We start from the raw sequence: 72089 nt of genomic DNA on the forward strand, positions 1-72089 counted from the left end.
AAATTTATTGGAACATCTAAAATACATTACCCCACATGGAGCCTAACGTGTTTCGTGCTTGCCCAGCAGGCAGCTGGAATCGAAGTCAATAATCAGGCAGGAGTAAAAACAGGAATTCAAACACAGTATAAAGCTTAGGCAGGATCTGTAAATGGAAGCCAGCTTGGGCACTGTTACCAGGACGAGCAGGGCTTAAAAAGGAGATTTGGCACCAATTTGCGCTGCATGATGACATCACGATGCTCCTCGACAAAGCGCGAGTGTCATAATGTGCACAGACGTCAGACACCCGCAAAGAAATGGGACCACGCACCGGACGTACATGCGATGTGGAACCCGAAGATGGACGTGCTGGGAGGTAAGGGAAGGCACTGATCTTCCAGCGCTTCTCACACAAAAAAGAAGCTCCACCCCTAACCAGACACCATGTTACCGTGTGGCAGGAAGTAGGCCAATAACACAAATATGTAAATGAAGTAAATAAATACATGGGCATCTGCCCAACAAATAGGGAGATCAGGAAATGTAGGAATTTAAAGCTATAGGGACATATTAAGCTTATGGATGCCATGTTGCTAGTAACTACTATACTTTTAGATATAAAAGGGATTGGTGGGTGCATCGGTGTCATTCTTGAGAGTAAATATTCAGCAAGATGTCAGGACAGCGATTATCAGAAATAGTTTTTGAGTTTTACCTTTTGCTCAGGGTGCTCACTGACTATATTGATTTAGACAGAACGTCTCCACAACACAGGCTCCTCCTTCTTGTCGATTGAACACATTGGCGTATTGTTCTGTTCCACTGACGTAACTAGCGAGGACGCAGACCCTGCAGCTGCGGCGGGGGGGGGGCCCGGGGGAGAGGGGGCCCAGAACGGAGTTTACCAGTCTGTTATATTTTGCCACTAAACCACTATTACACTTGCGCTTCCTCACTCCTAATTGCAGATCCTTGTTTTTGCTGCTGTGCGTGGGGTAGGGGTGGGCCGCAGGCAGGACCCTTTTAAGGCCTTGGTGGTCCCTGGGTAAAGAGCTAAGTGGTGGGCCCCGCGACCCCTAGTGCGCATAGCAAGCCCAAAAAATTTGATAAGGCCACGCCTACTTTTTGGCCACACCTCCTAAATACCACAACATTTGCATAAAACATAACTCATTGATGCCAGTATTAAATGGATAATCAGTCCACTCCCATAGTAATGAAGTCTTTGCTGCTGTTCTAGAATGCAAAAATATGCAGAATAAAACTTTCCACAGAGATGACTTATTAATCAGTACAATTAAATGACTTATTAACGAGTTAAATCAGTACAATTATACACGGACGGTCAAAAAAGGAATGTTCTTCAAATGTATCCGCCTCCTCTTCTCTCCCACAAAATAAAGTGCACTCACCCTGCCCCAGTCACTAAAGTCCGATGAGCACAGACGTTTATCTCCATTGCACAAAACATCCCAACTCCATCATTAACTCCATCATTAACTCTCTCTGTAGCGGAGCTTCCTCTCTCTCTGCACCCGCACAGCCTCCAAATCGACACTTCCTGCACTGGACTATTCCACTACCCAGGGTGGTGCGAGCGGATCGGGGGAGGGAGCCCAGACACAGGTGCCTTCCTTTTCATCCTCTATTTTAAAAAAGATTGTTAAAAAAAAAAAAAACCTCGCAAGTCAGTGGGCCCCAAAATAAGTGGGCCCTGGGCAGATGCCCCTTCATTTGCATTATTAAAGTGGCCCTGGCTGCAGGGTGCAAGTAACTGACTTCCTTTTCCACTCCCTCCGTCTAAGCTGAGCAGTCCCCGCCTACATGTCTGCATCATCACCAGAAACGGAACTAGAGGGGGCGGGCCCTGGCGCAGGACGCACAGCCTGGCCCCCTGCCCCCCTCCGTAAACCCGGAACTGTCAGGGATATGCGCGACGCGCAGACTGCCAGGGGGCCCTGCGGGGGTGCGGGTCCTGGCCCGCTCGCACCCCCTGCTTCCCCGGTAGTTCCGCCCCTGATCATCACACAAATGTAGGGAGAGGCGGAGACTTAGAGCTGAACACATAGTAAGTGGCTGCAGAGGCCCTGGCTGGGCCCGCCTCTGTCTTCCTTCCCGTCACTGGGCCCGCCTGCCAGTCCCGCCTACAATCCCGCCCACATCATTGCAGAGTACACAGGACTGGAGAGAGGGCAGGACACTACATTACGTATTGGCCACACAGTCCCTGGATGGCTCCTGTCTGACTGATGCCGAGTGCCCTAACCTAGCGGTGGTGGAGGGGCTGGACAGGTAAGGCAACAGCATCAGGGAAGAACTGTTTTGCCTTGTTAAAGGAACAGTAACACCAAAAAATGTAAGTGTTTTAAAGTAATGAAAATATCATGTAGTGTTGCCCTGCACTGGTACAACTGGTCTGTTTGCTTCAGAAACACTACTATAGTTCATATAAACAAGCTGCTGTGGAGCAATGGCGGAAATTGAACAATGGCTATATGCTACAGGATAACTAATGGATAACAGATAACACCATTAGACAGACAGAGCTTATCTGCTATCTGCTGTGTAACCTGAGCCTTTTCTCCTTTGATTGGCTGCCCCCATTGCTACACAGCAGCTTGTTTATATAAACTATAGTAGTACTTATCTGTCATCTACTGTGTATCCTGTGCTTGAATGGCTGCCCCCATGGCTACACAGCAGCTTGTTTATATAAACTATAGTAGTACTTATCTGTTATCTACTGTGTATCCTGTGCTTGAATGGCTGCCCCCATGGCTACACAGCAGCTTGTTTATATAAACTATAGTAGTACTTATCTGTCATCTACTGTGTATCCTGTGCTTGAATGGCTGCCCCCATGGCTACACAGCAGCTTGTTTAGATTCGCTAGTGTTACTTCGTACCCTTACGCCTGGCGAATTTTCGTTACGGACGTAACTAGGCAAATTCACTAACTTGCGCAGTGTACTGAACGCTACCTTTTACGCTAGACTTCCTTCACCACCTCAGACCTGGTGAAGCGCAATAGAGTAGATAGGGCAAAAAAAGTTCAAATTTTTTCTAAGTCCCAAAAAACGCTGGCGTGTTTTCTATATTATGGGTGATAGGCTGAAAAAGATCGAAACAATTTTTGGGGCTTCCCTCCTCCCCCCTACATTTCCTGACTCATGGCAACTTACCTAGACAGTGGGCACATGTGTAGGGCAAAATAACATTTTATTTGATGATTTGAAGGTTTCCCAGGCATTTGTAGTGATTCTACGTATTCTTTCATTGAAATTTGAATTTGGCGCCGTATGCAAATTAACCATCGCTAGCGTAACTTCGCTTCACTTATCCTTACGCTACCCCTGTGCGCAACTTCGGATTTTAGTGAATTTGCGAAGCGCTGGCGAAACTACAGAACTTAGTGAATTTGCCCCTGAGACTTGAAGGCTGAGTAACGTGATTGGAGGGGTAGATCTAAGCAAGGTATGCCGGCAGGATAAAGGAGTGAATAGAGTCTTATCTAAATGGTAACAAACATACCAAGTGAAGCTGCATTTTTGTGAATGTTTTTGTTAAATGGGCGTGACTTATGGGGGAGTGGCCATAAAGTGGGTGTGGCCAGAAAATTCACTGCACTCCGCGCACCAGAGCCTTTTGTCCCTCTTTTTTGATGACAAATGTTGGGAGGTAAGTTATATGCTTGTGGTTAGAGCAAAGAAGGTACCATTAATTAGGGTGTGTGACTTCTAGTTACGCCACTGCTCTGTTCCTTGGCAAGAGTCAAAAAATGAAAAGTAAAAGATAAAAAAGAAAAAGAACAAAATAATAATAATATAACTAACAGAGTGGGTTATCAGACATTGCAATATGTAAGAAATGTGAATGTAGGAAGAGACCATCCACTAGTAAAGCAGTAGCCAAAAATATTTTGTAGGGAAGTGTTATTTGCCCTTTCCCTAACTGCATAACCCTGTGACTTTAAATCTGGAGCCACCAAAAACATGGCTGCTGCTTGCACTGCAGTGAGACAGTTTTCAGCCACAGCCTGGCCAATCAGCAAGAAGGATTTGCTTCTGACCTTGTGACCTCTCTGAAAGAAGTTTGGAGCCAAAATGAAAGTGAGGCTGAGGTTAAGCAGGAAGAAGAGAAGAAGAAAGCATGGTCTCTGCACAGCAGCCTGAGATTTCTTCTCTCTGCTGTAAGTGTTCCTGCTGATTTATCTGAGTAGGGAGCCAGGGATTTCACCTATAGAATATTTACCCATATAGGGAATCCCATAGTCAGAGCACAGGGAGTTAACCCTTTCCAGTCAGCCATCATAGTGAGTGGAACTAGTGCAGCTGAGCTATTGCTAGGGGAGTAATCCCTGTAGGATAGATAGGACTTCAGCCCTGTAGTGAGTTGCCAGCGTGTACACCCGATCTGGACTGTGGATTTCCCATGAGCCTCTGTGACACGTACAGTGGATCCTCAGGAATTCAGGAAGCCTTTCCCTACACCAGCATTCCAAGCTCAGTGTGGATTAAAGCTGCCAGACTGCTTCCCTGTATCTGCTCTGCCTCACAGGATCCTTCTTCTTTCACTATCACTGGGAGTTGGTGAGACCTTCACTTTACACATCCCGGGGGCATCAATCTGCTGTTGTTACACATACCTCTGATCTTACTACTTTGTTATATCTCCTCTGACCCCTAGTGTGTACTCACCACTCTTAAAGTGACAGTAGAATTTTCATACAGAGGTAAGGTTGCCACCTTTTTTAAAAAAAAAAAAAATACCGGCCAGTGGTCGGGCGGATAATAAAGGGGCGGACTGTGACGCAAAAGGGGGCGGAGCCGGTGGGCAGCAATGTAAAAAGGGGCCGAACCACAGGGTAGCGCCGCAAAAGGGCCGGGGCCCCATCGCAGAAGCCGAAGGAAATGTAAGTTTTAACTGGAGGGCAAGGGCTTTTGTAAAGGGTATTACAAATTACCGGCAGCTACATTGCCGGTAAATTTGTAATACCGGCCCCCGGCCCTGGCAGGTGTTTTACCGGCTAGGCCGGTAAAATACCGGCCGGGTGGCAACCCTATACAAAGGGTGATATTTGTTATATTGTCTAATATTCGTTGTATTATTGTTATTTCACTGTTCTTATTGCATTTCATATATTGCATTTCTAATATTACATATTACTGCAAATCTGCCTATTGTGTGGTTTATTGTCTGCTACAATTGGTACCAAAATCACTGCTATTGCCGTTCCCAGTGAGTTATATGCCACCAACATCTGGTTTTAGCCCTGGGTGGAGGCACTTAACTTATCCAAACCCCTAAATCTCCCACTTAGCGGAGGCTTGGGATCTATACTGTTAGCGCCACAGTGTGGCCCTGGATATTCCTGCCAAGAAAGGGTTACAATTTATTAAAATAAAAACACTTTATTAGGACATTTCTTAGCTCCTCCTTCATGTACCATCAATAGCTTTTTTTGCTCAGGATTGAACATAACAGAACACCAGGAAGTGGAACATGGAGAAGACATTATCACAATGAACATTTCTGCTCCATGTCCATGTATACTGGGTAGAAAGAGAACATCTCATAACTAAAGCATAACTTACCCCAAACTGTGTCCATATTAAAGGAATTGTTCAGTGTAAAAATAAAAATTGGGTAAATAGATAGTCTGTGCAAAATAAAAAATGTATCTAATATAGTTAGTTAGGCAAATATGTAATGTATAAAGGCTGGAGTGAGTGGATGTGTAACATAATAGCCAGAACACTACTTCCTGCTTTTCAGCTCTCTAACTCTGAGTTAGTCAGTGACTATAAGGGGGGCCACATGGGACATAACTGTTCAGTGAGTTTGTAATTGATCCTCAGCATTCAGCTCAGATTCAAAAGCAACAGTTATGACTCATGTGCTTCCTCCTCAAGTCACTGATTGATTACTGCCTGGTAACCAATCAGTGGAAAGCAAGAGAGCTGAAAAGCAAGAGGTAGTGTTCTGGCTATTATGTTACACATCCAGTCTTTATCAATTGAATTTTTGGCTATTTACCCAGTTTTTATTTTTATACTGAACAATTCCTTTAAAGGCCTGTGCCTTACAATGTAGCAGATGTTATCTAGTGTCTGCCTGCAATGATGCTGGAATTCTGGGGGAATTCTGTAGGGGCTGAACTACACCCAAAAAATGCACTTAGCCAGGAATCTCACACAGTCTTAGAACAAACACTGACACACCCTCTGGACTTGGTCTTAAAAAGTGATAAGACTTTTTTTTTAGTCTTGCCAAAAAATTTACGTTTAGGGTGTCTCTCCCCTAAAGCCTTTCTCCAGATCAACTACTTTTTTTTTTACCACAACCTGAAACATATTGGATAAAAAAGTTAATGACTTTGGCAGCTAATGGCTTAGCATTGTGCAACCCTATTCTGGTTTACAAAGGCAAATACCAACTAGTGAGTAGAGTATGGGCTACATTGCACCTTCTTTAGCAGGATGGACCTTGGCTATGTGGAAGGAGCATGTGAGAGTGTTGCCAAAATACACATATATACTGCCAAACATATAAAATTAAGGAAATGGAAATAGATGCCAGGGGTTCTTTTCAAATAATGACAAAAGTCCTTATTCAATATAAAGCACCACAGTGTTGCAATACTAACAGCACATGAAGTAGTCAGTATAATTCCAGGTACAATCAAAGATGTAGCAGAAACAGCCCAGGTGGTTCCACTGAAGGCATAGCAGGAGAGTTGAAAGTATACACCTGGTTGTCAGTACTCATGTGGTACACCTGTTTCTATTGTCAGCACTGTGGTGCTTTCACTACTGACAAGCAGAACCTGGTGGAGCTTAAAGCTGCTCTTACTAATTAAAATGTACTGACTCACTCACTCTAGAGGGTGCTATAACAGTTGCTATCCTGTGCTAGCTAACCTCGTTCAGGGGGTGCCTGTACTCTGACTTATCTAAAGGGGTTGTCCTTTAGGGACTAACACTTGTGGGGCCTTCTTAACTCCAGGCCCAATGAACATCCACTCAGATTAGGCCAAAGAGGAAGGACCTCCCCCTGCCAAGCACTATGTTATAGTGAGGCAGGAAATGGTCATCAACCTACGGACTAATGAACTGTGTATGCAAAATAAGTACAAATGGTTAAAGGGGCTTTAACACAGCAACAAGGAAATTAGGTAATGCTAGGGAATGAAGTTATAGGGGCCATTACATCTATAGGTCCCTATATTTGTTTCTTAATGGCCAGGTAGTTTGGCACTGTGGGCATCTATATGATATACGAAATTATCCATCTCTATATTGAAGTTGGGACATCATTGGCAACATTGAGTTAGTATTCTTTGCAGTAGTTTTCATGTTTATTTTGTATTCATTGGCTAAATTTATTTATGGTATAAACGTTATGCAATAAATATGGCCTATGATGTCATTGGAGGAGAGCAGTTTGTGATGTTGGGAGTACACAATGTATATTAGGTACATTTGTATTTTGAGTGTTGATTTTTTTTTTGGCATGGCACAATAAAAAATATTTAACTTTGTAAGTAGTGATGGGCAAATAAACTTGCAGTGAATTCCTGCGTTTGCCACTGGCGAATAAATCCGCAAAACTGCGGCAAAAATTCACCGGCTAAAAATCTGGTACATATAAAAATTGTTGCGGGCAGCAAAATTGAAGCGCGTCAAAATAATTTTGACGCCCATTGACTTCAATGCGTTTCGTGAATTTTTCACTGTTTCATGAATTTTGTGGTAAATTTGCAAAGTCCTAAAAAAAGTTCTAAAAACGAGAAAAAATCCTAGAAGTACAGTACTACTGTTTGCTATATATATATTATAAAGTGAAATAGATTGGTCCTACCTAGTGATGGGCGAATAAATTCGTCAGGCATGAATTTGCGGCGAATTACTGCGTTTCGCCACCAGCAACTAAACTCGCAAAACTGCAGCAAAAATTGTCACATCAGAATAGTCTCGTGCAAAAATATTGTCACAGTGAAAATGATTCGGACGCCCATTGACTTTAATGCATTTGGACAAAAAAGTTGATATAAAATTTGTCCTTAGCGTCAAAATTGACGTGCGTCAAAATAATTTTGATGCCCATTGACTTCAATGCGTTTTGCGATTCTTTTCACCACTTTGCGAATTTTTCTGTAAATTTGCAAATTTTTTAGCAAAGCAAAACAGCACACATTTTCCCATCACTAGTCCAACCTGATTATTGGTGTTTTTCTTACAGATTATATTTGGAATACCAATATTAAAGGGGACCTGTTACCCTAAGAAATAATTCCAAGTTATTTTCTATCATGTTAGTTGAGCAGAATATAATGTACTTATACTACATGTAACACTCACAGCGGGGAGCCCCTGTAACTTGTGTTAGCCACACACTGGAAAGTGGATATGGTGGAAGCCCAGGGGGATACCCATAAACAAATGGAGATGACAGTGATATTGCAGGTTTAATGGCAACAGAAGATAACAGGAACAGTCAAAAATCAAAAACAAGGTCAAGCCAAGGTTGTTATCAGGAAATCCAGGAGGGCAAGGAATGCTGGAACAAGAACACTGGAAGAAGGAATTCAGGAACAAGGAACACAGGTCATACAGGAACACACACAAGGCTCGGGACTGGGTTAATAAAGACCACACCCCTAGACCACCAGGGCAGGTAAGTTTTGTTACAATAGGAACCAGGACCAGCTCTAAAAGCCTCCAGTGGCTCATGGAGTAAGTGCAGCACACATAGAGTGCACCTCCTAGAGTTCAACTCCCGGGCTGGTCCTGATATTACCCCCGCACATTTAGGATCATCCCAAAGTCAAATGGCCCCACATCCTTTTTAGTCCAATAACTGGAATACTACTGGGAACTGGAATGGAGGCATCAACAGGAACAGAAACCACTTCGCCAGAGTCAAGAACCACCTCACCAGGGTCAGGGACCAGAGCAGAAAAATCACAGGCACCCATTACCAGGAGCACAGGAGGCACACATTACAGGTGGTGGACCAGGAGCACAGGAGGTACTCATCACATGTGGCTGACCAGGAGCACAGATACCCATTACAGGAGCAGATAGGTTCTCAGGCCCAGAGGCCAGGGCAAACATTGGCTGGAAATCCGGCACGGAAACAGACACTGGCTGGGAAGCTGGCACGGGAACAGACACTACTCATCACTGGGAAGATGTCGGCACCAGGGAGAAGCAATAGACAGGCTGCAGGACCAGCTCCAACAGATATGGAGTGTGTAATGAACTGGTTAAAGAGAGCACGGCCGGAAGAACTGAGCCGAATGATGCAGCAGGCAGGCATTGCGTCGCACACCAATGAGGACGTGGTGGAGGCAGCTTCTCCAGATTCAGAAGACACCCCCAGTGTGTTAGGCAGACCGGCTGTGAAGAGAAAGCTGACTTTGAAGCTCTCTCTTTACAGCAGGCACCGAGTGACACAGGCAGTATCAGCGGGGAACAGCCAGGAACCTCCTTTCTGCAAGCAGGTAATTATGCTACTGAACTGAATGCACTCAAACATGCTTTAACATCTTTATCAGAGCTATTTGGTAATATGCAGGAAAAAGTCAATAGGTAAGAAGGAGGGTTTCCCCCTGGAGTCTCAGAAACCAGTTTAAGGGATGTAGTGACATGTGAACCAACCCCATTAGCTTTGCATTTGTCCACCTCAGTGAAGGACAAGATAGTAAAGGGTTATTATATAGATATTCTCTCATTGTTACCAGCCTACAAGGAGTTCCTCAAATCTGATAAGAAAGGAGATAGCGAAGAAATCCGTAGACGCCCGGTACCAAGAACATTTACCAATTGGCTACAAGCGTATTTGCCAATGTTCTATGTTCTAGTAAACCTCAACTATCCCCTCAAATACCAGCATAACCCAACACATGCTGCGCATTCAATGTTTTTGACGCCGGCGCCCGTTTTATATGCAAATTTCAAAACTCATGTAAGTACAAACACGAGTGTTCTCACTGTGCAGGCAATTACCCAGCCTTTTGCTGCGTACGGAAATTCTCTGCCTACAGTAAATCCAATACAAAAGAGCAGATGGCCAAAGGCAACAACGCCGGTGAATTTAGCAAAAATGTTGCCTTGACTAAGCAGTTAACCAAACAAACTGAAAGCAGATCTAATTAAGTTCAGTAATTACAGATGCTGTATAATAAACTTTGACTGCGGCCTTTCTCCATAGAAAACAAGGTGTTTAAGTTTTATTTTGCTAAGAACGGATTCTTATGTTTAAGTGTTCATGCCTACTGATCTCATGCAGACTGAATGATCTAGTCTTGCTTCGGCCTCATCCTCCCCGTCCCAAGGGAGTTGCAGTTCAACAACGGAACCAAGGGCGGCAGGCACAGAGGGCTTTCCCTTAGGCTTTCTACAGTTTGGCTGAGTCATTCTGTAACGCTCACAGCGGGGAGCCGCTGTAACTGGAGTTAGCCACACACTGAAAAGTGGGTATGGCGGAAGCCCAGGGGGATGCCCATAAACAGTTGGAGATGATATAGTGATATTGCAGGTTTATTGGAAACAGAAGATAACAGGAACAGTCAAAAAAAAAAAAACCAGTTTAAGCCAAGGTCATTACCAGGAAAACCAGGAGGGCAAGGAATGCTGGAACAAGATCATTGGAAGAAGGAATTCAGGAACAAGGAATACAGGAACAAGGAATGCAGGTCATAAAGGAACACACACAATGACGGTTTATAAAGGGATGGTGATGAGGAATTGGAAACACATGAGGGAAACAAGGTGGGTGGAGAAAAGGGAGGAGAAAACTATAGACAGGGAGAACACCTGAACATATAGCATATGAACTAGGACCAGACCTAAGAGCTTTAACTGGTGCAAGTATCCACAGCGTCTTATAGAAGTAGTCAATCTTCAGGCCCAGCTCCAACACTCCAGAGTGTGAACACATCTTTCACGGGAATCCTTACCAGGAAGTTCCTTTACTCTCTCTGCTGCCTCCAAACTCCAAATGATCACCACCTATGTGGTTTCTCTCCATAGCCTGGGGTCTTCCATCCTGAAGTGAATAGAAAGTAAAACTGAACTTGAGCACATGGCAGCTCAGCTTTTTATACTTCTTGCACAGTGACACCTTCTGGCAAATCTGGAATCTGCCAGGGCTCACTGTACATGGGACAAAGGACTCACTGTCCCTCCCAGGTCCAATTTATATCCAACATTTAACTGGCCACAGTAGGGGATTTCCAACCATTTGGAGATTTTCAGACCATAGGGAAACATAACCATATGGGTCAAATCAATTCAGTAAGGTGCCACACTCACACAGGATCGCCTTTTGCAGCGTCGGGTGCACAGCTGTATTCCTCTCTGCCCGAGGAGAAATTCCAACGAAAGACAATAATTCTAGCAGCACTCCGATGTGTGAATCAAAGGTTATTTATTTATGCCATTAGCAGAGCGACGTTTCGGGCTGGAATAGCTTGATAAAGGGCTGGAATAGCCCGAAACGTCGCTCTGCTAATGGCATAAATAAATAACCTTTGATTCACACATCGGAGTGCTGCTAGAATTATTGTCTTTCATAACCATATGGGTCACTACATCAGTACAACAAATGAGTGTTGGAAGAGGTCCAGGTGCACCTCCCTGAACCTTCAGCTAAGGGAGTGGATCAAACTCATATTGTAGTAGAGCAGGTACTCAAAAATCAATCTTCCAAAGAGAGGTATAAAAAGATTGTAGTTTATTTAGTACACACGGACATAGCCTTACACAACACTAAACAACAGGCTGAACTTTTTGTTATGACAGCATATTTAACCCTTTAAGTGCCAGCAGAATTTCACATTTTGGTTACGCGAAATGCCAGCCGTTTTTGAAACATTTTGTGCTCTCTCACTTTAGGGGCATTTTCTGAGGGGAAACCTATAGTTTACCTAGGAAAACTATACATTTTTTTTTCGGTAGAAACTGAGCTTTCTAAATCTGCCTGAGTTTTCATGTATTTCCACCTGTGCAAAAAAATTTATAGTGCTAAATACCAAAAAAAAAAGAAAAATTACCATTTTTCATCGTATATCAATTTATACCAGAAAAATATTTCATTTTACGGATGAAAATCCAACTGATTTGGAAAGCCTTATGTCTCTCGAACGTGCCAATACCAGATATGTATAGTTTTAGGGAGATTTAGGACTTCTGTACCTCAAAAACTCCTGGCAGTATATTGCCGAATTTTGAAAGCACTAAGGCAGAAAACGGCATGCTTTAGATTCCAAGGCAAAAACTCCTGAAACCGTAGGTTTACCCCAGAAAACCATACATTTTTGAAAAGTACACATTCTGCCAATTACAAAATGGGTAACTATGTCTCTCTACTCCCAACAACCAAACAGAAAAGCTTGTCTGAACATAGCGGTTTTTCAAAAAAAAATTCAAAATTCTGAAAAATCATTTCAAAGGTTTATTTTGCTGCTCCGCATATCCCAAACTATATTAGGTACCAAGAAAAAGCACCTGAAATATGATTGCCAGGGGTCCACTGAACAGTTTGATACCCATTATGCATAGGTTTACCAAAGTATCTGGCATTTAGAGACACCAATATGAAGTTAGCACATCCAAATTGATCAGGACTTTACTTCAGCTACTGAGAAATCAACACATTGACTGCTTTTTTTTGGGGTAAAAACACAGAAATATATGTTTACCCCCCAAACCCATATATTTTTGGAAAGTACACATTCTACCGAATCTAAAATGGGTACCCATGCCTTTCTGCTCCAAACTACTGAGTCGCAAGGCTTTCCCAAAATTGTCGGTTTTGGTGAAATATGTGAAAATTGCCTCAAACCTTCAACTTCCCAGCACCATATCACCCATGTATCATTATGCACTAAGAAAAAGCACCCTAAATATGATTGCCATGGTTCCTCTGAACATTTTGGTGGCCATTGTTCATAGGTTTACCAAAGTATCTGGCATTTAGAGGCCTCAAAATGAAGTTAGCGCATACAAACAGTCCCGTGGGTAACTTCCGCTAATGAAAAATCAACACATTGACTGCATTTTTGTGGGGTAAAAACACAGAAATATATGTTTACCCCCAAAACCCATATATTTTTGGAAAGTACACATTCTACCGAATCTAAAATGGGTACCCATGCCTTTCTGCTCCAAACTACTGAGTCGCAAGGCTTTCCCACAATTGTCGGTTTTGGTGAAATATGTGAAAATTGCCTCAAACCTTCAACTTCTCAGCACCATATCACCCATGTATCGTTATGCACCAAGAAAAAGCACCCTAAATATGATTTCCAGGGTTCCTCCAAACAGTTTGGTGGCCATTGTTCATAGGTTTACCAAAGTATCTGGCATTTAGAGGCCCCAAAATGAAGTTAGCGCATACAAACAGTCCCGTGGGTAACTTCAGCTAATGAAAAATCAACACATTGACTGCATTTTTGTGGGGTAAAAACACAGAAATATATGTTTACCCCCAAAACCCATATATTTTTGGAAAGTACACATTCTACCGAATCTAAAATGGGTACCCATGCCTTTCTGCTCCAAACTACTGAGTCGCAAGGCTTTCCCAAAATTGTCGGTTTTGGTGAAATATGTGAAAATTGCCTCAAACCTTCAACTTCCCAGCACCATATCACCCATGTATCATTATGCACTAAGAAAAAGCACCCTAAATATGATTGCCATGGTTCCTCTGAACATTTTGGTGGCCATTGTTCATAGGTTTACCAAAGTATCTGGCATTTAGAGGCCCCAAAATGAAGTTAGCGCATACAAACAGTCCCGTGGGTAACTTCAGCTAATGAAAAATCAACACATTGACTGCATTTTTGTGGGGTAAAAACACAGAAATATATGTTTACCCCCAAAACCCATATATTTTTGGAAAGTACACATTCTACCGAATCTAAAATGGGTACCCATGCCTTTCTGCTCCAAACTACTGAGTCGCAAGGCTTTCCCAGAATTGTCGGTTTTGGTGAAATATGTGAAAATTGCCTCAAACCTTCAACTTCTCAGCACCATATCACCCATGTATCGTTATGCACCAAGAAAAAGCACCCTAAATATGATTGCCAGGGTTCCTCCAAACAGTTTGGTGGCCATTGTTCATAGGTTTACCAAAGTATCTGGCATTTAGAGGCCCCAAAATGAAGTTAGCGCATACAAACAGTCCCGTGGGTAACTTCAGCTAATGAAAAATCAACACATTGACTGCATTTTTGTGGGGTAAAAACACAGAAATATATGTTTACCCCCCAAACCCATATATTTTTGGAAAGTACACATTCTACCGAATCTAAAATGGGTACCCATGCCTTTCTGCTCCAAACTACTGAGTCGCAAGGCTTTCCCACAATTGTCGGTTTTGGTGAAATATCTGAAAATTGCCTCAAAGCTTCAACTTCTCAGCACCATATCACCCATGTATCGTTACGCACCAAGAAAAAGCACCCTAAATATGATTGCCAGGGTTCCTCCAAACAGTTTGGTGGCCATTGTTCATAGGTTTACCAAAGTATCTGGCATTTAGAGGCCTCAAAATGAAGTTAGCGCAGACAAATAGTCCTGTAGGTAACTTCATCTAATGAGAAATCAACACATTGACTGCATTTTTGTGGGGTAAAAACACAGAAATATATGTTTACCCCCCAAACCCATATATTTTTGGAAAGTACACATTCTACTGAATCTAAAATGGGTACCCATGCCTTTCTGCTCCAAACTACTGAGTCGCAAGGCTTTCCCAAAGTTGTCAGTTTTGGTGAAATATCTGAAAATTGCCTCAAAGCTTCAACTTCCCAGCACTATATCACCCATGTATCATTACGTACTAAGAAAAAGCACCCTAAATATGATTGCCAGGGTTCCTCTGAACATTTTGGTGGCCATTGTTCATAAGTTTACCAAAGTATCTGGCATTTAGAGGCCCCAAAATGAAGTTTGCGCATACAAACAGTTCCGTGGGTAACTTCAGCTAATGAAAAATCAACACATTGACTGAATTTTTGTGGGGTAAAAACACAGAAATATGTTTGCCCCCCAAAACCCATATAGTTTTGGAAAGTACACATTCTACCGAATCTAAAATGGGTACCCATGCCTTTCTGCTCCAAACTACTGAGTCGCAAGGCTTTGCCAAATTTGGCGGTTTTGGTGAAATATCTGGAAATTGCCTCAAAGCTTCAACTTTCCAGCATCGTATTGTCCATGTATCATTACCAGCATAAAGCATCCTAAATATAAACATAGGGGTCTACTAAACAGTTTGATGCCCAATATGCATAGATATACCAAACTTTGTGGCGCACAGAGACCCCCAAATGACAATATGTATAGACATTTTCACGGCTGACGCGCTGGCTGCTTCAATATAACCACCTGGTGTGCGTATTATGCGACATTAGACCCCCCTAACAGTACAGAGACCCCAGAAAACCATATATTTTCAGAAAGTACACATTCTGACGAATCCAATATGGGTAAATAAGTGTTTCTACTGCAAACTGCCAAACTGCAAAGCAATGCTGAAAATAACAGTTTTTATCAAATTTCAGAAAATCGTCACAAAGCTTGAATTCTACCCCATTATATGCCACACATTTCGTAATTTATCAGCATAAAACATCCTAAATATGAACGCCAGGGGTCTACTGAACACTTTGATGCCCAATATGCATAGATATACCAAACTATGTGGCGCACAGAGACCCCCAAATGACAATAGTGTATATACATTTTCACGGCTGACGCGCTGGCTGCTGCAATATAAGCACCTGGTGTGTGTATTATGCAACATTAGACCCCCCTAACAGTACAGAGACCCCAGAAAACCATATATTTTCAGAAAGTACACATTCTGACGAATCCAATATGGGTAAATAAGTGTTTCTACTGCAAACTGCCAAACTGCAAAGCAATGCTGAACATAACGGTTTTTATCAAATTTCTGAAAATCGTCACAAAGCTTGAATTTTACCCCATTATATGCCACACATTTCGTAACGTATCAGCATAAAACATCCTAAATATGAACGCCAGGGGTCTACTGAACACTTTGATGCCCAATATGCATAGATATACCAAACTATGTGGCGCACAGAGACCCCCAAATGACAATAGTGTATATACATTTTCACGGCTGACGCGCTGGCTGCTGCAATATGAGCACCTGGTGTGTGTATTATGCGACATTAGACCCCCTAACAGTACAGAGACCCCAGAAAACCATATATTTTCAGAAAGTACACATTCTGACGAATCCAATATGGGTAAATAAGTGTTTCTACTGCAAACTGCCAAACTGCAAAGCAATGCTGAACATAACGGTTTTTATCAAATTTCGGAAAATCGTCACAAAGCTTGAATTCTACCCCATTATATGCCACACATTTCGTAACTTATCAGCATAAAACATCCTAAATATGAACGCCAGGGGTCTACTGAACACTTTGATGCCCAGTATGCATAGATATACCAAACTATGTGGCGCACAGAGACCCCCAAATGACAATAGTGTATATACATTTTCACGGCTGATGCGCTGGCTGCTGCAATATAAGCACCTGGTGTGTGTATTATGCAACATTAGACCCCCCTAACAGCACAGAGACCCCAGAAAACCATATATTTTCAGAAAGTACACATTCTGACGAATCCAATATGGGTAAATAAGTGTTTCTACTGCAAACTGCCAAACTGCAAAGCAATGCTGAACATAACGGGTTTTATCAAATTTCTGAAAATCGTCACAAAGCTTGAATTTTACCCCATTATATGCCACACATTTCGTAACGTATCAGCATAAAACATCCTAAATATGAACGCCAGGGGTCTACTGAACACTTTGATGCCCAATATGCATAGATATACCAAACTATGTGGCGCACAGAGACCCCCAAATAACAATAGTGTATATACATTTTCACGGCTGACGCGCTGGCTGCTGCAATATGAGCACCTGGTGTGTGTATTATGCGACATTAGACCCCCCTAACAGTACACAGGCCCCAGAAAACCATATATTTTCAAAAAGTACACTTTCTGACGAATCCAATATGGGTAAATAAGTGTTTCTACTGCAAACTGCCAAACTGCAAAGCAATGCTGAACATAACGGTTTGTTATCAAATTTCGGAAAATCGTCACAAAGCTTGAATTCTACCCCATTATATGCCACACATTTCGTAACTTATCAGCATAAAACATCCTAAATATGAACGCCAGGGGTCTACTGAACACTTTGATGCCCAATATGCATAGATATACCAAACTATGTGGCGCACAGAGACCCCCAAATGACAATAGTGTATATACATTTTCACGGCTGGCGCGCTGGCTGCTGCAATATGAGCACCTGGTGTGTGTATTATGCGACATTAGACCCCCCTGACAGTACAGAGACCCCAGAAAACCATATATTTTCAGAAAGTACACATTCTGACGAATCCAATATGGGTAAATAAGTGTTTCTACTGCAAACTGCCAAACTGCAAAGCAATGCTGAACATAACGGTTTTTATCAAATTTCGGAAAATCGTCACAAAGCTTGAATTTTACCCCATTATATGCCACACATTTCGTAACGTATCAGCATAAAACATCCTAAATATGAACGCCAGGGGTCTACTGAACACTTTGATGCCCAATATGCATAGATATACCAAACTATGTGGCGCACAGAGACCCCCAAATGACAATAGTGTATATACATTTTCACGGCTGACGCGCTGGCTGCTGCAATATGAGCACCTGGTGTGTGTATTATGCGACATTGGACCCCCCTAACAGTACAGAGACCCCAGAAAACCATATATTTTCAGAAAGTACACATTCTGACGAATCCAATATGGGTAAATAAGTGTTTCTACTGCAAACTGCCAAACTGCAAAGCAATGCTGAACGTAACGGTTTTTATCAAATTTCTGAAAATCGTCACAAAGCTTGAATTCTACCCCATTATATGCCACACATTTCGTAACTTATCAGCATAAAACATCCTAAATATGAACGCCAGGGGTCTACTGAACACTTTGATGCCCAATATGCATAGATATACCAAACTATGTGGCGCACAGAGACCCCCAAATGGATATATAGTAGAAAAAATTTACAAGGCAAAACAAAATAAGGCAGTAAAGAGTGAAATGCAAAAAAAATCCAATAAAACCACAAAAATCAATGGTTTTTTTCCAGACTAGTGTTATCGGCCGTCAGAATCACAGTTTGAATATTTTAGCTGGGCCAAACAGGTTATACGGCTAGAAACAAGTGAACACAACATACGCAGAGCTGAAAATGCAATAAAATGGCTAAAAATTCAATAAAATGGCTAAAAATGCACCAAAATACCCAAAATTGCAATATAATCACCGAAATAACATACAAAAGGTATTGCACAGTACGGTTAGCGAATACGCTATTCGTAATGGCAATAAAACATTTTTTTCAGCCAAAAAAAGAAACGATGCGATAAGAAAAAAAAAAAAAGCCACAATGCCATGTATGTGCGTGTGCGTGTGTACAAATGGTAAATTACATGTTATGTGCGCGTGTGTGCGTGTGCACGTGTGTGTAAGTGCAGTGAGTGTAAGTGACCCCCCCAATCCCCAAAAATGTATGTGTAAGTGTGTGTAAGTGTGAATCTAAGTGTGTATTACTGTAATAAGTGTGTGTTGGTGTGTTTGTGTGTGTAATTGTTGCACTAACCTGAAAAAGTCGCTGGAGACTGTTGCACACGATCAGGAAGAGCCTCTGGAAGAGATCTGCGACGTCATCTGTGTCCCTGTGCTGTGGGGGCGGAGATCTACGGCGCGGTGTAGGCTGCAGCAGCAGGACACGTAAGTAACACGTGCCTGCTGCTGTTTTTGGGCCCCTGGGCGATCGCGCCCCAGGGGCCACTCGATCCCCTGCTCTGCTCGTTGCCTAGGGGCAGGGGATCGTGAAGGAGCGGAGCGAGCGGCTCTAACAGCCGCTCCTCCGCTCGCAAACCCGGAAGTGCTGCAGAACGTAGAATCTACGATCTGTGGCACTTTGGTCCTTTGATCCACAGAACGTAGATTCTACGTTCTGTGGCACTTAAAGGGTTAAAGGAAAAAACACCACGGAGCACTCGGATTACAAATACCAATCACAATAGGGACTCTAGTCTCCCAAGGGCAGTAGCCAAGGATATTACATCATAAATGTGAGCCTGCCTCCAACAAGAGGATTGGGCACCATCTTAGTGTTATGAAATGGTAAAGACAAATCAAAATAACCAAAACTTTATAACAAAAACAATAACACAAAAATTTTATAACTATACAAAAACATGAACAAAGGCACAAGAAAACAAGAGAAAAGAGAAATACAACTCATCATGACATGAAATTAAATAATATATCGGTAAAAAATCTGAAATAACATGTTACATAATATTCATTAATCATGCCTAGAGGAAATCTAGTTGCCAGGGTAAAATCCATTTAGTTTGTTATGGAGTGGTTCAAGTTCCTTTTTAACTTTATTGTAAACACATTTTTTTCTCAACTATAAGTTCCATTATTTTTAAGGAACAGCCAGTAAGGACTATGTTCCATTTGGACATAAATGTGTTATGTCGCAAATTTTTATTCTGAGACCACTCGGGATCATATTCAAAGACAAATATTTGTCAAATGTAGCTAGTTTTCATCATAGTTTGGTTTCTTTCTTTGAGAGGTCTTCATATCTGTTAAAAAGTTCTTTAAGTTTGTAATATTTCTCAGTTCTGCAACAGCTGAGTAGTGATGGGCGAATTTGCGGTGTTTCGATTCGTCTCGTTTTTGACGCTGGCGTCTTGTTTTTGACGCCGGCGCCCGTTTTTTTTTAATTTTCGCAGGAGTTTCGTGAATTTATTCGCTGGCGGCGAATTGCGCAAATTCGCTGCAAATTCGCGCCTGGCGAATAAATTCGCCCATCACTACAGCTGAGTCACTTTTGGTTGAGCAGTGCAGTGCAGCAGGGTTTAGTATACATTTAATCGTGGATAGGCAATGACTAATGAGAAGGCAGATATATATGGAACTTTGACTCACCATACCACAAGTCATATAGCACAAAACTAAAAAATTATGATACTGCCTTAAAAATGCTCTATTTTGCCTAAAATATCAAATAAGGTAAACAATAAATTTGCCTTGCCTGTCTTTTTAAAGTGATACTGAAACATATCTTTGGAACGGTGACAGTTTGCAAATTGATCGGAATTGTAGTTTGAGCAACAGCTACTGTAGCTGAGTGGGAAATTGGCATAATGTGTTGTGATCAAGTTATATAGGTACTTCAAGCATGCTTGCTAAATGTTCTTTGGTATAATGGAAAGAATAAGGTCTAGATCAGCTATAGTAGAGAGATTGATGCCTCATCTCAGCGATAGAAATGGAACATACCATAGTTCTGCACAGCTTTAGATAAAGACTTATGGGGCAACACTCTGGCCTCGCTCATCTCTTCTATTACTTCCACTGCAATTCCAATGATCTTTACTGTAAAGGTTAGCTGTCCCAGGTGAAGGTAAAAAGTAAATCAAAACCAAAAAATGGACCGCACTCATTCAGGAATTAGTGCAAATAAGTGATTTATTGAAAAAAACATTCAACATTTCCAGCAATGCTGTGCTCTTCCCCAACGACCAACCAAACGAGAAAAAAAAAAAAAAAAAGGAAGGAGGAGCACAGAAGTGCTGGAAAAGTTGAATGTTTTTCAATAAATCACATATATATATAGTAATATATATTTAAGTAATATATATTTGTAATTACAGAAAATGTGTTACTGAAGGACTTACTGACAGCATGTCTAACCCATGTAATTGCAAATATATATTACTTAAATTTTATCTTCTCAAAAATGAAAAATACTTCTCTGAAAATGAGACTGCCATTAAAAAGGGAAAAGGTGTACTTGAGAAGCCATTTTAGACACTTCCTTTTTAAACAATCCAATATCTATAAAATGTAAGTGGGTTCTGACACAAGGGGAAACTTTTGTACTAAATAAGTAGATATTTGCTACTCAAGAAATAAAAAAAACAAGAGATGTGTGTCTTCTTTCAGGTTTTTCTCATAAATGCTCAACAAACAAAATTCAATATTTTTGTGATGCAGGTGACTGAGACAGAAAATGTCAGGCAATGAAAGAGTGCCTTGAATTGGACTTTAAGACCTTCTTTAAAGCGAGCACACATCTTTGCATATTAGACATAAAAGCTTTATTGTTTAATAGAAAAGCAATGAAATATCAGTATTGGTTGAAATCATATATTTATAGTAAGAAATAATATATATTCCTACATATTATAAGAATGTAACATATATATATATATATATATATATATATATATATATATATATATATATATATATTACTGTATGTATGCAGTGTATTATAGTTGCTAAATATGTATGCAATATATCAAAGACTTTCTGTGATTTTCTGTGTATTCCTCAGTAAATATTGCTTTGTGTTTATTTCTGGTTTTAGTAAAATAATATAACATTTGGGTAGAAATATACAGAAGAGAAGGCCACAGTTTGAAGAGATTATGGCAAATATCTCCACTGCCACCATGTATTTGCCTTTGGTGCTCAGATAGGCCGGGATCATTGTGATCCAAACACTGCAGAAGAGCAACATGCTGAAAGTGATGTACTTGGCCTCATTAAAACTGTCCGGTAATGTCCGAGCCAAGAAAGCTACAATGAAACTCACAGATGCCAACAATCCCATGTAGGAGAGGACAATATAGAAAGCAATTACTGAGCCCTCATTGCACTGAATGATGATAATTCCAGGTTTAGAATGTATGTTTTGCTCTGTAAATGGGGGAGAAATGACCAACCAGATAACATTAATTACTATTTGGATGACTGAACAAACAAAAGCAATATAATTTGCCTCTTTGGGCCCCATCCATTTTCTCCAGGAGCTCCCTGGCTTGGAGGCTTTGAAAGCAATGCAAACCATTATAGTCTTGGCCAGGACACAAGAGACAGATGTGGAGAAGGTGATTGCAAAAGAGGTTTGCCGGAGCATGCAGGTTATATCTACAGGGTGACCGAGGAACAGAAATACAGAGAGAAAGCTCAGCTTGATGGAGACAAGGAGAATAAAGCTCAGATTACGATTATTGGCTTTCACTACTGGAGTGTCTCGAAATGAAATGAAGATTCCCAACATACTCAGTGATATTAAAAAAAGAACCAAAGTGATGACATTAAAGATTAGAGTTAGAGGGTCTTTGTCATATGAGAGAAACTCAAGTGGTTTCTCAAGACACAATGTCTTCGCATGATTCGGCCATTTATAGTCCGGACATCTTACACAGTTCTCCATATCTGGTAAAAAGACAATATTTAACAGGAATGGAAAAACAAAAATGGAAATGGAAAACATAAAAATAATGACACCACCCAATTCTACTGTAATTATTTCACAGTACAACATCATCTACATCAAAGCCGAATTATCATATTGGCACCTCTAATTTTTGATATTAAATCAGTTTAATGTATCGTTAGAGAAAGGACTTGGGGCAGATTTATGTGAGATTAAATTGGGAGATTAGAGTTTGTCAGAAATTTATTAGGGATCTTTAGAAGTGTGTTTATTAATGCATAAGCAAAAAGGGTACATGTGGGGGTGGAGGGGGTTGTGGCTCATGCAGGGGGGCAAGAGGAAGCTTGTGGCAGGTGGGCCAGTGAGGTTTGGGGGCCCTGGGGGGGTGCAGTAGCCACAGTGGGCTGGTCCCCATATACCCCTTTTGAAGTATGCTGCATATACATCATTCATCAATCATTTCACAATCATGTGTCATTTTGACAAATGCATTTGTGGAATTTCAAAATTTACTGAAGCAAGGCGCTAAGTATCTATAGAAGGATACAAATAGTATGCTCTGTAATTCATCTAATCTCTTATTGAACATCTGTTAATGTTTCAGCTCCACTACCAAGCAATGACTACATACCCAGAGATGTGTAAGAGTCGCATAGAAGAATCAAATGGTGGGGCTGGAGAAGGCAAGGGCTTTTTTTTTTTCAAAAATGGAAGGACAAAGTCAACAAGCTAGTACCACTAGATGGATGATAAGTAGACCAATCACTTTGGTTATTTTTTAAAGTCAGATTTTTTCTAGTTGGACTTTTAAATGGGAAAAACGCCATTATTTTATAGGAAACAAAAACTTTAATCTTTCGTGATTTAATAAACTCCAATGGTGTTAAAAGTCTGAATAAAAAAAGTACTCCAACACAGACCTGCTAAGTTTATGTAGAAGTCATTGGCAGATGTCCTGTTAATATCTTGATCTGCACTGGGTTTCGTTCATTAATCCGAATATTTTGTGGTTTCAGGAGTAAAATCTGAAAAAGTCTTTGGTGACAAATCTGAAATATTTGTATGATTCAGATTTTTTCATGATATAAAAATATATTTATAAATAGGGGGAGAAAATCAGTGCAGACTTAATCGGGGTAGTTTTCAGAAAATAGTAAGAACATTTCATATTTTGATAAATAACCCCGTTGCATCACAATATCCTACTCAATTTGTTGTTTATTGTAACATCAAAAACACAATTTATCAAGTAACATTCATTGGAATTTACACAGTTACCAGTTAAATTGGAGACCTCCCCCTCTGAACATGAGGCACAGTCATAGCAGCAGGGCGGCGCTCCATTCTGTGGGACTTTTCTGTAGCCAGGAGGGCAGCTGGCAGAGCACTGAGATTTCAGAGTCTGGAAATAATGAAGAGAGATAAAAGAGAGATGTATGAAATGTTTGACTGTAGAGCTTACAGTCTAAGTGGATGGGAGGCTAACATACAGGTACAAATTTGAGATGAAAAAGTGCACAAGGTAAGGCATAGTCAGGAGGGACAGGACTAGGCTAATGTTCTAGTGGTCCAAAGGGTAGGCTCTAGGATTTTTCTTGAAGAGATTAAGAGAGGATTCCTTATGGGGGAATTCAGGGATGGAATTCCAGAGGTAAGGAGCAGCAAGATAGAAGGGGTTGAGACAAGAGGTGGCAGTGGATGTGGATGGTGTGAAGAGAAGGTGACTGAGAGGAGCAGAGAATACGACCAGTTATGTATAGTGAGACAAGAGAATAAATGTAGTGAGGAGCAGAGGAGTGAAGGGCTTTGAATGTTAGTAGAAGGATATGCTATCCCTTGCTTAACAGGCAGTGATGCTAAGGATTTTAGTTGGGGTTGAGCAGGTTCACTTTTAAGAGAGAGAAGAAGCAGAGTTTAAGATTGATTGGAGGGTAGAAAGATGGGAGTTAAGAGGAGATTAGTGTTTTGGATGTGTTTGTGAAAGAAATGGACGTATCTTGGCTATATTGCGGAGGAAGAAACGACAGGTTTTGGTGATATTATTAATATGATTAGAGAAGCTGAGTGACTGGTCAAAGATGATGACCCCTAGTGTGCTGAGTTAACCGAGTTAAAAGTCATGCCATCAATAGGAATGGTGAAAGGAAGAGAAGGGCTCAGTTTGGGTGGACAAACCATGAGCTCAGTCTTGGCCAAGTTGAGCTTGAGGTGGCATTGGTTCATCCAGGAAGAGATATCTACTAAGCAGTCTGCGATCTGGGGTTTAATGTCAGAGTTTAGTGAGGGAGTGTCTAAATATATATCTGAATGTCATGGGCATAGAGGTGATATTTAAGGCCAAATGAAGATATACAGTCTCCTAAAGAGAGACTGTACAAGGAGAACAACAGAGGACCAAGTACATAAACCTGAGGATTTGTTTGCAAAAGTAACAGAGAAGGAGCGGTCAGAAATGTAGGAAGAGAACCAGGATGCAGCTTAATCACGGATACCAATTGAATGGAGAACTTGCATTAGAACAGAATGGTTAACAGTATCAAAAGCAGAAGAATGAGAATAGAGTAATGCCCTTTGGCTTTAGCAGTCTGGAGATCATTTGCAACTCTACATGAGGCAGTCTCAGTGGAGTGTGCAGGTCAAAAGCCAGACTGCATAGGGTCAAGTAGATTATTGGTGTAGAGAAAGTTAGTAATCTGGAAGAAGATGAGATGTTCCAGACATTTAGAGCGGTAAGAGAGAGACAGGTAGTTAGATAAACAGGATGGATCCAGTGTAGCCTTTTTCAGAATGGGCTTGACACAGGCCTGTTTGGATAATGAGTGGAAAGTAGCAGAAGTTAGTGAGGAATTGAATATATGAGTACTGGAGTGAGGACAGGAGCACACTGTTTTAGTAGAGGTGATGGGATAGGATCAAGTGAGCAAGTTGTTGGTGGAGAGGATAGGAGAAGTTTAGACACTTCCAGCTCAGATATATGATCAAAAGAGTTGAAAATGGAAATAGAAACTTTAGGGGGGATGAGAATATTGGTATCTGAGGGGTGGCAAAATTATCAACTTTATCAACTTTGCTTTCAAAGAATTCAGCAAAGTCATGGGGGGTATGTTCAGGTGTTAGTGAATCATTTGTAGAAAGATGAAGTAGCGAGTTGAATATTGAAAACAAGTGTTGTGGGTTGGATTTGTTGTTAATTATGAGTGTATTGTAGAACTGTTGTTTAGCCTGGCATAGGGCAGTATCAAGTCAGGCCATGAGAAATTTATGGTGGAGGAAGTCAGCTTTTGTATTTGATTTCCTCCACATGCGCTCTGCCACTGGTGTACAGGACCACAGAAATTGTGTCGGGTCATTCATCCAGGGGCAGGGATTGCGGGCTCGACTGCGTTGTGGCTACAGAGGGGCATGAGTATTGATAGCAGCAGACAGAACTGAGTTAAAGGTATTTACCAGCGAATCAGGATCAGAGGACGTAATGATGGAGGAGAAGCTAGAACTGAGAGAGTCAGATAGAGCAGTTATATCAACAGCATGGGTGTTGCGAACCAGAATTTTTGGTAGAGGGTTAGCAGAGAGGGAGAGTCCGAGATAGAAAAAGAGATAAGATGGTGATCAGAGAGAGGAAAAGGATCACTGTTAAATGTAGAGAGTTTTAGGTTTTTGGTGAAGACCAGATCTAGGCAGTATCCATCCTTATGGGTAGGTGTATTTGTCCACTGCTGGAGATCAAAAGGAGGTGGTTAAATTGAGAAAACGTGATGACCAGGACTGGGAGGGGTTATCAATGTGACAATTGAAGTCACTGAGAATACTTGCTGGGCTGTCAGAGCATGGGAAAAAGAGAGCTATGAGATAGAAATGTGGCACGAAATTTAGCAGAAGGAGGTCTGTAAATAACAGCTACCCATGCAGCAAGAGGGAACAGTTGACCTGAATGCACCTCAAAAGAAGGAAACAAGAAGGAAGACGGTGTAGAGATTAGTTTATAGCAGCAGTGAGGGGAGAGCAGACTGCCTACTCCTCCCCCATGGCCAGTAGTACAGGGGCATAAGAGAGAGCTGCCTCAATAGCATTGTCATTCTGAGAGAGCCAGGTCTCAGTTAGAGCAAAAAGCTGAAGAGATTTAGAGCAAAGTGCACAGGAGCATGGTAGATGAGCAGAAGGGACAGTGGGAATTTGAATAAGGTTGGAAAGGTTGGCAGTATTTGTAGGTTTTGAGCAGAGGGGGTCCATAAGGTGGGTGTTAGCAGATCGGTATATGGCAGGGACCCGAGTTAGGAAAGATATCACCTGCAGCTGGTAACAGCAGAAGAGAGAGTGAGAGCAGGTGGGAGAAAGATTTTGTAGAGCGGAAAGCTGCAAAAAAAAAAAAAAAAAAGGATCCTGAGACAAGCTGATTTTCTGTAGGAGAGGTTGCAGAATGAGCAGCAATATGAAAGTTGGAAGCAGATTCAGAACAAGCGGTGTAGATGAAATTCCAGTCACTGGGGTTCCAATCTGGGTTCCAAATCCATACTTAAAGCCGCATACTTTAAGCCTTCAGACTGTCAGTCTAACAACCCTACAGAAGTGTATTGGTACTGAAGTTATGTCTGGTACGAAGCATGACACGGAATTTACTGGAGAAATTTGCACTTTTGTGAATTTGACTCTATATTGTAACGTTCACAGTGGGAAACCGCTGCAACAGGAGTTAAATTCACTTGATGAACATTTGCGTGTGGTGGAAGCTCAGGGAAAAAGCCACAAATGCTTGAAGCAGGCATGGTGAAATATATAGGATTTAATGGGACTGAAGCAAAACAGGAACAGGTCAAAAATAAAGTCTTAACCAGGCAGGCAATGAAAAGCTGGAACAAAAACGTAGTATCAGGATTCAGGAACTTGGAACAAGGAATATCCAGGAACAAGGATTCAGGAACAAACAAATTACATTCAGATACAAAACCAAACACATTCAATGACTCAGCCCTGAGCAAGGTTCAGAGCATGGTTTATAAAGGGCAATTGATTAGGGAATAGGAGACACATGAGGGTAAACGAGGTGGGTGGAAAACAGTGGAAACAGACAAAATACAGAATCACAATAACAAGATCAGGACCAGCCCCAAGAGCCTCCAATGGCTCACTTGGTAAGTGCACCGACTGTGCACTGAAAGTCCAGCAACCCCAGTCCTAAGTGTTCAAATCCCAGATGGTCCTTACATATATCTCACCTGTATCAAATACATGAATGAGTGACCTCCAAACCTTCCCTGCCTTTTAGAGAGATGTATTACCTTTTCTCACACACTTACTTACTATATTGAACCAAGTCCACCACCATCGTTCCAGTGCCAAAGAAATATTCAGTAATCTGCCTGAATGACTACCGCCCTGTTGCACTAACCCCGGTCATCATGAAATGCTTCAAGAGACTTGTGATGGCACATATCAAGAACACCCTCCCCCGCTCACTGGACCCACTTCAATGTGCATATCGGCCAAACAGGTCAGCTGAGAATGTCATATCTTCTGCTCTCCACCTCTCACTAACTTATCTGGATAAGAAAGACAGTTATGTGAGAATGCTGTTTATAGACTTTAGCTCAGCATTCAATACCATCATCTCAAAAGCTGAATGGGAAACTAAACAAGCTGGGATTGAGCACCTCTATGTGCAATTGGATCTTGGACTTTCTGTCAGAGAGGCCTCGGTCTGTTTCCAGCACCATCAGATTGAGCACAGGAGCTCCTCAAGGATGTGTTCTCAGCCCCTTATTGTACACATTGCTGACACATGACTGCATAGTTAGAGACTGCTCAAACCACATCATCAAGTTTGCCAATGACACAACTGTGGTGGGGATCATCAGCCACAACGACGAGTCAGCGACAGAGATGAGGTTCAGCAGCTGGCGGTCTGGTGCAGTGAGAAAAATCTGTCACTGAATGTGGATAAAATGAAAGAGATGATCGTCGACTTCAGAAGAACTCGCCCTGCTCACACACCACTCAACATCAATGACTCCATGGTAGAGACAGTAAAGAACACCAAATTCCTTGGAGTCCACATCTCTGATGACCTCACCTGGACCACCAACACCACCTCCATCACCAAAAAGGCTCAGCAGCATCTTCACTTCCTTAGATGACCGAATCAGGCCAGCCTTCTGCCTCCCACCTCTACAGCCTTCCGCCTCCCACCTCTACAGGGGCACCATAGAGTGCGTCCTGACGAGCTGCATCTCCATCTGGTACAGTAGTGCCAGCTCTGCTAAACGTAAAAGTCTACAGCGGACTGTCAGAGCCTCCTGCATTGCACTGGACTTCACACACACCTCACATGGACTGTTCACGCTGCTCCCATCCGGCAGATGCCACAAACGATCAGACTCCTCAACTCACTGCCTGTCCTCCCACTACATTCCAGACACACCTGAACTGTGAACTTAACTTTGTGAACTGTTAATTTATTTGCACAATTCTAAAGGTTTACACATGTATATATTTAATTCCTGGCAATTTATTGCACATTTCAAATGTTTACATATTTATTGTGTATTTTAAGTGCCTTTTTGTGATATGTACCAGCTGGAGCCACGTCGTCTCGTCTCACTGTGTATTCGTATACTGCTGAGATGACAATAAAGTTTACTTTGACTTTGAAAAACTGGTAAAGATTTAATTACAAAACTAAAACAGATTTCTGCTTTCGGCTTTCACACTCCTCGTCTGATATTATATGTATGTACACACTATAAGAAGTACAGAAATGCATATCTGTTTATACACTAGTAAAACAAAGTTACCTGCCCCGATATGATAGAAACCCAAAAGTTCTCACATTGACCCTCAATCCACAGGATGGGCCTTTGATACATGAAAGGGTGAAGGAATAGTGTTGTGCAACTACACCTCACTTGTGCTATGCAACTAAATAACAGAATTGGACACCAGAAGTTTCTTGAACAAAACAAACAGCAACAGGCTACAAATCAGGGTTTTATACTCAACATGCACAATATGGATAGATGCACCCTCAGAATCTCTGTACCGTGACCTGGATCCCCACATGTTGGAACAGGGAAATCACTAAACCTAAATCCCAATTAGGCTGCGATCCATACACTACAGGAGAGTGTTCCCTAAGGGGATAGCTACCCCTTGCTATCAATCCTATTTAACGTCATGCTTACTGGTTCTATCTGCCTCACTTTCCTAGAAAGTCCTATTACAGAAAACTACCCTTTCCTGACTACTCCTCATTCATGGGGTCCCTGTATATCTAACTTTACCAAGGCCTTCCCTTTACTGAGACATAAGCTCCGGGCTCCCATTATCATCCAATCCCTCTTGGATTAGCTGGTGACAGAGGAAGTCCCACCCTCTGCCCAGTAATATGCTGAAGTATGACAGGAACTTGTTATCAGCCTCTGCGTCAATCATAAACTATACACACTAGTAGTACAGTACATACATGGGCTTTTGCCCAGCAACGAGAGAACAAGGAAGTGTAGACATTTAAAGCCATAGGGGAGAGATAACCCTATGGGTCCCTACATTAACCATCCACAAAAAAATGTAATTAGTGATTTTGAAATCTTTAAATACTAGCCACTCTAGTTGTTCAAAGGCTAATATAAAGGCTGCAGCATTCTCTTAATCACTTAGGATAGTTTCTTCTCCTCTAACTCACTTGGCTCCCTTTCTTGAAATTGTGTTTTGGCTGTTCGCTACTGGGCATGCTCAGTTCTTCTTATGAAGAGATGACATTGTTGATTTCCATAGAAACTCTGCTTTAGTAGCTGGAGAAACATATTTGTTCTCCTAACAGTCTCTCCTGAGCTCAACTTAATCATTACCATATTTTATCCTGGCAGAACTTTTTATCAGCGTAAGTTATTCCTGTATAAGCCTTTGTACTTGATTACATTAACTTTATAGCACATGTAACGAAGTTTGAAAGAGTTGAGGAGGATTACGTGAAGGAGAGCGTCTATACTTGGCGCCAAGATCGCTTGAGGCAGCGTTCGGAAGGAGGATCCCCAGGGACTGGACAGCCAGCACCGCTACGGGAATTTGTGGTGTGGGAGACGCAACCCTGCAGTCTATACAAGCAGTGAAGATGTAACCGGCAGCCTCTCACAGCAGCAACCTTTTTTAGACGCACGAACAGAGGAAAGAGACGCCAAAAGACCCAAGCAGCGCATCAACCCCAGGATTCCAATCGAGAGGGACCACTATCCGAAAAGGAACAAACATACACAGAGGTAAATAACCTAGTTATTAATTTATCGTCACATGAACTTACTCCAAGTTAACTTTTACTTCTAAATAAAGGATTGGGATTTGTTCCTACCCACAAGGTCACTACAGAAGATTTGGAAATTGAATTCCTTAAATTCATAAGGAAAGTTAAACTCAAAATGTATTTTCAGAGAATACTAATGATGGGCTTATTAATAGGTTTAAAAAATCAAGTACTATGATTCCTGATATACATAATGACTCAGTGCAATCTTTTGAACATATAGTTATTTCTGAATTACGTAAAATTGGGGTAACCAATAAATGCCTCAGCATATAATATAACAATAATCTAAAGAGCGCTTAGCACTTAACTCCTTACTAGGAATGGGCAAATTTTTTCACCTTGTTTTGCCCCAGAAATGACACCCAAAGACTTGTATGGCATTGTGCAACAAAAAAAAGAGGCGCGCAACAAAATTTTGACGCCCATAGGCTTTTAATGGGCCTCAGCAACATTTTGCCGATGTCGAATTTTTGGCAAAATGAAACAGGTCAAATTCACTATAAGAGTATTGATTGTGACCCCACACTGAGTATTAAGAAACAAATTGATTTAATGGTTGAAGATGCATGGCTTAATAATGTGATTGACGTTATTGAAAAAGAGTTTTTAGTCACAAGGTTTCCAAGAATTCCAGTACTGTACCTTCTACCCAAGGTCCATAAGACATTAATTAACCCCCCAGGACGACCAATTGTCTCGGGTATGGGGTCAGTACTGGAGCCCTTGTCAATATTTGTCGACTCTGTTCTGCAAATCGAAATGTCAAAAATAAGTGTATTTTTAAAAGATACTACAGATTTACTGTGCAGACTGAATGATATTGATATAATTCCCCCTGAGATAATTTTATGTTGGATCAATATACAAAGTTTATATACCTCTATTCCCAATAATGAAGGAATGAATTGTATTGAGGTAGTGCTCCTTGACAACAGTTTGCCAAATCAAAAAATGTTCTTCTTATTGGATTGTATAGTTAGTACTGACCAAAAATTATTTTACCTTTGAAAATGCATTTTATTGGCAGACCCAGGACACATCTATGGGGGCTACTGTAGCGCCCTCTTATGCTAATTTATATGTACACAAGTTTGAGAAAAGTTTTTTTTGGAGAAAGAACCCTACTGTAAATATATCTTTGCCTATTTTAGATTTGTGGACGATATATTACTATTCTGGAAAGGTCCCTTACATTTACTTGAGGAGATGATTAATGAAGCCAACAATAGCCATAGAACCATTAAATTTACCTATGAATATTCTACATCTGAAATAAATTTTCTGGATGTCAAAATAAGTTTAATGGATTGCATAATACACACTGATCTATATAGAAAGAGTGTGGATAAAAATAACCTACTACATATGAATAGCTTTCATAGTCCTAAAGTTAAAAGAGCTATTCCAAAAGGACAGTTTTGCCTGCTAAACGCATCACCTCTCCTCCAGAGAAGTATAATGAGACAAAAATATCTTTAACCGAATGGTTTGTGGAGAGAGGTTATAAAAATGAATTTATCAGGAAAGCAATAGATGATGTAGATGATATTCCCAGAAATTACTTATTACGTCATAAAGAGAAAGGGGCTAGTAGAAGACTCACTTTTGTCTCTACCCACAATTCTAATAGTCCCAAAATAGAGAGTGTTATTAAAAAATATTGGCCATTACTACAAGCAGATAGACAATTTGGCCTTTTATTTAATCAACCACCTCTCTTTTGTTACAAACTGGGGGCGTACACTTAAAGATTTATGTCCTTCAGACACTAGATCTAAGAATCAACTATTTCCCGGTTACAAAAAAAGGGGAACTTACCCGGGTCTGGGGTGTAATCGTTGCTCCGCGATAATATAATGTTCCAAAATTAATCATCCAACTAAAGGCTTTGAAGTTAATCTCAATGTATATGCTACATGTAAATCCACTTTTGTTGTATAATTACTAAAGTACCCGTGTGGCCTAGGATATGTGGGTCAGACTTCCAGGGAAGTGAAAATGAGAATTCAAGAACATGAAAGTAATATTAGAAATTTCAAAAAAGACACACAGACAGATGCACCGGTTTCTAGACATTTTATTGAATTCAAACACAACTGTATGCAATTACGATGGTGTGTTCTTGATGAAGTGGCCCCAGATAGGCTTGGTGGGAACAGACTACAAAGACTTCTACAAATAGAGGGTAAATGGATTAAGAAATTAAATACATTGAATCCTGATGGTCTAAACGATGCTTGGAGCTTAATAAGTAATTAGTAATAATACTAATTATTTACTTCATTCTAATTTGCAGATATTGAACTTGTACTTATGAATATATTGAAGTTTCATTATGTGAATATTTAAAGCTACCATTCAGATACACTGGTAAGGTCTATATCTTATAATTCCACATGTCCTCTAGTGTTTGTTTTTAGTGTATCTATAATGTATTTTTTTAAATCAAGTCAACTGTGGTAGGCTAGTTTTCTTTTGGCAGTGCCACTATATTCTGAACAGGTTGTTTTTAACAATAATTGTTTTTTCAATATGTATGGACTTGATTTGTACATATAAGCACTGTTACACTTTGGATGTATACCCAAACAGGTTGCCAATCTCAAGATGGACACTGAGATGATATTATACTACCAATACTTGTGGCGACTAAGCCTTGTTAATTTACATATCAACAGGGATTGGACATTGGACTACTAGGGGGTGGTGACGTGTGTTTCAAATTGTTATCGTGTATTTGGTTTTGTAACACTTGAGAAAGGGCACTGAGGGCCCGAAACATGTTGTGTTTGTCAGTCGGCAATAAACACTAATTCACAGCAGTAAATCTGCTCTTCTCTTTTCTAGTCTAATATTTATAGCGCACGTGTGATGTCTGCAGATTTAAATGTCACTGATGATGTGTCAGAGGGAAAATGGCCACTAGGTGAAAGCTGCTATTTGTTTTAGGAAAATGTGGTGGTGCAGGTGAATGGAGGGGTTATATGCAGTACAAGAATGCCATTTGGGTTGGGTAGATGTGTCTACCTTATATATATGATAGAAGAATGTAGGATTTAATTAAACAAACGTAGGAATACCAACCAACAATATTGATAATAATGATGTAGGACAATATGGGTCAGGGTGTCCACAAACAAACCAATATAAATGAGAAATTCAAAAATTGGGACTTAAACCCCCAGCCCATAGGCCCTAGAATATAAATTGTTGAAAATGACACCAAAGTCACCATAAGTAAAAAGGCAATATTTATTCAACACCATGCCATAATACCCTAATAAAAACAACTTAAAAACAAGCAGCGTTACATGTTAGAGGAGGAATCCCTCAGATTATAAATGTAATGGGTGCTGAAGGCACCATTCACATATATAGCAGAAAAATCAATCGGGTCTGCACAGATCAAGGTCTATAATATTCCAATGTTAATGTGGAGGCATACAGCCTAAATACATGTAGCATCTTTTGGCAGACATGAATAAAAAAGGCCAGAGTTTATGGTGCGCACCATCTCAAGTTGTGTGTAAATCCAAAATTCCAAACTTATTTGGCACCCTCCGTGCCTTTGTGTTCGTAGGTGGCTACTATGGCCCAATGATGTTAATTGTTGAATGGGTGTGGTGACCAAATCTGAGAGTGCACTAGCCAGTGTCCAATGATAAAAAAGTAAATGGTTCAGCGGTCAAATCCAAGTGGCGGGGACTAGCGGTTCGGTCGTCACCAAAACACTGGGCAGTATATAACCCTTGTTTGGATAATAAGGTAAAAGGTCAATGAGATGCTCTGGGCTTAGCAATATCCTGCCCCCGCGGCAGAAAGTCACCCTGCATTTTATTGTCTCTCAACTGAAATATACAAGCACATTTCAAATATACAGTTCTCCCTAAATTACCTTTTATTATAAGCTTTATATTGTAAATAAATTGCCCTCTTCAATTCATGATGCAATTATAACGATAATAATCAAGTCTAATAAAGACCCTACTCAGAATGGATTGTTTAATATCAGAGGGATGTTTAAGTTCTCTACACCTTGTCTCTCTGCAGTTTGAGCTTGCCATCGCTAAAGGCCTGATATACAATATTCTAAGCTGAGCTTTAGGTTCTGTTAAAATAGTCTGGGAAAATACAACTTCCTCATATGTACAGTATAAAACGAAATAAATTGTTCCTACCTGGTTGTAGGTGTTTTTCTTCCAAGTTATATTTTGAATATTAATTTCCAGGTTGCCTTTAGATTCTAACCAACGATAAGTGCCAACCAAAATGTCAGCTGGCATACATGTATAGAGGGTAATCCAGCACTTAATTTCGTAATACATATTCAAGAATCCAGGATCACTAAAATGTACTTTTTTTCCGGAGGGATCTTTGAAATGTACATTTCTTAGATATCGGTGCAACTGTCAGATGGAATATGTATATGAAAATCATTGTCTACAAAATGGAATAATACAAATTGAAAGATACTGATTGTCTCAGCATTATGCTTTTTCTAAAAGTGACCTGTATTAAAAGGCACACCTCTGACACCTTGACCCTTTCCAAGTTGCTAATTTAAAGTTTAAACTAACTAACGACTCTCTCTTCATTAGAATTTGCTAAATTGTAACAAAGCCTCCGTAGTGATATGGTAAAATACTCTTTAGTGCATTAAAAGCACAATGTCAGTTGAACATAGCAAAGATTCTTAAAGGAACGCTGACCCTTGACTTCTTTCAGTCCTATGGGGAAGCCGCCATATTCCAAGTTGGTACCCTAGGCATGCTGGGAATTGTAATTATGCAAGTTCAGAAAAGCTGCACAAGGAATTACAGGATCCTGATTGGGTAGCAGGTATGCATGCTAAATAGCAAGTGATTAGAGCAGGAAGGCTAAAGTTATAGTTATAATTTACTTTAAAACATCAAAGCTAAACTAAATAAATATAATATATTTTAGTCAAATTGGAGGTAGAAGCCAGTAAACATTCATTGTAAGCATGCTGGAGTCCTCTAGTGACCAAACAGAGGTATAACCATATACTTAACAAATTCTCCAAAGCATGCTAAGTAAAAAATATACTTTATTTACATCAGTTATTAAAATAAATGGGAAATAACCCCTCTAGCGTTTAACGCGTTTCATGCTTACCCAGCACTTAGTCATAGGCAGAATCTAACTAGTTTCTTTTCCTTTGTTCCTTAAATACTAGCTCTCATAGTTCCTCCCCTCAATAAAACCAATTACAATCCAAAACATGTGTTACAACTGCCATATATCATCCATAGGGCTAATGGCTTTGTTCAGATACAATGATCTATGTGTAAGATAATTCATGTTACAGGGCATTTGTAAAAGTATAATTATACAATATAAAAAATATTATACATATAGTTAATTATAACAAGTCACATCAAACATATAATTAAGAACGAGTGGCAACCTAGTTTGTAGGTGAAAAATCCAATAAACCTCTCTTTTCTTTAGTTTCGTCAGGAGATCTCCCCCTCTAATGCCTGTCTTCATTTGTTCAATTCCCTGTATGGAAAAATACTGTAGATTACTATTATTACATTCTTGAAAATGTCTAGTGACATTGGTTTTGCTGCTTAGTTTAGTATTTCTTACTTGATTGATATGTTCCCTAATACGTTCTTTCAATGATCTAATGGTGCAGCCTATGTATTGCTTACCGCACTTTATACAAGTAATGAGGTAAACAATCCCCTTACTGCAACAATTGATATATTGTTTAATTTTGTGTATATTTGTTGTCACAGTTGAATTAAATTCTTTGGAGACTTTCAAGTATTTACATATAACACAACGATTATGTCCACACTTGAAACATCCAATAAATCTCAGAAAATCTTGTTTGCTATTGCTATTCTCTTTATATAAACTCGGAGACAATGAATCTCCAAGCGTATAGGCACGTCTTGCCACACAGCCTATTCCTGGGTCCAATGCTGCACAAAAGTCACCAAAACCAAATTCAATAGAGACACGACAGACTATGGTAGAGACCAGGTGTACACCTGGGCACAAAGGAGGAAGGAGACTAGATATGCACAAGGCAATAATCACTCACAAAGGTCGATTCTAAAAAATACAAGTACCCCAAAGAAGGTTAGCTTCTCAAGCATGGAGGGGGATGACCTTTCAGAAGGCTCTTTTGATGGCTCTTCTCCTGTCTCTTCATAGGTTAATAGGACTGAACAAGCTCAAAAGGTTTTTTTAGGGACGGAAGAAGCAACAAGAACAGAAAACAGACAATGGACACAGAACAAGACGAACAGGTCCCTATGGAAAACCAAAAATCCTATGGAAGAACAAGAGACACCAAGGGACAAAGACAGAGAAAGCTATGCACTGAGGAAGAAGACACTGAGAAAGTAATGAACTTGTCATCGAAAGGTTTATCTCCCGTTCATTTAAAGGTTTTAGCTAAGGGATTATCTTTTTCCCCTAGTAGGAATTTTGAGATTTTTGAAACAATGCTGGATGTTAACCAATTTGTTAGGAAAATTGTATTGAAGAAGTATTTTGCACAAAGGGAAAAGAATGAGAGAGAATTGGTTGTAATTAATCCCCCAGAAGCAATAGACACCTCTAGATTTAAAAACCGTAGTGAATTCTACCCCACACAATTTAGGGGACCTTTGGTGGACATATATCAGACAAGAGTGGAGGAAGCACTTTGGCAGTTACATTTTAAGAATATAGACACCCAACGGTCCTCTAACTTGACGGTTAAAGAAAAAACTGCACTAAAGGAACTACAGGAAGACAACTCCATAGTAATAAAGAATGCAGATATTGGATTGGTAGTCGTTTTAGATGCTACAACATATAAAGATGAGGCCTTGAGGCAACTTATAGATAGAGGTGCTTATTCATTGCTGGAAAGGGACCCTACTGATAATTTTTTTACATAAACTAGTGACATTGGTGGAGCTGGCTTACTCGAAGGACTTGATTAGCGATATGATAAAAGATTATCTTATACCTAAATCTCCTGTTATACCTACTTTTTACCATTTACCAAAAGTACATAAAAGCCAAAGGCCACCAATTGGTAGGCCAATTGTATCTGGAATAGGCTCATTGAATGAGCATCTATCCGAATGGATAGACGCACATCTACAACCACTGGTGTTACTATTGGCAAGTTATGTTAGGGACACTACAGATGTACTCAGTAAACTTGGACAGATCGTGTGGTGTGAGGAGTACAGCTGGGCCACACTGGATGTGACCTCGCTCTACTCATCTATTCCATATGATAAGGGATTGGTGGCGATTAAATATCATTTGGATAGATATAGCAAATACACAGAGGAGTTGAAAGGATTTTTCCTACAAGCTACAGTATAAGATTCCTTTTGGAACATTACTACTTCCTGTTCAATGGTCAATACTATTTACAACAGTGTGGGACGGCTATGGGAGCAAAATTTGCTCCCTCCTTCGCCAACCTCTATATGGGGTGGTGGGAGGAAACCCAGATGACAACAGAGAGTACTCAATATTTAAAATTCTATATTCGTTATATTGACGATCTATTGTGTATTTGGACAGGAGGAGAACAAAAGTTTAGAGAATTTGTGGAGGGAATTAACACCAATGAATTGAATCTACGATTTACAGATACATTCTCTAAATGTGAAATAGAATTTCTGGATGTTAAACTGATGACTAAAGCAAACACTATACATACTACAATTTATCGAAAAGCATTTAGGCATAGGCTGCACCATTAGATCATTGAAAGAACGTATTAGGGAACATATCAATCAAGTAAGCAATACTAAAATAAGCAGCAAAACCAATGTCACTAGACATTTTCAAGAATGTAATAATAGTAATCTACAGTATTTTTCCATACAGGGAATTGAACAAATGAAGACAGGCATTAGAGGGGGAGATCTCCTGACGAAACTAAAGAAAAGAGAGGTTTATTGGATTTTTCACCTACAAACTAGGTTGCCACTCGGTCTCAATTATATGTTTGATGTGACTTGTTGTATTTAATTATATGTATAATATTTTTTATATTGTATAATTATACTTTTACAAATGACCTGTAACATGAATTATCTAACACATAGATCATTGTATCTGAACAAAGCCATTAGCCCTATGGATGATATATGGCAGTTGTAACACATGTTTTGGATTGTAATTGGTTTTATTGAAGGGAGGAACTATGAGAGCTAGTATTTAAGGAACAAAGGAAAATAAACTAGTTAGATTCTGCCTATGACTAAGTGCTGGGTAAGCATGAAACGCGTTAGGCTCTAGAGGGGTTATTTCCCATTTATTTTAATAACTGATGTAAATAAAGTATATTTTTTACTTATTAGCATGTTTTGGAGAATTTGTTAAGTATAAAAATAAATAAATATAATGCCTTGCTCTATACCTCCTTAATGCATAGTAGTGTTTGTGCTTCACTTTCTATAACTTGTTATGAACCCAGTCGTAAATTACATAAATAAAGAGAAACCCATCCATAAAGCACAAAAAGGGCAGGAGCGCTACAATATTCCTCTAAAACTCAATTTGCTGAGTGGGGATTGATTTGCAGCCTATTTACTATAGTGAGAGTTCAAATTCTGAACTCAGCAGTAGTCACTTTGCATTGCACTCAGCATGTCTGGGAAGGAATATAGTGTCAAATTTACTAAAGGGCGAAGTGATTAACGCTGGTGAAAATTCGCCAGCATGACATCATTTCTGAACTTTTCTGATTTACGGGTGCAGACGTAACTTTGCTAGTGAAAAAGACACATTCGCACTCTTTCGCCAGGTGAATTTTCGCTCTGCGGAATGGACGTAACTGAATTTTACTGAATGTTACCTCTTGCACCAGACTTGCCTTCGCCAACTCAGACCAGGCGAAGTGCATTGGAGGGCATAGGACTTCCTCAATTTTTAGTGCAAAAAAAGTCCCAAAAAATGCTGGCGTCTTTTCCTTTTTTCAGAGTGATAGGCTGCAAAATATTTTTTTGGGTAACCAGATTCTCCCATATATTTTCTTACACACATGGCACACAAACTATACAGTGGGCTCATGTGTAGGGCATTATAACAACTTTATTTTATTTATTAAGGTTCCCTGGACTTGTGTAATGTAATGTATTTGCTGCAACATATACGTCCATTCAACTTTATAATTTCCCACCGAATGCAAATTAGCCAATGATATTGGATCTTTGCTATGACTTCCGAAATAATGCTAGCAAAACTTCGCCTGTGTTCAACGCCCTGGACGCAACTTCACATTTTAGTGAGTTAGTGTTGTCCTAGCGAATTAATGCCTGCCGAAGTGTTGCGATAGCTGGGAAGCCGTCACTGGCAAATTTTTACTGCTTAGTAAATTTGCCCAATAGTGTATAGACTCTATTGTAATCAAGTAATTAAAATTTTTACAAATGATTTCATTTTTCTATGTAATACTAACACAGTAGCTTGTACTTAACCCAACTAAGATATATTTAATCCTCATTGGAAATAAAAACCAGCCTATTGGGTGTAATTCATTTTTAAATGACTTTTAGTAGACTTAAGGTATAGAAATCCAAATTATGGAAAGATACCTTATCCAGAAAACCACAGGTCCTGAGCATTCTGGATAACAGGTCCCTTAACTGTACCTACAATTTCTATTGTTATGAGATCAAAACAAGCCCCTATCATGATGGTCTGGTAAATTAGCCACTCCTAGTAAATACTGGCAGGCAAATCCCCAGTGTTATAGATGTCTAAATGTCTAATTAGGGACCTATTTGCTTATTATGCCCTTTTTCTCACACAGTGACCAGTAGATGGCACTGTGCAATAGTATAAAGGTGGCTGTGACAATGTGCTCGGGGTCCATTTTAGCTTTAGCCCTTCCCTTATCATCAGTAAGGAAATGGATAGTCAAACCTAAGATTCTGGCCCTAGTTAAGGATAAATTATACCCTGTTATAGAGCACTATAGGCGTGATAGACAGATTATTTAATTGAGCAGCTCAAGGCTCTGGGGGTGCTGGCAGTTGTGGAGGTGATTTGGTGCAAATATTTGCTTACCAGCGATGTTACCATGAGGAGGATGAGAAACTATGTGCTTCTTCCACAGCATAGACTGTAAAATGGAGTCTTAGCTCCCACAAGGCACTGTGTTGGGTCACATGGTAAAACTACGGTAGCCAGATAAGTCCAAATGCAGTTCAACCATAAGCCATGTGGAGGTGTAGAATAAACATGAAATGGCCTTGTGCAATTACAAGTGTCCAGTGGAGGGAGTCCACAGCATGTTGTGAAATCCCATAGCATGATAAAAGCTTATGCTGAAGACATGACAGTAGGAACTAAGTGCACAGTTGGGTGTACCTTCAAATTGTTGCTTCACTGTGTGTTCCCTCGCCTGCAGGGACCAAGCTAAGTATGTACTATCCTTTGTGCTCTATGTTCTGTCAATTGCTGTAAACTCCCATGTGGATTGTCCTGCTAAATAAACTATGTTTTTCTAGTTAAGCATAAAGAACGACTGGCGCCCTGTTGTTGGGCATTAGCACGTTGTTACAGTTTCACTACACCCTGCCTTCACACCGTTGCGAGGGCTTACACTTGACTCAAGTATATTAAAAAGTAAGCTTTAAGTAAAAATGGTAATGTTCAGTTTACTATAGCGCTACAATGAGATAAGATGGTTCTAAAAGGTTGTATTTTATGCAACTTCAAGGTTTCTATTTGTAACATTTGTAACATATGATATTTGTAACATATGATATCCCAAAACCCTGAACAAACCACAAGGTCATGGTCTCGGCTCACACGTCTGCCTCTAACAGGGCAGGGGAACCCTAACATATACAGGAGGAATGGGGAGCAGATAGTAAAGTCTTAGAACAGGCTTTGACAATACCAGTCAGACAGAGCAGTACAGAATCTGGGGCCAGGAGGGTAGTCAGGATAAACAGGCCGGGGTCAAAACCAATCAGTAACATGGTACAAAGTCAAGATCTAGAAGAGTGGTCAAACTGGGTCAGTTCGGACAGTGATACAGCAAAGGTCAAAAACAGGCAAAGGTCAGGAACAGATAATCAGATGCAAATCAAACCCAGGAACTATCAGGGAATAGACCTACATTGGGCAATGAGTCAGAGCAGAGTAGGGGGTTTTAGGGTAGAACTACATGAGCGTTTTTTGTTGGATCAATGCCACGTAAACTACTACTCCCATTGCACCCAGACAAACTGTACTAATATTCTTAATTGCCCCCATGCATGCATGTACAGTGAGGAATTTGCAGAGGAAAGTAATAAGCTGAGGGGTAGTGTGCCTTTGACTTGCCTTAAAGGGCATGTAAACAGGGTCAGACTGGGGGGCCCGGGGCTCACCGGGACTGCTGTCCAGGGCCCCCTCCACCCCCCCAACCCCTACTGTTAAGTGCCGCTTGGGCCACACACATGAATGTGCGTCTGGTGTGCATGCGCAAACGACGGCGCATCCGCAGACGGCGGTGTGGTATATCGGAAGAGGGGTCTGGATCCCTACATGTTGGAACAGGGAAATCACTAAACCTAAATCCCAATTAGGCTGCAATCCATACACTACAGGAGAACTACAACTGAATGAAAAGCCATAGGTAAGAACGACATTAGATCGGAGGCGACACAATTGTCGGATGTGGATCAATAAGCAGTGTCTTTATCCATTTGGACCGTGTAGTTGTTACCTGCGACTTTTCATTCAGTCCAATTATAATCTGACGCGTGTGTCCAATTTGGCGTCTGCATTTTTGGGCCGGGCGTCGATTAAACGGAAAATGCTTGTATAGTTGAGGCCTTATTGCCAGTCTTATGGCTTCCACTGATCTCCTTTGGCCAGATTGACAACAGGTAAAACAAGCCATGCTTACCTGCAGTTACAAAGCATAACCATAAGTGTGACCCAGTCCCTTACCTGTCTGCTCACATAGAGTAGTGGTAATACAGACAACACAGGAACACCAAGTCCCTGGTACAACTCCGAGCAGGCTGTTACTCTATTGGTTAGCCCAAACCCTAGCTGGTTTTTAAGCTATTGTGATTTTGCAATGGCTGACAAGGGTTTCAACTGAAAGCAAATATTACCTGGATCCCAGTGTTTTTATTGCACATGTGCATGCTTTTTACTCTTGACATGGCATTTCTTTCCCTGGGTTTTTTGCAGATGGACTCAGGATAAAGTTTGTAGAAGGGATGAATAAGGTGCAAAATGTGACATCCCAACACAAAGACATTGCATAAAACTTTCATACTACTGTTTTGAAACCCTAGTTTTATGTCTATTAGGCAGAAACCCAGACTTTGTTTCACCTGTATTTCATATTAGTCTAAACAGTTGCTCTCCCTGTATGTATGGGATATAAAGCTGGATTCAGGAAAACAAGGGGAGAGAGAAGCACAAACACAATTTAGCACATTTCTTATTACAAGGTATTGAGGAAAGTCACGCCGTCTTCTTGTGGCCTCACACAAGGAATTACTCCAGTGAGACAATAGCCAACACTTCATAGCAGGATTGAGGTTTAATAGAGAGGGCAGAGGTGAAAAAAAGGTGTAGAACAAATTACCCTTTTACACCTATAATTACATATCATTTTTTTGGTAAAAAAATAAGAAAAGGTAAAAAACTGTAATATATTCTGGGACTTCTTAGTTATCAGTGAAAAATAAAAATGATTCTTTACTGTTTTGACTGATTACCTGATTTCTATGAATATTTTTGTGCACCTGTTTATTACAGTATTGTCCAGATGAAGAAAGCATGTCATGTTCTGCATGTGCCAATCCATATACTGCTGTGTACACTCGGTAACTTCTGCCATCATCTCGTCGTCGTAATTTTAAACTTGAACAGTTCTTAAAATGTTTTCCATAAAGATTCTGAAATATCATATCCTTCTCTCTATCGTGTGTCAGACACGATGCGTCAACTGTCAATAAGTCCTTAAGCAACAAGTCTTCTTTAATGGACAATAAGTAGTCTTCAAATTCTGAGTTATCGAAGAAAAAGATTTTTTCTTGAAAAATTAGACTGCCTTTAAAGAGGGGGAAAACTGAAACACCAACCCATGTTGCTGGAACTACCAAAGTTTTTTCTTTTATTATATCTTGTACTAAAATTATTGTTGTTATAGGAAATTGTTCTGCACACAAGATAACAACTTCTGCAGTAGATTTTTGTATTCCTTCTAATGTTCTTGTGTTTGTGTTTATATCATCTGTTAGAGTGCCAATAAAGTCCACATAGGCTCCATGTTTGGTGATCTCGTTCCTGAGGTTCTGACTCTTTCTTTTACCACGTTCATCACCAGCTGCCAGAATGATCACCCAAGTCCATCCCAAGTGTTCCACCAGCTCTGCTATAGCAACATGCTGAACATTATCATCTGGCCCAGTACTAAAATGGTATGGATACCACACTTGGTCCTTTAGCACAGGGTCAATTAAACTATAACTTATCTAATAAAAAAAGGAATAAGGATTTAAATTAAAAACATTTTGGCTGCAAACATCCTTATCACTCTACATCCCACTTATATGAATAAAAATTCCTTTAGAAGAAGTGGCCAGAAGATTAGACTAGTGACCAACTGGTTATGGTGTGATCTCATTGGAAAAATTACCAACCCGAAAAGGTTTTACAAATGCATAGCAGCCACTATTATGTTTTACTACTTAAAATGTACATACTGTATATAAATATTATAATAGTCACTCAAGACCTGTTTGCCACATGTGAAGGCAAAATATATAGATGAGGCAAAAGTCATTCCATGGGTGTCTGGTAACCACCAGTTGATTTTTAGACCACTACTAACTAAGTAAGGTTTGAGCAGTACAGATCCCCTTTAAATAGACACTGTCAGCTATCTTCTGTTAATATGGCAACTTCTAACTGGGAGATAACCTAAGGATGTTGGGAATTGTAGTTTCTGTACTCCAGGAAAAGTCGACCATGAGACAAGGGTCAAAGGAGTGTGATTGGTTAGCATTCAGAATAGAAACTAGGCAAGTCGGCAGAGTTAAAATGAACTTTCCATCCTCATAACACAAAAACTGAACTCAACATTGATTAGAAAACCTATAAAAACAAACAGAAAAAAGCCAAATCATGTTCTAACCAGCCTAAAAAAAACCTCTGAACTGGTATCACTCTACATACAACTTATTCCAAACTGATAATGACAAATGCTGATGTGAGTGTGAGTCACTTTGCTCATGTAAATCAGCAGGTCTGGAAAGATGTAGAGTGTTTGCACAAAGGTTCCCCTGTACATTGCATGTTGTTTTGCCTATAGACCTTCTGTCATGGTTTGACTTCTCCCCCAGTCTAATGGGCTGTTCATAAATTCCAACTAGCCTCCTGCAATATTTAACTTTACATGCATCTTGGATCTTTCTATCCTAACAAAGCCTGGTGAGCTGTAGAGATATAAAGTACAAAAACACTTATTTTGTGAATAATGTATGTAATATCATCTGCGTATCTATTTTCTCTGTCTATTAGACACGGAAAAACTCTTTATATAGCAATAAGTTGTAGCAGAATAATAACTATCCAAGAAGTCTTAAATTGGTGAACAGAGAGAAAAATTAAATATGGTTAAACCCCAACAGAAAGTAATGTAAAATGTGTTTAAAATTTGAATTCCTGATACACTTGAAGATCAATAAGTGGGATTAAACAATGTTGATTCATTCTTATATATGTCTATGGGTTGGGATGTCCACAATGGCAAAGATGAAAACTTTGGTAGCTGTTTTAGTTGTAAAACACCATTTATACTTGAAATATCTAACAGGGGGCTCATAAAAAGTTCATAAAATATGAAATATGGAAATTACCTGTGTGTATCCATATATACCCAATAGCTGTGCTATAGGCAAGGATGAACCTGTTGACCGACCTCCAATAAATCCAGCAATTTCCCTTTCATCCCCACAGGAATAATTAGGAACCATATTCCCAGGACCAGATAATATCTGCAGGACACTCCCTATAGCGAGCCTTGGATCCCCACAAGAATCATATACATGATACCCTAGAGTGATGTTGGGTAACAGATCCGGGTTCTTGTTAATTTCATCAACAGAGAACAACAAGGTCTGGACCCCTCTCCAGCGAGCTTGAGTGGAACTGTAGGAAAATTGTTCCTATTAGATAGAAAGTATTTAATAAAGATCTCTAAACTATTATTATCAATAAATTAAACTGGTAATTAAATTAATTCAAAAAACAAATTCAAATAAACAATTGCAAATGACTGGTTGGTAGTTCATCTTAACAGGGCTCATAGAATACAAGTTGTGAAATTATTAGGTAGTTAGCAGTAAAAGTAGGCTTATCCTGAGTTTGTTATCCCAACAGATTTCAATGCAAATTAATCATTTACATGAATTACAAGAATCTTCCAAAAAGGGTCTATGCATATTCAAACCCTTATGGCTATGCTAGGCCTTTCCTTACCACTATACTAACTGGCATCTGGTGAAAGTGTTCTATAAGTGCCTATATACCATTTTTAATAGTTAACCATAGTGCCCTGCCACTGACATAAAAACTACAATTCCCAGAATGCTTTTATTGGCAATTTGGCCATTTTCAGGGTGTCAGAGAGGTGGTCCTAGGTCAGGTGTCAGTATGCCTTTATAGGGGCACTAAACCCCACAAAAGTATATGTCTAGAAAGTTTTGTCTATATGTTTTGGACTCTTGTACCGACCCAAAGTCACCAAAGCTCTATAGAAATAAAGATTCATGCCTCTGAATATTCCACAGTAGCTCTCCAGTTTTTGCCGGCCAAACTACTGCACATGTTCAGTCTGCTCTTGGCTGATGTTAATGACCTGAGGTTAGAGACTGACCCACACCATATTATACTTTCCTTTGCATTCTACCAACAGTCACTGCTTATTCACTATTAAACATGTATACAAGCTGACCAATCACAGTCTTGTCTGGCAGCTCACTAGAAAACTAAAGCCCTGATCTGACACTTTAAACTTGGAGCTAGAATTTGGCTGAATTCTTAAAGTGTAGAAAAAGAGAAGAAATATCTGATGAGAGAGAATATAGGAGCAGAGCTGTAAGTTGCTAAATTCTTAGAGAAAGATGTTACAGTCAAACTGAAAATAATATAGAAATTCAGATGATATGGGTGGAACTCACATGATTATGGGCTAGGGGCTAAAAGACTTTGTCGAGATCTATCTAACTGTTATAAATTAACCATTTCATTTAGGATGGTGTAAATGTCCCAAGTCAAAAGATTAGAGATATTTCTCAAAATGGTGTAAAGCAAATCAGAATTCCCCACTTGTTTATTATACCTTTTCCCTCAGTTTGGTGTTGGTAACTTATTTGTGTAGCTTTGTTAATAAATACATAGTAACATCGTAAGTCGGGTTGAAAAAAGACACACGTCCATCAAGTTCAACATTAAGTCTATATATAACCTGCCTAACTGCCAGAGGGAATTTTTACAATGCAGTTGGAAGAACTTGGAAATACCTATATACAGTAATACTGAACTAATTTGTGGTTCTTGTGTGAATGACTTATTTAAAGTGCAAAGATTTGTCTCCATTTTGCAGCAATCCTGTATGCCCACATTAATTCTTATTGCATGTACCTAATGGGGGTGCCGTCTCCCTTAATTGAAAAATACCAGGAGTAATGTGTTGAGGAGCCAGGGTCTGCACTTGTGTGTGTGTGTTGTGTGATATACAGTAGTTGCATCTGAATTCAGTAAACCCTCCTGTATGTTTTACAATGTGAGAGGAAAATTTTTACCCAGAAAAACCCCACACATACAGAACATACAAACTCCTTGCAGATCTACCCCTGGTTGGAAATGAACCTTGGACCAAAAGAATAAAGAAGATTTACCATTCTTTTATCTATTTGACATTTCTGAATTCCACATATGTGTGAGCCAAAAGCTGAAGAACTTACCTTATGCAGACAGGAATGTTCTTACCAGTATTATCTTTTATATATTTCACTTCAAAATTTACAGAGAAGACTCCTCCTATGATGATATCTCCATTCTGAAAGTATTTGTATTCATACTTAGGCTTAGTGATGTGAATACGACACTGTGAGTCTGACCCACTCAGCTCAGTACTGCAGGGAGTTACCCATATGGCTGCCAGGCAGAATATCACTTTCAGCTGATCAGATGAGAGACCTCTGGTCAGAGACTGTGTTAAATGTATCATTTCCCTTTTTCACAGTCACAGTAATGAAAATAGTTCTCAGGTCTTGTAATTCAATTGCTGTTATGATTCAGTTATGAAAGCTATGGAAATGCAATTGTGTCTCAGTGTCCTTATATATATTCACTGCTCAGTGATATTTCTGTTGTACTGTATGTAAAACCTGTGATTAGATTATTAACAGAACACTCAATGTCCATGTCTGGTTCTTCACCACAAATTAACACTGTAATTGTTTCATTTTGGTCTATTCTAATTATATTTTGCCCTCACATCTTCAGGGGACTTTATTTCCTGAGCTTCCAGATTAGATCCAAGTTGTCAGTAACATTTTCAAATAAGGAATTGAATCACTAGTAAAACCATGTTAAACGTAATTGGTATGACATATCTCCCAACTGTGCCCTTTTCTGCAGGACAGTTCTGAGTTTAACAGTTCAGCTCCAGGCCCAGATTAGTGGAGAGGCCACCAAGGCCCGGGCCTAGGGTGACAGGATTTTAGGGGGAGGCATGTTGCCCAACTGCACCCACATTAATTCAGAAAGACAAGGGATTTGAGTGGATAAAAGGGAGGGGACAGGGGCGATGAACGATAGCAGGTCTAGGGGCACCCGGTATGTAAATCCAGCCTTTCTCTTTGATCTCTTTATCTTTTGATCTTTGATAATGGATAATAAAAATAAAAATTCTCATGATTTATAAAATTTTACTCAATGCTTTTGACGACTTCATTGCGTTTGACGACTTTTCTGCCATTTTGCAAAATTTTGGTGAAGCAGATCGGATCAAATCAGTAATAACCACCCCAAAAAATTGCTTGGATGTAAGTGCATTACTAACTATAAACAATACAAATTACAATCCCACAGGAATTCCTTATTTAAATTTTTGACCTTCTCATGCCCCCATGTAGCTAAAAGATTTCTGGTTAAACTTGACATTTACCCAACTGCTAATGACCATGATTTACTCACCTTGTGATGTATGCATTGTCTTCTATGTAACAATTAGTTCTGTGAACTACTCTGAGAAGTAAATGTACCAGTTTAATACAGTATATGAGTATTTTGTGGACAAGCACAAATTAATTATGCAAGCCATAAAGGTGGACAGGGAATCTGAACTGAGAAGTGCATTATTATCTGACTTTAAGAGAAACACCAGTGTTGTAAGAAGATCCATTTTAGCAGGTACCCCACAATGACTGGGGGGTATCTTACACTGTGCATTGCCTGCCTGTACCGATTATTAAACTTTTATTAAAATTCTGACTGATTTGATATTTACATAATAATTGATACTGGAAATTACCAATATTATTGCAGAAACTGGCCTGGAACCAACAATCATTTACATGGGGTCAAAAATGATATGTTCCTGGGCAGTCCTACCTCAAGAACAATGTAATGAGAAGAAATTTGCCAGCAGAGAATTAAAAGGTGGGGAGATCTAACTATTGAAGCTCATGTTTGACATTCAATTCCTTTGGAATTATGTGCCCAGTTTTCAAACTTTTGTCTAAGGAAGACACAAAGAACATTCTGAACTGGTAAAGTACTTCTATATATCTTTCCTGGGTTCCCTCATGGCAGCAACTAATGGGTTTATCTCCCCATGAGAATGGACAGGCTTAACAAGTGACCAATCATAGAAGACCTTAAGAACCCTCTCCATCCCCCCATACACTGTCTTTTTTTTTCCTGTCTGCTGAGTTTGGATAGGCTTTTAATTTTGGTCTCACTTGGGTCATTGTTGGCCTTTTTCCACTTCGATGAAGCCTCTGCAAAGGGTATCTGCTTGGTGCTCTGCCTGTCAGAGGGCCCCCCCCCGTTCCTTGGAGGGACCAAGAATCTGTTTGGAGAGAACTAATTCTTCTGTGATGGTGGGGAGAGAATAGGCACCGGTGGCAGTGAGCGAGGGTGCAGGGCTAGTTCGCCGATTTGTGTTCCACAGTATCCTTGCGTTCCATTTGGACTGTGCATGCCATTTGGAGGAAGTGACATCACTGTGTATTCCATTCGGAGGAAGTGACGTCACTTCCGGGGTTAGATTGTGGTTCCAAAGGTAGGTTTTAAAGACGCCAAGAGTAGCAGTTTGGGTTGCTGCTTCTGGCTGTCTTGCTGTCTTGGCTGGCTGGTTCTGTAGGTAGGTTTTACAAGCTCCATAAGTTGGCTCCTACTTCCGCTCTCTTACGGTTCCATTGAGGATTATTTTTATAATTTTTTTTTTCTCTAGTAGCTCATTACCATGGAGGATTCCTCCACTGACCCTAGTTCGCATCGCTCAGGTTCTAGGTGAGATCGATTTTTTTCTTGGATTTTTTTATTTTATTTTATTTTTTTATTTTTTTCGTCCTCATCTCAGAAGAGAACTACTTCTCAGGAGGAAGGTGGGAGCGAGGAGGACTTAGATTCTTAAATAGATGAGCTCTCAGCAATCCTTTCTGAGGCAGAATCAGAAGAGGATTCTTCACATTTATTTACTTCAAGATGGTGGATTCTTTAGTAAGAGCCATTAAGGAAGCTTTGAATTGTGGGGAAGAGAAGGAAGAAGCTTCTACATCTAAGAAGTTGTTCATGTCTAAACCTATGAAATCCAATTTTTTCCCTATCTTTGAAGAAGTAAAGGAAATGATAGCTTCAGAATGGAGCAAGATGGAAAAGAAGCCATCTGTCAGAAATAGGTTAATTAAATGTTATCCATTTTCTCTGGAAGATTCAAAGTTTTGGGACTCGCCACCAGCTGTCGACGCAGCTTTAGCTCGGTTGGCTATTTTCAATTGAAAGACGAATGGATAATGAATTAAAGAAGGCCTACACAGTTTCTGGTTCTGCTCTTAAGCCGGCAATAGCTTTATCTGCCTTATCTAGGGCTTTCAGATTTTGGGTGGCGAAAATCAAGGAAGCCTTGAGGAACAAGGTTAGCCGAGAGAAGATCATTGATGCCTTAAGTGAACTCAAGTTGGGAGCAGATTTCATGGCGGAAGCTTCTCTAGACCTTATAAGACTTTCTGCTAGGAGCGTTGCTTTTTCGGTCTCTGTTCGGCATGCAGTATGGCTTCGCTCATGGCAGGCGAATAACAACTCCAAGTACAATTTATGTGTTTTTCCCTTTCTGGGTCACAAGCTGTTTGGAGAGAAACTGGATGAGGCCAGTGGGAAGACTATGTTTCTACCGCAAGAGAGACGTCAGAACCATTCTTTCTCTTCTACTAATAGAAGATCCTTCAGGGATAGTCTATTTTCTACTGATCAGAGTAATTATAGACCAGGAAGAGAATATGGAAGGCTGCGTGCATGGAAAAGAGGACAAGCATCTGTTAAATTGGAAAAGGAAAGAACTTCTTCTTCCTTTCGGGGAGGCAAGAATACTAGATTATTCTGAGGATCTGCCAGCCAAACACCAGGAAGTAGGAGGTCGCTTGAAAGAGTTTGCTGTGGTTTGGGCTGGGTCAATTTGAGACAACTGGGTGTGCACGGTGGTGAGCAGGGAATATTTGATTCGATCAAAGACCTCAGACCCTGCATTATGTTCCTTCAACCATTCCTTCTACTCCGGCCAAGTCTCAGGCAATCCATCATTATATCCAGAAGCCTCTGATTCAGAGGGCAATTCTACCTGTACCAGAAGAAGAGAGATTTCAAGGCTTCTATTCTCCTCTCTTTCTCGTGTTAAAGGCCTCAGGAGAGTACAGACAGATCCTGGATTTAAGAGAACTCAACAAATTCATCAGTCGTCAACATTTCAAGATGGAGTCACTCTCAACGATTATCCAGATGGTGCATTTTGGAGATTGGATGATGTCTATCAATCTTCTGGATGCTTATTTGCACATCCCAATTGCACAACAACTTTCTGAGGTTCGCAACCCAGCAGGGTATTTCCAGTTTGTCTGTCTGCCCTTCGGTCTGTCAACTTCTCCCAGAGTATTTTCAAAGATTCTCTTGGCATTAGTTGCCCTGGTAAGGGAGCAGGGCATCAGAATTTATCATTACTTGGACGACCTCCTCCTTCTAGCATCCTCCCAGGAGCAATTGCGGACCATATCAGGTCAGGTCCTACAAACCTTGCAGCAATTCGGCTGGCTGGTGAATTATCAGAAGAGCAGCTTATCACCAAGTCAGCAGCTGATCTATCTGGGAGCTCACCTCCATACCCAGAGGAATCGAGTGTCGCTTCCAGAGCTGAAGATGAACAAGATACAGCAAGCAGTAGCGGAGGCTCTTGCACAGGAATGTTTGTCAGCAAAACAGTGGCTGCGCCTGTTAGGTCTGCTCACGTCGTCCTTTCAGATGGTGAGATGGAGCCGTTGGCATATGAGAGCCATTCAGTATTTATTCCTACAGAAGTGGAATTGTTGCTCCATGAACCAGAAGATTATGATTCTAGAGGGACTCAGGGAAAAGTTAAATGGTGGCTAGTGACAGAGAATCTGCAGAAAGGGTTGCCTATCAAGGAGCCAGCCTGGAGTTTGGTGACCACAGATGCAAGTACAGTAGGATGGGGAGCACATCACCTACAGTTCAGTGTACATGGAAGATGGAGCTCTATCGAGTCAAAAGGCTTGTCCAATATTCTGGAACTGAGAGCAATGAGGAAGGCTCTTCTGACCTTTCAAGATCACCTGAGGGGCAAGGATGTAAAGATAAGAATAGACAATTCTACTGAAAGCAAGGAAGGACCAAGAGTCGGAAGCTGTTGGAAGAGACTGCATTGATCATGCAGTGGGCGGAGGCTCATGTCAAGAGTTTGATGGCAGTACATCTTCCTGGAGTACAGAATCACAGGGCAGATTGGCTCAGCAGGAGATTTTCGGATTGTAACGAGTGGGAGCTGGACCAAAAAGTGTTCTTGTGGATAACGTCGAGGTTTGGAGAGCCGTGGGTGGACATCATGGCCTCCCCTTGGAAAACCAAGCTTCCCCGCTTCTATTCCTGGAGACCACATCACAAAGCTCTGGGATGGGATGCTCTCTCAATACCATGGAAATTTCTGCTGGGACACATATTTCCACCAATTCCATTGATTCATGCAGTGCTAAAGAAGATCTGCCAGGAGAGAGTCAAGGTGATTGCAGTCATTCCATATTGACCACGGAGGCCGTGGTTTCCTCTTCTCCTGAATTTTGCAGTAGTGTCTCCCCTGAGACTTCCGTGTCGACTAGGTCTGTTGCATCCAGATCCTCAGAGCTTGAATTTAATGGCTTGGAAATTGAACGGCCGAGGTTACTGAAAGAAGGAATTGCTCTACCGGTAGTTTCTATACTCTTGAAGGCCAGGAAGTCTTCTACTAATGCTACATACCATCGCATTTGGGAAAAGTTTATTCAGTTTGCTGCAAGGGAATCTGTGGATCCATTTCCCCCACCAATCAGCAGTGTTTTATCTTTTCTTCAGATGGGATTTGAGAAGGGATTGAGCTTGAGTGCACTAAAGGTGCAAATTTCTGCTCTTACAGCCCTCACAAACATTCATTGGGCAAAACAAGAATTAATAATTCAGTTTTTCAAAGTAGTCTTAAAGTTAAGACCCCCGAACAGGAGACTGTCTGCTCCTTGGTGCCTTCCTCTTGTACTACATGCATTATCAAGGGACCCGTTCGAACCCATGGAACAGGTTTCTGATTATTTTGTGCCTCTCAAGACAGCTTGTCCACCACAGAAAGAGCTATTCTGAGACCTCTTCCTTCAGTACTCCCAAAGGTGGTTTCCCAGTTCCATCTTAACAGGGAGATTATCTTACCAGCATTATTGAGCATGGAGAACACAGGAATAGATACTCTTCATCTTCTGGATCCAATAAGAAGCTTGAGGAAAGATCTGCTTCTTGGAGGAGTTCAGAGAAACTCTTTGTCATCCCAGCTGGAATAAGGAAGGGCCAGCCGGCTACAAAGGCAACTTTGGCCAGGGTTAGTTTCCGTTATTAAGAGAGCCTATGTAGAGCAAAAGATGGAGATTCCAGTGGTTATCACAGCACATTCTGTTAGGGCAGTGGCTACATCCTGGGCAGCAGAGAAGAAGGTTCCTACTGACATCATTTGCAAGACAGCTAGTTGGCAATCAACCAGAACCTTCCTGAGACATTACAAGTTAGAAGTGAATTCTTCAGACTCTATTCAGTTCGCTTCTGCAGTTCTTGATGTAGTAACCAATCAGTAAAATTTTGAATTGCAGATGGTGTTATGCAGTTCTTTGTCTCACCCTGTTAGCTTTTTATTTCCCATTAGTTGCTGCCATGATTACCGTAATTCTCTTTTCCTGGAGTTCCTCCATGGCAGCACACGCTCCCACCCTCTGGACTTTGAACAAAGACAGTGTATGGGGGGATGGAGAGGGTTCTTAAGGTCTTCTATGATTGGTCACTTGTTAAGCCTGTCCATTCTCATGATAGGGACATTAACCCATTAGTTGCTGCCATGGAGGAACTCCAGGAAAAGAGAATTACGGTAAGTATGATAGGAATTCTCCTTTATCTATGTTAGGGATGACTGTTCGGTTTGCAGACAGGAGCCAATGTGCTGTGTAACTTAGTATTTACTGAACAAAAAATATATGTAGGCTTATGCAGAAAAAAGGAAGCAAAACACAAGTCCAAAAACAAGCTGAAATTCAAGGGCAGACGGCAGACAAACAGAATCAGATTCAGGCAAAAGGGTGAAGACGGGCAGAATTCATGCAAAGTCCAATATTTGAGCCCAAGGTAAGAAATATCATATACAAAAAAGGAACAGGAACAAGATTAGGTTTACCGGGTTATTTCTGGAGCAGGGAAACAGGATAACAAGACTCAAGACCATGGCAGGACATCAGGATACAGGATTGCAGGAATTCACGGGTCACAAGGCTTTGAGTCAGTTTGAACTAATAATCCAGCAAAGGGGGGAACAGGCTAAAGTAGTGATCTAATGAATCATTGCCCTCAGCTGGGTATAGGGGGCGTGCACTACAACAGGCTGATCAGGAGGCAGAAAAGCAGCAGTCCTCTTAGAACCAAGCCAAACCCAACCCTCCTCTTAGAACCAGGCCAAACCCATCCCGCCTCCTGTGGCCCAATCAGGAGCAGCAGTGTCTGGAACACAACAGGTCCCCGGTTTGAAACCAGGGAGCTCCTTACAGTGCTGGAGACAGTTATTTGAGTTAGTGCTAACACATCTGCTAGAAATGATAGCCCCTCCCTCAAAAAAAGATATATTGGGTCTAACTATCTGACACCCAACTTCTACAAAAAGAAAGAATGCAAACAAATGCTGAGAGAGGTATAGTGAAGTTTATTATTTCAGGAATACAGAATTTTTAATTGATTATATTTAGAAAGTTTCTTGATGAAGCTTATATTAAATTTAAATTTTTGAGTCAGTTCCCTTTTGACATTTACTGCAATTGTGAAGCTTAAATATTCATTAGAACTTTAACAGAACATGTGTACCTCTTCTCTGCTATTACATATTTATTTTTGAATGCTATTTTTTAAGTAAATCACTTTGTTCCACTCCTTTTCAATGAGGCTACAAAATCTTAACTTCTAAAGCAAAGTCAACCCCCCCCTTAAACATCAAATTCCTTGAATGTTTTAGATATACTTCCCACTGACTTCTATAGAATTATTATTTTTTATACTAATTTTGAGTTTTGATGATGAATCTCTAGTAATTGTGGAAAAATAGTTGAGAGAATATTTTGCGGTATATATATATATATATATATATATATATATATATATATATATATACTTTTTGTTATGGTAACAGATGTCAGAATGTAGACAGAGTACATGGTGGTTGAAAGTACATTACCTCTTGTGCTGCTCAATATTCTAAGCCTATTACTAATACAACATTACTGATGATGATTTGTAATTGGCAGATATGTCCCATTTTGCTTTGCCAAAAATTCATGAAATGGTCACAATTTGCTTAACACATTAAAGACACCTTTTTCTAAGCTGTGCAACTTTTTATTGTTTTGCAATATGTTGGAGTCTATGGGCATTTTTTCATAGTGAAACTTAGCACAATTATCGGCCATCACTACATATGATAGATATATTGTCCCATATCAGATAACTGCAAGTCTATCCTGCATTGATGACAACTCTCAGGATTGATACAGGTTTGGCTCTGGATTTGTGACAGTATCTGTGATATCATAGCAGTTGTCCGTTCCATTGTTTTCAGTTGGCCAAAGGTACCTAAAAATAATATTTTGCATATCTCCTCCCATGATTCTTTTTTCATAGTTTTGTATCACAAACATGTGTAGGGGTAGACATCTGAATGCCTTTAGAGATTTAAGAGAGCTTTAATTGTAGAGTGTAGTTTAGTAATTATTGTATGCAGTGAAGGGCTTTTTAGAAACATTTATCCATCTTGCATTACTGGGTCCTTTGTTTGCTTACTTAAATTATAAAGTATAGCTATTTTCAACAACAGAACATGCCCATAAATTACAGGGTTTACTGCCTGTTCACTAATTGGCATTTGATGAAGGAAAAAACAACAAGAGGGAAAGCCTGAAGTCAGCTATGAAACATCAGTATTGTGGAAAATGCTTACAAAACAGTCACAGCAAAGGACAGATTGCAAAGAGTGGACCAGTGTTGTTAGTGGAGTACCACAGGGCTCTGTCCTTGGTCCTTTGCTTTTTTTTGCTTTGTTTATTAATGCCCTGGAGGAGGCCATTGAAAGTACTGTTTCTATTGTTGCTGATTATACTAAATTGTGCAGAACTATAGGTTCCATGCAGGATGATGCCACTTGACACAGACTGATTTGACTAAATTTGAAACCTGGGCAGACGGCAACTGAGCTTCACTGTAGATAAGTACAAGATTATATGCCTTGAACAAAAAAACATACATGATATATAATTATAACAAAAACATGCATTTTATATGATTAAAACAATAGGAAAAAGAGTTACATTGGCACAAGACCTATTCATTGTACTTAAAGGGATTCTTTTTATGGTGTAGTTTATATTTCTAAATGACACTGTTTACACTGCAAATAATTCACTGTACAATATAAAATGTTATTCCTGAACCAGCAAGTGTATTTAGTTGTAATATTGGTGTGTAGGTGCATCTCAGCTCATTTTGCCTGGTCATGTGCTTTCAGAAAGAGCCAGCACTTTAGGATGGAACTGCTTTCTGGCAGCCTGTTGTTTCTCCTACTCAATGTAACTGAATGTGTCTCAGTGGGACCTGGATTTTACTATTGAGTGCTTAGATCTACCAGGCAGCTGTTATCTTGTGTTAGGGAGCTTCTATCTGGTTACCTTCCCATTATTCTGTTGTTAGGTTGCTGGGAGGGGGAGGGGTGATATCACTCCAACTTGCAGTACAGCAGTAAAGAGTGACTGAAGTTTATCAGAGCACAAGTCAGATGACTGGGAGCAGCTGGGAAACTGACAATATGTTTAGCCCCATGTCATATTAAATATAAAAAAAACTGTTTGCTCTTTTTTAAAAATGGATTTCAGTGCAGAATTCTGCTGAAGCTGTACTATTAACTGAAAATTTTTTTCCCATGGCAGTATCCCTTTAAATCCCAGTGTTCTGCCAACTGCCCGCCTGGCTACAGAAAGATCCCAAAAGAAAGGAGCACCACCCTGCCGCTATTATTGTGCCTCATGTTCTGATCGAAGATTTACAATCTAACTGGTAATTGTGTAAATTACAGTGAATTTATCAGAATATAATGATTAAGGATATATCAAGATATAAATGATACAATGATACAGCGATAAGTATACCCAGTATCCATTCACTTGAAATGATAGTGTTTTGTTACAGTTTATTAGTGATGAGCACATTTTTCCACCATGCATGGATTCACTGTGAAATTCCACATTCCAAAATTTTGCAGAGGAAAAAAAATCACATGAAAAACACCCATTCGTTTCAATGTATTTGGATTGAGAAAAAAAAGTTGCCCATAGACTCCAATTTTTAACAGATTTATTTTTTACAGATTTACACACTATCCACAACTATATATATATATATATATATATATATATATATATATATATATATATATATATATATATATATATATATATATATATATATATATATAATTGAGCACAACTTGTCCTCACACAGGGGACACATACTGGGACTTTTCAGTACCCTTTCCTCAGGCCAAAACTCACTGAGGGCTCACACAGCACTGGTATAGGTATCCACAGCATCTCACAGGATCTTTAATCTTCAGGCCAGATCCAACACTCATCCTGAGTGTAAGCCCATCCCAAGCCTCTTTCACAGGAATCTATTACCAGGTAGCTCTTTTACTCTCTCTTTGCTGCCTCCAAACTCCAAACCACATATGTGGTTTCTCTCCATAGCTTGGGGCATTTGCTGCAAGAACCCCAGCCCAAGAAATCATTCCATCCTGAAGGGAACTAAGTCAGCAAGTGTTGGAAGAGGCCCAGGTGCACCGACCTGAACTTTCAGCTAAGAGAGTGGATCAAAATCATATTGTAGTAGAGCAGGCACTCATGTAGTTCATTTGGTAGACAAGGACACAGCCTTATGCGTTTGTATCTCACAGACACTTAACAATAGGCTGAACTTTTTGTTACTGCTCTCTGCCCTGTCTGAGAGAGAGAAAGGAGAGCTACTGGGGCTGTGTAAGAAAGTGTTTCAGTGTAACTGCATGTGACTTGTGTTGTTGAGCATAAGGACTGTATTGCTGGACACGTTTTACACAAGGAGACAAGTTCTCTGGGAGCAAGGACTGGCTACCACCTACTTCCCTAAAGTGCTTGGGAGTGAGCAGCTTCCAGGAGAAAAGCACAGGGAATCTACAAAGGACTGTGAGTTAACAGTTTATTTTGTTTGCTGGATTTATATTGCCCAAGTGGGGCTGTGGGTTCTTTGGGTAAAGGACATTTTTCTTTAACAGCACAGCTGGAACTATTTTGTTTTCTGCCTCCTAAAAGATTATGAACTTTTATGTTTATGTGGAAGCTGACATGTGGAATAAAAATCACATATAAATTTCAGCTGAAAACCCGATGTACCTTCTCTTGTCTGTGTGAATGGAGCTGCCGCTGCTACTTCCTAAAGAGTCATTCCCCACAGTAGGACAAGACCATCCACTAGTAAAGCAGTAGCCAAAAATATTTATTAAAATAAAAAGACTTTATTAGGACATTTGTAAGCTCCTCCTTCTTGTACCATCAAGAGCTTTATATGCTCAGGATTGAAACATAACAGGACATGAGGAAGTGGAACATGGGGAAGACATTAACCAAAAGAAAGTGTCTGCTCCATGTCCATATATACTGGGTAGAAAGAGAACATCGCATAACTAAAGCATAACTTGCCCCAAACCGTGTCCATATTAAAGGAATAGTTCAGTATAAAAATAAAAATGGGGTAAATAGGCTGTGCAAAATAAATAATGTATCTAATATAGTTAGTTAGGCAAAAATGTAATGTATAAAGGCTGGAGTGACTGGATGTGTAACATAATAGCCAGAACACCACTTCCTGCTTTTCAGCTCTCTAACTCTGAGTTAGTCAGTGACTATAAGGAGGTCCACATGGGACATATCTGTTCAGTGAGTTTGTAATTGATCCTCAGCATTCAGCTCAGATTCAAAAGCAACAGTTATGTCCCCCCTCTCATCTCAGTGGAAAGCAAGAGAGCTGAAAAGCAGGAAGTAGTGTTCTGGCTATTATGTTACACTCCGGTCACTCCAGTCTTTATCAATTAGATTTTTGGCTATTTACCCAGTTTTTATTTTATACTGAACAATTCCTATAAAGGCCTGTGCCATACAATGTAGCAGATGTTATCTAGTGGTTGCCTGCAATGATGCTGGAATTCTGGGGGGGTGAACTGCCGCATTGTAGGGGCTGAACTACACCCAAAAAATGCACTTTGTCAGCACTGTGGTGCCTTCACTACTGACAAGCAGAGCCTGGTGGAGCTTAAAGCTGCTCTTACTAATTAATATTTACTGACTCACTCACTCTAGAGGGTGCTATAACAGTTGCTATCCTGTGCTAGCTAACCTCATTCAGGGGGTCCCTGTACCCTGACTTACCTAAAGGGGTTGTCCTTTAGGGACTAACACTTGTGGGACCTTCTTAACTCCAGGCCCAATGGACATCCACTCAGATTAGGCCAAAGAGGAAGGACCTCCCCCTGCCAAGCACTATGTTATAATGAGGCAGGAAATGGTCACCAACCTACAGTCTAATGAACTGTGTATGCAAAATAAGTACAAAATGGTTAAAGGGGCTTTAACACAGCAACAATGAAATGAGGTAATGCTCGGGAATGAAGTTATAGGGGCCATTACATCTATAGGTCCCTATATTTGTTTCTTAATGGCCAGGTAGTATGGCACTGTGGCCATCTATATGATATAAGAAATTATCCATCTCTATATTGAAGTTGGGACATCATTGGGAACATTGAGTTAGTATTCTTTGCAGTAGTTTTCATGTTTATTTTGTATTCATTGGCTATATTTATTTATGGTATAAACTTTATTCAATAAATATGGCCTATGATGTCATTGGAGGAGAGCAGTTTGTGATGTGAGGAGTTGACAATGTATATTAGGTACATTTGTACTTTGAGTGTTGATTTTTTGGCATGGCACAATAAAAAATATTTCAACTTTTTAAGTAGTGATGGGCAAATAAATTTGAGGTGAATTTCTGCATTTTGCCACTGGTGAATAAATTCACAAAACTGCGGCAAAAATTCACCGGCTAAAAATCTGGAGCATCAAAAAAAATTGGGCGTACATCAGAATAGTTGCGCATATAAAAATTGTTGCCTGGCGTCAAAATTGAAGTGCATCAAAATAATTTTGACGCCTATTGACTTCAATGCATTTTGTAAATTTTTCACCATTTCGTGAATTTCGTGGTAAATTAGCAAATTTTTCAGTGAAGCGAAACAGGAAAAAAGTCCTAGAAACAAGAAAAAGTCCTAGAAGTACAGTACTACTGTTTTCTATATATATATTATAAAGAGAAATAGATTGGTCCTACCTAGTGATGGGCGAATAAATTCGGCAGGCATGAATTTGCAGAGAATTTCTGCGTTTCACCACCAGCAACTAAACTCGCGAAACTGCAGCAAAAATTGTCACATCAGAATAGTCGCGTGCAAAAATATTGTCGCAATGGATGCCCATTGACTTTAATGCATTTGGACAAAATAGTTGCGCATATAAGATTTGTCGTTTGCGTCAAAATTGACGTGCATCAAAATAATTTTGATGCCCATTGACTTCAATGCATTTCATGTTTTTTTTCACCATTTTCAGAATGGGCTTGGTTATTACTGCTAATTTAAGCAGTGAATGTTAATGGAGTAATTACAGATGCTGTTTAATAAACTTTGACTGTGGCCTTTCTCCATAGAAAACAAGGTTTTAAGTTTTATTTTGCTAAGAACGGATTCTTATGTTTAAGTGTTCATGCCTACTGATCTCATGCAGACTGAATGTAGTCCTGCTTCCCCTCATGTTCCTCTGGGCGATGGAGAAGAGTAGAGATAAAGAGGCCTATTCGTTGTACCTTAATTAATCATTGCTGTATCAAAAATGACAGTGTTTATATAATCCTAATGTCTCAATTGTACCCTAACCTTTTAGTTTGTAAACCCCATTGTACTCTGTAATCCTTGTCTGTTAGCCACCATTTATTCCCTGTTTGCTATAACTGCAGTAAAGCACTGCGTATCTTGACAGCGCTATATAAATAAATGATGATGATGATGATGATGATGATAAGCATCTCAGTTGTCAGAGTAACAGTGGTAACATGACCTTCGGCCTCATCCTGCCCATCCCAAGGGAGTTGCAGTTCAACAACGGAACCAAGAGCATTGGGCACAGAGGGCTTTCCATTAGGCTTTGTACAGTTTGGCTGAGTCATTCTGTAATGCTCACAGTGGGGAGCCACTGTAACTGGAGTTAGCCACACACTGAGAAGTGGGTATGGTGGAATCCCAGGGGGATACCCATAAACAGTTGAAGATGACAGTGATATTGCAGGTTTAATGGCAACAGAAGATAACAGGAACAGTCAAAAATAAAAAAACAAGGTCATTACCAGGAAATCCAGGAGGGCAAGGAATGCTGGAACAAGATCACTGAAAGAAGGAATTCAGGAACAAGGAATACAGAAACAAGGAATGCAGGTCATACAGGAACACACAATGACTCAGCCCTGAGCAAGGCTCAGGGCTGGGTTTATAAAGGGATGGTGATGAGGAATGGGAAACACATGAGGGAAACAAGGTGGGTGGAGAACAGGGAGGAGAAAACTATAGACAGGGAGAACACCTGAACATATAGCATAGGAACTAGGACCAGACCTAAGAGCCTCAACTGGTGCAAGTATCCAGAGTCTCATAGAAGTAGTCAATCATCAGTCCCAGCTCCAACAGTCCAGAGTGCGAACACATCTTTCACAGGAATCCATTACCAGGAAGTTCCTTTACTCTCTCTGCTACCTCCAAACTCCAAATGATCACCACCTATGTGGTTTCTCTCCATAGCCTGGGGTCTTTTGCTGCAAGAACCCCAGATGAACAAATCACTCCATCCTGAAGTGAATAGAAAGTAAAACTGAACTTGTGCACATGGCAGCTCAGCTTTTTATACTTCTTGCACAGTGACACCTTCTGGCAAATCTGGAATATGCAAGGGCTCACTGTACACGGGACAAAGGACTCACTGCCCCTCCAAGGTCCAATTTATATCCAACATTTAACTGGCCACAGTAGGGGATTTCCAACCATTTGGAGATTTTCAGACCATAGGGGAACATAACCATATGGGTCACTACATCAGTACAACAAATGAGTGTTGGAAAAGGTCCAGGTGCACCTCCCTGAACCTTCAGCTAAGGGAGTGGATCAAACTCATATTGTAGTAGAGCAGGCACTCAAAAATCAATCTTCCAAACAGAGGTATGAAAAGATTGTAGTTTATTTAGTACACATGGACATAGCCTTACACGACACTGAACAACAGGCTGAACTTTTTGTTATGACAGCATATTTAAAGGAAAAGACACCAAGGAGCACTCGGATTACAAATACCAATCACAATAGGGACTCTAGTCTCCCAAGGGCAGTAGCCAAGGATATTACATCATAAATGTGAGCCTGCCTCCAACAAGAGGATCGGGCACCATCTTAGTGTTATGAAATGGTGAAGACAAATCAAAATAACCAAAACTTTATAACAAAAACAATAACACAAAACTTTATAAATATACAAAAACATGAAAAAAGGCACAAGAAAACAAGAGAAAAGAGAAATACAACTCATCATGACATGAAATTAAATAATATATATCGGTCAAAAATCAGAAATAACATGTTACATAATATTCATTAATCATGCCTAGAGAAAATCCAGTGGCCAGGGTAAAATCCATTTAGTTTGTTATGGACTGGTTAAAGTTCCTTTTTAACTTTATTGTAAACACATTTTTTTCTCAGCTATAAGTTCCATTGTTTTTAAGGAACAGCCAGTAAGGACTATGTTCCCTTTGGACATAAATGTGTTATGTCGCAAATTTTTAGATTCTGAGACCCCTCGGGATCATATTCAAAGACAAATATTTGTCAAATGTAGCTAGTTCTCATCATAGTTTGGTTTCTTTCTTTGAGAGGTCTTCATATTTGTAAAAAAGTTCTTTAAGTTTGGAATATTTCTCAGTTCTGCAACAGCTGAGTCACTTTTGGTTGAGTAGTGCAGTGCAGCAGGGTTTAGTATACATTTAATCGTGGATAGGCAATGACTAATGAGAAGGCAGATATATATGGAACTTTGACTCACCATACCACAAGTCATATAGCATTAAACTAAAAAATGATGATACTGCCTTAAAAATGCTCTATTTTGCCTAAAATATCAAATAAGGTGAACAATAAATGTGCCTTATCATAGTTACATAGTTAAATTGGGTTGAAAAAAGACAAAGTCCATCAAGTTCAACCCCTCCAAATGAAAACCCAGCATCTATACACACACACATCTCTACTTTTAATTAAATTCTATATACCCATATCTATACTAACTATAGAGCTTAGTATCACAAAAGCCTTTGATATTATGTCTGTCCAAAAAATCTTCCAAGCCATTCTTAAAGGTATTAACTGAATCAGCATCACAACATCACCCGGCAGTGTATTCCCCAACCTCACTGTCCTGACTGTGAAGGACCCCCTAGGTTGCTTCAAATGAAAGTTATTTTATTCTAGTCTAAAGGGATGGCCTCTGGTATGGTAATCCACTTTATGGGTAAAAAGGTCCCCTGCTATTTATAATGTCCTCTAATGTACTTGTAAAGTGTAATCATGTCCCCTTTCCAGAGAAAACAACCCCAACCTTGACAGTCTCCCCTCATAATTTAACTCTTCCCTCCCTCTAACCAGTTTAGTTGCACTTAGTCTCTGCACTCTCTCCAGCTCATTAATATCCCTCTTAAGGACTGGAGTCCAAAACTGCCCCCATACTCCAGATGAGGTCTCACCAGGGACCTATAAAGAGACATAATTATGTTTTCATCCCTTGAGTTAATGCCCTTTTTTATGCAAGACAGAACTTTATTTGCTTTAGTAGCCACAGAATGACACTGCACAGAATTAGACAACTTGTTATCTACAAAAAACCCAAGATCCTTTAAGTAAACTCCCAACACACTGCCATTTAGTGTATAACTTGCATTTATATTATTTTTGCCAAAGTGCATAACCTGCATTTATCAACATTGAACCTCATTTTCCAGTTTGCTGCCCAGTTTTCCAACTTAGACAAATCACTGTGCAAAGTGGCAGCATTCTGCATGGAACCTATAGTTCTGCAAAATTTAGTCTCATCTGCAAAAATAGTAACAGTACTTTCAATGGCCACCTCCAGGTCATTAATAAACAAGTTGAAAAGCAAGGGACCTAGTACAGAGAAAAAACACAGCGAAAAGGCACATCGACTGCCGTAGACAGGGAATCCATAGGCCAGGATAATAAAAAGTCAAACTTTATTCAAAAATTGTGGCATAAAAACATATAGCACACAAATGTAAATTGCAGGCAGGGTGAGAGCATGGCTTGACGCGTTTCGTGACTCAAAACTGGTCACTTCCTCAAGAAGCCTAGTACAGAGCCCTGCGGTACTCCACTAACAACACTGGTCCAATTAGAAAATGTTCCATTTACCACCACTCTTTGTAGTCTATCTTTTAGCCAGTTCTCTATCCAGGTACAAATACTATGTTCTAGGCCAACATTCCTTAATTTAACCAGTAACCAACCTTGGATGCTGGGTTTTCATTTGGAGGGGGTTGAACTTGATGGACTTTGTCTTTTTTCAACCCAATTTAACTATGTAACTATGTAACTATGTAACCTTTTGTGTGGCACTGTATCAAATGCTTTAACAAAGTCTAAGTAAATCACATCCACTGCCATCCCAGAATCGAGGTCTCTACTTAACTTCTCATAAAAAAAATGAAGTTAGTCTGGCAAGATCTATTATGCATAAAACCATGCTGGCACAAACTCATAGTATTATGATTTGCTATGAAGTCCAGTATCTTATCCTTTATTAATCCTTCGAAAAGCTTTCCTACCACTGACGTCAGACTAACTGGCCTATAGTTTTGAGGCTGAGAACGGGATCTTTTTTGAATTAAGGCACCCCATTAGCAATTCGCCAGTCTCTCGGCACTATGCCAGATCTCAATGAATCCTGAAAAATTAAGTAAAGAGGTTTGGTAATCACAGAGCTAAGCTCGCTAAGTACCCTGGGATGAATACCATCTGGCACCGGACCTTTGTTAATCTTTTTAAAGTGATACTGAAACATATCTTTGGAACGGTGACAGTTTGCAAATTGATCGAAATTGTAGTTTGAGAAACAGCTACTGCAGCTGAGTGGGAAATTGGGATAATGAGTTGTGATCAAGTTATATAGGTACTTTGAGTATGCTTGCTAAATGTTATTTGGTATAATGCAAAGAATAAGGTCTGGATTAGCTATAGTAGAGAGATTGATGCCTCATCTCAGCGATAGAAAGGGAACATACCATAGTTCTGCACAGCTTTAGATAAAGACTTATGGGGCAACACTCTGGCCTCGCTCATCTCTTCTATTACTTTCACTGCAATTCCAATGACCTTTACTGTAAAGGTTAGCTGTTCCAGGTGAAGGTAAAAAGTAAATCAAAACCAAAAAACTGACCGCACTCATTCGGGAATTAGTGCAAATAAGTGATTTATTGAAAAAAACATCCAACATTTCCAGCAATGCTGTGCTCTTCCCCAACGACCAACCAAATGAAAAAAATAGGAAAGGAAGGAGGAGCACAGAAGTGCTGGATAAGTTGAATAAATGAAGTATTATATCACGTATATACAGGTTTTTAAAGTAAATCAAAGGAAGTGACCTACTGATTCTTTCCATATGCCTCGTACAGGGCTGTCACCACACCTGCTGTATAGAACAATTAAATAGACATTTGTAACATGTATATAATAACAAATTGTACATTTTCCTATAAACACAATAAAATATCCATCTTTCATAAAAATAGATACAGGTTATAATCTTTATTCAATCCCTTTGGATGTAGCGAATTTAGTTTTTTTTATCCACCACACCTCCCTTTGTTTAAGTTTCAGCTCACGATCCCCACCTGTTTTTAGTAGGGGCACTGTCTCCAGTATCGTGAATCTCAGCTGTTCTGCTGTATGCCCTTTCTCTTTAAAATGTTTGGAGAGTGGTAATGTCATATTCCCTGTATTAATGGTAGATCTATGTTTAGAAATACGTGACTTCACCTTCTGTATTGTCTCTCCAACATTGTCAGATTGAGGAACACGGGCCTCGGAGTCAGGAATTGTGGCATGTATCCATGTATCCATGCCTTAATTGTAAACAATGTTGTTTTGTGATAAAGGGGAAGTCATTTGAACACCTGGGTACGGGGGAGGTATATCACATGAGGGGATACTATACATGTATCTCACAATATGCGATATACGCCATAGTGTGCCCTTGTGGAAAGATCTATGTTGGAGAGACAATACAGAAGGTGAAGTCACATATTTCTCAACATAGATCTACCACCCACTAAAAAGAGGTGGGGATCGTGAGCTGAAACTTAAACAAAGGGAGGTGTGGTGGATAAAAAAAACTAAATTCGCTACATCCAAAGGGATTGAATAAAGATTATAACCTGTATCTATTTTTATGAAAGATGGATATTTTATTGTGTTTATAGGAAAATGTACGATTAGTTATTATATACATGTTACAAATGTCTATTTAATTGTTCTATACAGCAGGTGTGGTGACAGCCCTGTACGAGGCATATGGAAAGAATCAGTAGGTCACTTCCTTTGATGGACTTTAAAAACCTGTATAGACTAATTGGATTTTAAAAACCATTGTTCACATGTCTTGAGAAAGAGCCTAAATTGGCTCGAAATGTCGCTACAAAATGTGTACACATATGGTGATGTATATGCTTTTTTCACTTTAATATAACCTTTTTGCATACAATTCGTGAGTACTGTCCATTTTTGTATATTATATAACGAAGGAAAACCGGAAAACCTCAACGGGACTTGCACCACATATACGAAGAGAACATAGCGTGAGTGCTGTTACTAACCAATACAAGAGAATATATATATATATATATATGTATATTTACATACATATATAGGATATATGTAATATCCTTCTCTTTATCGTGCGTTAGACATGCTGTCAGTAAGTCCTTCAGTAACACGTCTTCTTAATTGCAAATATATATTCCTTAAATTTTATCTTATCAAAAATTAAAAATACTTCTCTGAAAATGAGACTTCCATTAAAAAGGGAAAAGGTGTACTTGAGAAGCCATTTTAGACACTTCCTTTTTAAACAATCCAATATCTATAAAATATAAGTGGGTTCTGGACATCCTGTCTGATATGGATGGCTGACACAGGGGGAAACTTTTGCACTAAATAAGTAGATATTTGCTGCTCAAGAAATAAAATAAAAACAAGAGATGTGTGTCTTCTTTCATGTTTTTCTCATAAATGTTCAACAAACAAAATTCTATATATTTGTGACGCAGGTGACTGAGACAGAAAATGTCAGGCAATGAAAGGGTGCATTGAATTAGACTTTAAGACCTTCTTTAAAGCGAGCACACATCTTTGCATATTAGACATAAAAGCTTTATTGTTTAATAGAAAAGCAATGAAATATCAGTATTGGTTGAAATCATATATTTATAGTAAGAAATAATATATATACCTACATATTATAATAATGCAACATATATATATATATTACTGTATGTATGCAGTGTATTATAGTTGGTAAATATGTATGCAATATATCAAAGACTTTCTGTGATTTTCTGTTTATTTCCCAGTAAATATTGCTTTGTGTTTATTTCTGGTTTTAGTAAAATAATATAACATTTGGGTAGAAATATACAGAAGAGAAGCCCACAGCTTGAAGAGATTATGGCAAATATCTCCACTGCCACCATGTATTTGCCTTTGGTGCTCAGATAGGCCGGGATCATTGTGATCCAAACACTGCAGAAGAGCAACATGCTGAAAGTGATGTACTTGGCCTCATTAAAACTGTCCGGTAATGTCCGAGCCAAGAAAGCTACAATGAAACTCACAGATGCCAACAATCCCATGTAGGAGAGGACAATATAGAAAGCAACTACTGAGCCCTCATTGCACTGAATGATTATTATTCCAGGTTCAGAATGTATGTTTTCTTCTGCAAATGGGGGAGAAATGACCAACCAGATAACACTAATTACTATTTGGATGACTGAACAAACAAAAGCAATATAATTTGCCACTTTGGGCCCCATCCATTTTCTCCAGGAGCTCCCTGGCTTGGAGGCTTTGAAAGCAACACAAACCATTATAGTCTTGGCCAGGATACAAGAGACAGATGTGGAGAAGGTGATTCCAAAAGAGGTTTGCCGGAGCATGCAGGTTATATCTACAGGACGGCCAAGGAACAGAAACACAGAGAGAAAGCTCAGCTTGATGGAGACAAGGAGGAGGAAGCTCAGATTACGATTATTGGCTTTCACTACCGGAGTGTCTCGAAATGAAATAAAAATTCCCAACATACTCAGTGATATTAAAAAAAGAACCAAAGTGATGACATTAAAGATTAGAGTTAGGGGGTCTCCTTCATATGAGAGAAACTCATGTGGTTTCTCAAGACACAATGTCTTCCCATGGTTTGGCCATTTATAGTCCGGACATATTACACAGTTCTCCAAATCTGGAAAAAAGACAAATGTTTAACAGGAATGTAAAAACAGAAAATTAAAACATAAAAATTATGACTATAGCCAAGCTGTATTATCATATTAGGCACCTCTAATTTTTAATATTATTCAGTTGCCAACAAGTAATTTAAACTTGAGGGCAGATTTATTTGAGATTAAAAATGTGAGCTTAGAGTTCACTACAGAATTTTTTTTAGGGATATTAAAAGTGTATTTATCAATGAATAAGCAGAAAAGCAGTAAAAAGGTACAGATGGGGGCTGGAGGGAGGTTGCGGCTCAGGCACGGGGCCGGAGGAAGCTTTGTGGTGGGGGGCAATGAAGTAGTAGCCCCAGTGGACCCGTCTTGACGCTGGTTGCCATATACCCCTTTCAAAATATGCTGCATAGTCATTGTATGAAGCTAGAACAAGCTAAGAGGAGCATTTGGCCTATTCACATTTCCAAAAGCTTCTTCTACACTACTGCACACACATTATGTTAATGATTTTAACTAAGGACTTAAAGTGGAGCCAAATGATTAACTGATTAAATGGGTGACACAGAATTAGAGAAGTGGAGGAATATAGACAAAATCAAGTTGGCATTCCAGTCAAGTAAGAAACAGAGGTTTTGTGTTTTTCAAGAAAAGTTTATGGATGTCTTGATCTTTTGTTTACGTGTAACAAATGAAATGTATTTATTACTTTAAAAAAATCTTGCTTGTAATATTAAAATCACAATTCATCAAGTAACAGTCATTGGAATTTACACAGTTACCAGTTAAATTGGAGACCTCCCCCTCTGAGCATGAGACACAGTCATAGCAGCAGGACGGCGCTCCATTCTGTGGGACTTTTCTGTAGCCAGGAGGGCAGTTGGCAGAACACTGAGATTTCAGAGTCTGGAAATATTTAAGAGAGATAACATAGGAAAATACATCTCCCCCATCCAAATGGCATCATTTTTATTGTATACCCCCTCCACTCCCCAGTGCATATTGTATTATAATTACAACTCTGTACATTTTTAATCTGCATTAGACTGGGGGGTCTGCACCCCCTGGAGTTGTGGCTTCAAGGACCCCACAAAGACCTACCCTGGGCCCTCTCCCCCAACCCCCCTCCATGGGCCCCCTGCAGCAGCCACAATCCCCATTTCTCTGTGCTAGCAAGTACCTGCAGGTGCATATCAGAGTACACCTGGGAGTAAGTTGAGTGCAAAGGTTCAGGTGGCTGTTGCAGGTCTGGACTGGCAGGGCCCAGGAGGGCCAGGGACTACTGGGTTTTTCCTGATTTCCCGCCGGCCAAGTCCAACCCTGGTTTCAGTAATCCAAATCAAATATGGTTCTAAAGGAGGATTTATTTCGCTGATAGTTTCATACAAAGGAAATGATCATTGCAAATACCTATATTTTCCCCTCCACACACCAATTAGCAGTGGTGTAACTATAGAGGTAGATGACCCTGCAGATACAGGGGGGCTGGACTGTGGCTTTGCTTCCTCTATAGCCAATTAGAAAACCTCCTCCTCATCAGCTGCTCTCTTACCGCTGAAGAAGGGGAAGTTGGGTGTGCCATGGGCAAAGTCAGGACAGGTCATGGGCGGAGTCAGGGTGGGTTGTGTGTGGAGTTGGGATGGGGCATGGGTGGAGTCTTGGGGGGAAGAGGGTGGGACAGGAAATGGGTGGGAGGATGGGGATAGGAGTTTGGAGAGAGGCCCCTCTGAAGGTTTTTTGAAGAGGGGCCCGGCACACTCTAGTTATGCCACTGCCATTTAGCATAGTGTTATACACTTTATAAAACAAAGTCTATACACTAGTAAAACTAAGTCTATACACTAGTAAAACTAAGTCTATACACTAGTAAAACTAAGTCTATACACTAGTAAAACAACATTTATACACTAGTAAAACAAAGTCTATATACAAGTAAGTCTATACACTAGTAAAACAAAATCTATACACTAGTAAAACTAAGTCTACACACTAGTAAAACTAAGTCTATACACTAGTAAAATTAAGTCTATACACTAGTAAAACTAAGTCAAAACACTAGTAAAACAAAGTTTATACACTAGTAAAACAAAGTATTTGCTAGTAAAACACAGTCCAAACACTAGTAAAACAAAGTCTATACACTAGTAAAACTAATTCTATACACTTTTAAAACAAAGTTTATACACTGGTAAAACAAAGTAAATGCTAGTAAAACAAAGTCCAAACACTAGTAAAACAAAATCTATACACTAGTAAAACAAAGTCCAAACACTAATAAAACAAAATCTATACACTAGTAAAACTAAGTCCCTACACTAGTAAAACTAAATCCAAACACTAGTAAAACTAAGTCTATACACTTTTAAAAGAAAGTTTATACACTAGTAAAACAAAGTATGTGCTAGTAAAACAAAGTCTATACACAAGTAAAACAAAGTCTATACACAAGTAAAACAAAGTCTATACACAAGTAAAACAAAATCTAACCACTAGTAAAACAAAGTCTATACACTAGTAAAACAAAATCTATACACTATTAAAACTAATCGGTACTCATTACCCGGAATCCACTGCAATCTCACAAAAGATTTCTTTAAAACGTCATTACTTTATTTCATCAAATCAAAGTTCAAAAAGTGCTACATGTTCAAACTGCCAACATGTTTCGTAACCCCAATGGTCACTTCCTCAGGGCATGAATGTGTCATATAAAATAGCCTAGCTTTATAGATCGTTATGTGTACATCCCCTTACAGTTCTTAAAGCTATACACTCCCAATTAAAAACAATTTATTTATATAAAATCATCATATTTAATCAATGTTTATTTCAATATTTATTTCATACTGATCTATACTATGAGTCCATTTTTCAATCAATTATAAAATAAATTGTATTTA

At 39.8% G+C, this 72089-nt stretch overlaps 2 protein-coding genes across 2 annotated transcripts in view; both read right to left on the minus strand.

The window, feature by feature from the left end:
* Window positions 1–21440: 21440 nt before the first annotated feature.
* LOC121398276 (vomeronasal type-2 receptor 26-like) lies at window positions 21441–47902 on the minus strand. The gene is made up of 5 exons (XM_041577274.1): window positions 47637–47902; window positions 45528–45819; window positions 43383–44141; window positions 23643–23766; window positions 21441–22363 (listed from the first exon to the last, which is right to left on the minus strand). Exons 1-5 carry the CDS (start codon window positions 47900–47902, stop codon window positions 21441–21443), a joined length of 2364 nt encoding a protein of 787 aa, XP_041433208.1.
* Window positions 47903–68007: 20105 nt separating this feature from the next.
* Window positions 68008–72089, minus strand: part of LOC108703994 (vomeronasal type-2 receptor 26) — an 8638-nt gene continuing 4556 nt past the window's right edge. Inside the window, exons 2-3 of the mRNA XM_041579316.1 lie at window positions 69972–70095; window positions 68008–69206 (exon numbers count right to left, since the gene is read on the minus strand). Of these exons, the coding sequence (XP_041435250.1) occupies window positions 68284–69206; window positions 69972–70095 (1047 nt within the window). The 3' untranslated portion in view covers window positions 68008–68283. The remainder of the gene's footprint in view (window positions 69207–69971; window positions 70096–72089) is intronic.

Source organism: Xenopus laevis, chromosome 1S (genome assembly GCF_017654675.1).
Source record: "Xenopus laevis strain J_2021 chromosome 1S, Xenopus_laevis_v10.1, whole genome shotgun sequence".
Taxonomy (NCBI): Eukaryota; Metazoa; Chordata; class Amphibia; order Anura; family Pipidae; genus Xenopus; species Xenopus laevis.

Coding starts and splice junctions, on each gene's coding strand:
- LOC121398276 (XM_041577274.1), bottom strand. CDS start 47,902: ATGATACATTTAACACAGTCTCTGACCAGAGGTCTCTCATCTGATCAG. Junction 45,820..47,636: donor AACATTCCTGTCTGCATAAG/GTAAGTTCTTCA, acceptor ATTTTCCTACAG/TTCCACTCAAGCTCGCTGGA. Junction 44,142..45,527: donor GTATATATGGATACACACAG/GTAATTTCCATA, acceptor TTTTTTTATTAG/ATAAGTTATAGTTTAATTGA.